This window comes from Protomyctophum bolini, assembly GCF_963924005.1.
Source record: "Protomyctophum bolini genome assembly, chromosome: 14".
Lineage (NCBI taxonomy): Eukaryota > Metazoa > Chordata > Actinopteri > Myctophiformes > Myctophidae > Protomyctophum > Protomyctophum bolini.
In genome coordinates this window covers 42,983,141-43,055,229 of record NC_137875.1, presented here as the reverse complement: position 1 = coordinate 43,055,229, position 72,089 = coordinate 42,983,141, and the positions used below count along the sequence as shown (strand labels likewise).

Here is a 72,089-nt window from a genome sequence, read left to right as displayed (position 1 = left end):
AATAAATGAAAAGATTACCTCCCGAGTAAACTGATTCGTGCTCATCATCGTTTTCTGACGACCCAAACTCTTCGTCAGGCCCGTCAACGTCAGACGACCAGACCTCGTCTACAACAAAAATAACAAAACATAGGCATTTATATTTATCAGACCATACTGTAAAGTTCAGTAAAACACCAGGCAGGACGAGCGATTACAGTTTGATTCACATCTATACATTACACATACAAATCCATGTACATTTTGCGATACAAATAAATAATACAAAATAATATAATTGTATGAATCTTACCATCGGTATTTCGCCGCTCTCCCCGCCTCCGAGACACTCTCAGTGGCGACCAGGAGCTACCAGAAGTTTCATCATCAGACTCGATATGGTGATCACTTTCACTCCTCGTGAAACTGTGCTGGGAAGAATTGTATGGAGACTCGACGCGTCTTCTCTCCAGCCAGGCACGGGGGCGAAGGGATCGGTAGACGGGGGTAGATAACGCGGATCGAAGCGAACGAGACGAAGGGGTTGAGGGAACGGAACCAGGTCCAGGGTCGATTGGAAGACTGAAAGACGGAGGAGAAAGTGTGTAACCGGGGCCGGGCCTCGCTTCATCCTCCGAGTCCAGCTCAGACCCTGTCGTGTCGGCCTTCGGTGGGAAAAATGATGACAGCTTTGACTGACCAGGGCCCGGAACTGGACCCTTACGCCCACCACTGGGACGGGTGGATCTGCCACGGGCTACAGGGCGACCGCCACGGGTGTGACTCGACCCTTGTGGCTCTTGAGCCGCTAGACTGGTGTCGGATAGCTCCGTTAGTGATGGACGCCGTTTACCCCGCAGACCCTTTCCTCGACCAGCCGGTGTCGGACCCCCGGTACTCGTCCCAGGCTTTTCATTACCCGACGCTGGAGGCTGCTGCTTCTTTTTTTCTCCTCCTCCTCCTCCTCCAACACCACCACGCTTCGGATTACGAGCAGACATCTCGAACAAACACTGACAACTCACTAAGCTCTCTCTGCAATACGTCCTCTCTGGTTCTCTGTAACATACGACTACTCCCACAGAATGGTGAGAAAATAACCCACATTTTATATGCCACAGTTTGTTGTGATTGGTTTCATTTGATGTCTGGGCGTTGTGTATGCGATCAGAGCACTTGTTTTGGGTTGCAGGTCGACTTGATCCCCGGAGCTATAAAAACACACGTTTTTTTCTTTTGATGCGATCTGTTGTGATGATGTCGTGTATAAACATATAGCAATTTGGGCGTGGGACCTGGGGTCATAGTGACACTGTACAAATAAAATAAATGGAGAGCTAAAGTTGTTTTTTTTTTTTTTGGTGATCGTGGGTCTTTGATGTGGAATGGTTCACATGACGGCTTACCGGAGCCCCCCCCCCCGGTGTTGCGATGGCCGGAGCTGTTGTGCTGGCATTGTGTGTGTGGTCGTTTGATCATTGTTTTTTTGGCTTGGGAGTGGGACATGGGAGGTTATTGAAAGGAGGTGTGGAAGTGTTGAATGACTGTCTGTGATATGCTAGCCAGCCACGTTCACATGAAGGCCGCTGCTCATGTTTCACGGCTACTGAATGTTGCTCAGCACGTGATGTTGTGTTTACACTCACTTTGGGAGGCATTTGCATGCGCTCTCTATTTAGCATGGCTGTCCTCTAGTGGTTGAACAATTAATTACAATGAATTGTGAACGAACCATTGATCACAGCCAAACGAAACTTTGTGACATGTTGCATAAGACCCCCGCCTAGCCAATGCACCAAAAAAGACCCCACCACGTCCACAACGTCCTTGGCCATGAGGGATTTGTTGATAGCACGTCAGAAAGAACGTCCTTGGCCTTCAAGGGGTTAAGCCGGGGTTTTTTGTGCTTTTTTTTTTCAAGTGCCGTATCTGTTACTTTCGCTGCTCTGGCTGGCTGTGCCTGCCTGTCACGTCAGCGTCCACTGTCCAGATGCCGTGGCCGCGCTGATCGGCTCGCACACAATACAACAACAAAGTTAACTTCGGAAGAGAGCCCCCACAGGTCTGCCCTTCATGCAACGAACGCTGGTTCGATAAACGGCAGATCGATGAGCGCACGGGGGGTTTTGCAGCCTGGCGCAGCCCCATGCGCCTTTTGGATCTCTCATTTTATGGAACGGACGTACCACCGGTATGCTGTTAGCATATGCTGTTAGCATATGCTGTTAGTCTCTCTGGGCGCGTTCGGAAATACCACACCGGAGCGCCCTCGCCTATTAGTTTGCATTGCACAGTGGGCTCAATGCGCTATTTCCGAACGCACCCTCTCTCTCTCTCTCTCTCTCTCTCTCTCTCCCTCCCTCCCGTTGACGCACTGCAGTATTGGCAATACTGCAGTGCAATACTGTATTGCACTGTTCTGATTTGATATTACCGGTATATGAAATAGCCTATCATACATTTTATTGTTATGCTATTATTTGCATCTGAACTTGTCAGTAGCCTAACTGTAGAACTTTACCACAGTACTGTGGTAGTCTATCTCAGTTGAAGTTTGCCATTGTATTTTTATGTTTTTCATGTCATATGAAAGAAGGGAATCATATAGCTTCAAATGATAATGACATCGGTTATTCAAGTTAAATTGATGTGTTGATGTTATTATGGTATTTACCATAGGCAATATGCCAATAATGGAAAAACAGTTAAAATAAAATGACCATTGAGCACCTGCAACTGCACTGTTCAATATTTCATGAGGACTTGGTTTCAATAGGCTACATGAGCCCAATACATTTTACTGTGTTCTAACTGACCCAAAATGTGATTTGTTCATTATGATCAGTTTGAAAATTAGAAATAAAATTCCTCCTTCTTATAGCTGCCTCCTTCCAATAAAACCCTGGTATCGGAATCGGTTGAGACAAATAATAGCCCGGGTTCCTAAAAGAGGATTTACGGTAAATTAAATCCAACTCTCAAGCAAGTTAATGTGTTCCTTCCCCACTTCAGATTGAAGCAGTTGAAGCTACTAAACACACAATTAGCCTGAATTTAACCACATTAAGCAGAAGTAGAATAAGCAGTTGAATAAATGTACAGACCATTGGCGTCTTTGGGGCTGAACTCGACTCCTGAAAGACCTTGAGCTTCTTCTCTCCCTGGTTTCTGTTTGTGTGGCCTTTTAAAGTCAGCAGGTGCTCTTAATGAGCAGCGGCCATTTTATGTTTTGACTCTGGGAAGTGTACTTCTTTTGAGATCCTAAGCAAAAGCTCCACTACTGAGTTTAGACCGCACAGTATATGTATTTGGATATCACACTTACACACACACACACACACACACACACACACACAATGTCCACAATGTCCAATGTTACAACATTACGTCATCGCTGAGAACTGGAACCAGTTACATACTGGTCCCAGTTCTCAGCGATGACGTAATGTTGTAACTGGTCCCAGCAAACCAGGCACAGACTTACGGTTGAAAAAAACTTGGCTTCACTTTTTGGAACCAAGTAACCACAGTATACTGCTAATCAAATTACAACTACATACTCTGTATGTAGTTGTAATGTGATTTGTAATTTGTAAATCTGTGCCTGGTCTGCTGGGACCAGACTACACAGATGACCATATCTCTTACGTCATCACTGAGAGCTAGTCATACATATACACACCGTGTACTCTGGTCCCAGCTCTCAACGATGACGTAATGTGGTATCTGGTGGGACCAGATTACACAGATGACCATTTCTCTTACGTCATCACTGAGATACAAATCAAACTACAGATTTCGGAAGTATTTTAGATCATGTATATTTCAACAAATTTGAAAGTATTATTACAGAAATTGAAGTTAGAGACACATATTACTCTGATCATGATTTAGTATTAATATCACTATAGTACAAAATGTAAAACAATTGACAATTTACAATAAGTAATAAAATAATTATACTGTATAATATATTTTAATTCAGTTTATATACCTTTTTTTTCATCACAGATCAATGATTCATTTTTCTGTAAAAAAGTAGTTAGGTAGCAAATAGTTACACGTAATGATTATACATTTCAAACGTTCCTTCACAGAGATACTGAGATGTGATAGTTTCCAGCGGTCGAAAGTACTTGCGCGCTCTGCTTGCGCACTAGTAGGCCATTTATGGCCTACTAGTGTGCAACAAGCAAGTATGCACTCGGCAGAGTGCAGTTCTAGTTATTATTATTATTATTAATGATAATGTTATTGCAGGATGGTTGCCATGGTAACCGGTCCTGTTAGGATGCTCGTTACTGTTCTGTTCAGATGTAAAGCAAGCGGGGAGCTGCTGTGCGTGCACAGAGCCTACAGCCAGTTGCAGGTGTCTTCTGTTGTGTCTGATCGCCTGCGGCTCTTCGAGTCTCTCAGGGAGAAACGGGCCGACAAGACGAGAGGCGGAGCTACCGAGAGGCCCCTCAGCATCCGATTGGCTGATGGCAGGACGGTAGAGGGCCGAGCTGGTGTGACCACGCCCCTCCTCGTGGCGCAGAGCATGCGGGTGAAAGGAGCACTGGTGAGCAGAGTGAACGGCGAACTGTGTGGTCTCCTGCGCCCCCTAGAGGGAGACTGCGAACTGCAGCTTCTGGACTTCACCACAATTGAGGGCAAACAGGCGTTGTGGAGGACGGCGGGGTGCGTGCTGGGAGGCGTGCTGGAGGCGAGTCCGGCCTCTACTGTGACCATATGCTGGACAACAGCACTGTCTCTCTGGCGGAGCTGGAGGACAGATGTAAGGAGGCTGCGTCTCTCAGACCTGTCCTCTCCACTGTGGAGCTCCAGACGCACGACGTCAAGCAGCTGTTCCCGAGCAACAAGCTGAGACTTCAGCTCATTGGAGAGCAGAGGATTGGGCCCAATTTGACAGTGTACAGATGTGGAGACAGTGTAGGAGTGTGTAATGGACCTCTTCTTCCTCACACCGGCCTGGTCAAGGTCTTCAAAATGTTACAGGTGTCTCCCGTGACCTTAGCCAATCAGCCACGGACGTCGGGTGTGATGCGCCTGCTGGGCGTGGCGTTTCCGGGCAAGTGGGAGATGAAGGAGTGGGAGGAGCAGAAGGAGGAGGCGAGGAGGAGGGACCACAGGCGCATCGGCAAGGACCAGGATCTGTTCTTCTTCAACGACGTCAGTCCTGGAAGCTGCTTCTTTCTGCCCAAAGGAGCTCATATTTACAATACACTGACTGACCTGATGAAGAGTGAATATAAGAGGCGGGGCTTCCAGGAGGTTGTGACCCCGACCCTGTACAGCAAGGCATTGTGGGAGCGTTCAGGTCACTGGGAGAATTACTGCGACGACATGTTCACCGTGGCAAGCCAGGACAGTCACACATACGCCCTGAAGCCTATGAACTGTCCTGCACACTGTGTGATGTTTGAGCAGGACGTGAGGTCGTGGAGGGAGCTTCCTCTCCGCTGGGCGGACTTCGGAGTTCTCCACAGGAACGAGCTGTCTGGAGCGCTGACCGGCCTCACTCGGGTCCGCAGGTTCTGTCAGGACGACGCACACATCTTCTGCACGCCAGAGCAGCTAGAAGAGGAGATGTCTGGCTGCCTGGACTTTGTAAAGAGTGTGTACCATACGTTTGGGTTCTCCTTCCACTGTCTGCTGTCCACCCGACCTACACCCTGTCTGGGGGAGGAGGAGCTCTGGAACACTGCCGAACGGCAGTTGGAGAGGAGTCTCCAGGCGTTTGGGGAACACTGGGAGTTGAATCCGGGAGGCGGAGCCTTCTATGGGCCAAAGATTGACATCCAGATCAGCGACGCCATTGGTCGACAGCATCAGTGTGCCACCATCCAATTGGACTTCCAGCTGCCAATCAGATTTGATCTGCAGTATGTTGGACCAGATGGACAGAACCACAGACCGGTGATGATCCACAGAGCCGTACTGGGATCAGTGGAGAGGATGATCGCCATACTGGCCGAACACTTTGGAGGGAAATGGCCGCTGTGGTTATCTCCAGTGCAGGTGATGGTTCTTCCTGTAGGGGGTGACAGTGAGCCTTATGCCCAGCAGGTGGTCCGGGACTTCCGTGAAGCCGGCTTCATGGCCAGTGTGAATGAAGATCACGCCACCTTAAACAGGAAGATCCGCTCAGCCCAGTTGGCCCAGTACAACTACATACTGGTGGTCGGGGAGAAGGAGCGTGCGAGTGACACGCTGAGCGTTAGGTGCCGAGGAGGTCAGCATCTGGGCAGGAGGAGCAGGGAGGAGGTGCTGGGAGCGCTCACACACCTCCGAGACTCCAGGAGCAACCGGGAGGACTTCTGACTGCGCGACCCCTGAACCCTGACCTCTTGTTCCTGTGTGGAACCTGACACTTCCACTCGACACGGTTCTGTGCCTCCTTTTGAGCTATTGCATGTCACTGTAGTCATATCACACAGTGTTATGTGAAAACAGGGACCTTTTCACTCAAACAATAACTAAAAATACATTGCATCGGTGCTACTGGGACGTATCCTCAGTGATGTTTCCTGAGGTCAACAGGGTTTCGTCATACCCCTCACTCAGGCGACCCAGCCAGGGTTGATCAAATCCTGGCAAATGTGTGATGTAAACAACGGTAGATGCTAGAAGCATAATATATTTTTCTGTGTAAAATAGAGACTTGCAGCTTTAAAATGAAACATTCATATATTGCTGGAATAGACCTCAGCTGGCCAAAGCTACAATGAGCTGCTATTAGGGCTGGCAATCAAAGGGTTAAAACTGGCTAGCTACACCCATGGCCCAAGAAAGCTTAGAGAAGGAAAAGACGCCAACGTCATGGTGTCACGTGACTGGACGCCGGGGCTGCGCCATGACACCCCACCACGCCCCCATGTGCCAAAACTCGCATCGGAAGTTCGATGAATACATGGGAGTGGATGGGAGCCCGCTGGACATCTTGTAAACAAACATTATTTATGAACGATAGCGACCTTTGTCATATAATCGGTCCAGGAATATACAAGAAGACATACGACCATGGGCGGATTTAAAGGGGGTGCAAACTTAACTTATGCTGCTATACCGCACTTGCTTACTTATTTCATATACTTATTATTTCATGTTTGGTTTGTAGATATTTGGAGTTAATAAATATTCTTCAGTTGAGCCACAATTCTTCTCTGCACCTTTTTTCTGTTGGATGGAGTACGAGTCAAAACACCCCAGGGCCCTCACCATGTGGAGTTAGCGGTTTGGATATCGAATGCCTCTACAAAGTGTAATGCTTAATTGGGTCGTCCACTCACCGTTAACAGTCTTTGTATTGAGTTTGTGCTTGAAATGTACTGTAATTCTGCAAACTGTTAATAAATATTTCAATCAATCAATCAAAAACCATTGTAAAATAATATCTTATGGAAAATAAAAGACATTGCTTTCGACTGTCTTGTTTTTAGATGTACACACCTACATAATTGTATTTAGCTATCCAAACAGCAGCTGAGTGTTGATAGACTGAGTGATTACAGTCACTGATTGACAGCTGTCTGCAAATCAATCCAAACACCTGTTGCCAGCTCTAATCCATTTTCAGTAGGAGTTGAACGAGCAACAAAGTAAGTAGGTCTATATCTTGTTATGGAAATATTTGTAAATACATGCATAAATGTTATGAAATTAAATTAATTTAAAGGACTGACCTGCAGTGCCAACTAAGCATTTTTATTCAAGTACTGTATTGCTACTATTTTGAGGGACATGACACTGATTAGGGATGGACAGGAAAGATACGTGATAATATGAAGTATGATCAATACAACAATCTCTCTGATAAAATTCCTTATTTGTCTAATTTAATGGGTTTTAACAGTTAAAAATGGTTGGCTGTGCAGCACCACACTGTAAGTCCAGGGGGACAGGGCCTGGGCCACACAAGACATTCTTTTCATTTCCCAAAGACCTTGTGAGGAGAAAGCAATGGGCAAAAGCCCTTAAAAGAGCTGGGTCAGATGGGTTCACACCTTGGAAACCCACAAAGTGGGCAAGGATCTGTGAGGTAGGACACTGTAAAAACACATACAATGCTATTTCAGTGTCAATTGAAAAGTTAATAATTCTTCAAAACTAGGATCACTTTTCAAAAGCCCAGTTGCATCCCTCTGGGCATCTTCTGCCTAATGCAGTCCCTGATCAAATGATCAAGCTCTGCATGACTGTGACCCCCTGTGTGACCGAGACCCCCAGTGTGACAGAGAGCTCCGATGTGCCTGAGAGCCCTGTGACCCTTGGCGTGTCTGAGAGCCCTGTGACCCTCTGTGTGTCTGAGAGCGCTGGTGTGTCTGAGACCCCCGGTGTGACAGAGAACCCCTGCATGACTAACAGCATTGGCATGGATCACAGTTACAGCAGACAATCAACTGGTAAAAAAAAAACATAGGATGATCTCATCGAGAACAGAACCTGTTTAATTAAGTGTAATCATGAACTTAATCAGAACATATTAAGGATCACTTTTCAATCACCCAGTTTTAAAAGTCAGTTTTCTCCCTACTTCAGTCAGTGATCAAATGAGCAATCCCCGTATTATTGAGGGGATCTGCATGACTGGGAGCACTTGCAGAACACCGCTGGATCACACTTACACCAATACATCAACAGGTAAAGCGACATGGGATACAGTCATGCAGAACATTTGTACATAACATGAACATCAAACATGAACAAAAATATATTTATTAAAAGGACCTTGGGCCTTATTTTCGCCGGTGCCTTACCTCTTATGCCTAAACTGCTTTGCCTTTAATATTTTGAAACACATTTTAAAATACTCCAAATATTGTCTGTCCTGATGAAGGTCGAATAGACCGAAACGTTGACCAATAAAGAGCAACATTTTTGGCAAGTTTCTGGCAGTGTGTGGGACCCTTCTTTATTTTTGGGTAACCTTTTTAAAAATATACTCCAAATAGCCAGATCTACATCGACACATTTATTTTGAACTATTTAAAATATTGTTTTAAATATATTTATTTTTAAAAGGCAAAGAAGTGTAGGGACAAGGGTAAAGGTCATTACACACTGGCGAATTGGCGACGCGAATTGGCGACGGGAATAATTCGCATTTTTTTTAAACCAATTGAAGTCAATGCAAGCCTCCACATCAGTGGCGAATGTGCGAAAAAGCGACAGTTTTCGCTCTTTATTTGTTCGCGCTGGTGTCGAATTTTGCAGATATTCGCAGGCGAACTGCAACACCCCCGTGGTTCCGCAGAGCGGCTCACGGCCCGGTCGCGAACCGTCCGTTGGGCCGCCGGCCACGGGGAAGAGAAATGAATAAAAACGCCTCAAATAGGGCAGGCGATGTGGCTCTGTCACATTATGTCACATAATGTGTCTCTCGCTGTAAGCCCGTCCAGGGCTAGTCATTTATATTGAACGAACGTACGCTTAGCTTGATGCAAACACGACCCCCCCCCCTCTCTCTTTAACGTGCGAGAGAGAGAGAGAGAGCGAGAGAGAGCGAGAGAGACGCGTCTCTCTCTCTCTCTCTCTCTCTCTCTCAGTAGGGAATCATAGCTTCAAATTGACATTGGTTATTCAAGTCAAATTGACGTGTTGATGTTATTATGGTATTTACCATAGGCAATATGCCAATATTGAAAAAAGTTAAAATGACCAGTGAACAGGCTCATCAAAAAGGTAAGATTTGCACTAGGCTATTTCTGCTGTGCAGACCCGTTTTTGACCCGAAAATAAAGACTTTATAACCGGAATATATGCCCACATGCACGGGCGCGGCCGGTACCAATTGTATACCTATGTGGGCCGGTACGAATTAATTGGACCCCTCCATCTGTGAAGTACTGGATACGGGGTTATTAAAGAAAGGATACCAAAGCAAAGCGGGAGGGGGAGGAGAGGAGAGGAGGAGGGAGAGGAGAGGAGCTATAATCGCACAATACGCGTCGCATAGATGTGTACGGTGTATAGGCAAACGCGAATAAATTCACCGGGCAAATATTTCGCATTTTCAGATCGCTTATTCGCATCGCGTCGCTAATTCGCCAGTGTGTAATGACCTTAAGACAGTGGCAGTCACATTACTGATAAATGTGGTAAAAGGTAACCCATTTCCCTACTTTTGAAATTGAAACTAGAGTATGAAGATGTTGCCACACTTGTAATTTATTCAGTGACTTTCTGCCAAAGCACATGCAATACCATGGTCTTTGAAACATAGATGCACCAGACACCTTCCATCACAGCCATGCTGAGGTTGTCACTGCCACTGTCCACTTTCTTGATTGCAGAACAAGACGAAGAACCTGCAGAGGAAATAGACAGAGACCCACGCAGACGGATCGCTGAACTCGAAGTTGAGCTAGAGATGAAGGTATTATTATATATGCTTTATTTAAGCTCCGGACCCCAAGCAGGACACTCAGCTAAGAGCATCGGGAGGCGCCAGAAGGCCTGGGACGGACGGTGGGCTCGCCTGTCGGCGGACCATCAGCTTGATCCCGAGATAGGAGCTTTTTAACTGCAATGTTTCAAAACCTTCATTAATGCAAAAAGGCTTCTCTTTTTTCATTTTCCATTTTCCACTATTCCTCTTTCAGAATAAGATGCTTAGCCTGGTCTTCAATCCTGACCAACTTCAGAGCCTGGAAAGCAGGTGAGGTAATAACCACATCACTACTTACAGTGCTTTAAAGCAAGCTAGTAACAGAAGCAGTTCTACCCAACTAATTTCTGTGTCAAAGGCAGTGAAGAAGTGCATGTCAACAAGGCTGACGACCAGAGGGAAAGAATGAACATCAGTGGTCTGAACATAGGGGATGATTGGGAGATGGGATTAACGTATGCACCATACGTTAATTCCATACAACCATACCAATCCTTAATAATTCAGCGAATCTCTGAATGTCTGAATGAATGAATGAATGTCACTGACAGCGCTTTATCTCAACATTGGCTGCACCAATCACTCCCACTTTTCACACAGGCATGGACCATAATTATATGGAGGTCTTTTTTCGATTTGACACATTAATGATTTATAATGAATTTATTAGTGGATTTAAAAATGCAAAAATGGGTATTGTACTGTCAATATCACATGAATATGAATGCAAAGTAGCGGTCCATGTGTGGACAGGCTACCTGTCGCCATTGTGCATGGTGAGATGTGTGCAAACCGTGTAGTTTATCAGGAGAAGAATACCAAAGGATGCAACATTTATTAGTGAATTAAAAACGCACCGGGCGCAGTACCCCCCCACGGCCACAAGAGGGGGGGCAAATATCTCACAACGGGTAAGGGCTAGTACAGTAAACAAAGTGATTTACAACACACGACCAAGCCACTGCTGAATTATTGGTAGGGTGTGATATAAGGGTGACAGTCACTGCCAGTGCTTGCCTGTTCATGTCTCTCCATATTCCCTTCTCGCCGGTTATACTGATTTCAACCAGCAGAGTCTGCAGACAGGGTCAGTAAATGGTCATCTGCAACTATAAGCAAATGCTTAAAAGTCAGAGTTGCCACAGGGATCAGTGGCTATGAATTTTTGAGAAAAGGTATGAGCCCTAGACTTGTTATAACATATTTACATCTTCCTAACACGAAGAGCCAACAAGGTACTAACTTTGATAAAATATCTTTACACATTCTAGAGATGAATTTGCCCATGCCATCCTACCGGACACTCAGCAGGCGCCTGGAGGCCATAGCATTCGCACCAGGAATCCAAATGGAAATCCTGGACTTAATGGTGCTGAAACTGCAGCATCTTCCTCCCAGTGCCCGCCTTGCTGTCCTGAAGGTACCTTAAAATAAAAATGTATAGTTCATTTGTATACCGGTAGTTTCATCAGTACGATAAAATCAGAATGATTAACAACACAGTATAGTATTTTCCAAAAGACACACTTACAGAACAGACATACAGACTTATGACTGCACACTGTTGAACTTAGTCATGTTGCTTATTGAAAAGAAATTGTTTCACTCCCATAGCCTATAAAGTATTTTGTTTCATCTGCACATTTCAATGGAATATATATATATATATATATATATATATATATATATATATATATATATATATATATATATTTCTTCTCCTTTTTTTTAATAGATTGATGAAATGGCCATCAAAAAAGAAATGCAATACGACGCAGGGAGCAAAACTATTTTGGGTACAGTAACCTTGCCCCCCCAAAATGGGATGTTGGCCACAAAGGTGCTGACCACCATTCTGGCCTCATTAACCAAAGATTTTAAGCAGGTTGTGGCGTACGATTACACTGGGCCTTCGGTGTCAGGGAAAGATCTCTGGGCCTACATGAAATCAATAAGTGTGGCATGTGGAGAGCGCGGCATACAAGTCGTTGCTGTGGTACGTTCAGGCTTTAGCCTTTAATTTACCACCACATCCTATATGAACAAACCAGTTATTGGCTTTGTAAAAGCTTAATTCTCAGCTTTGCTATTAAAATTATGTCAATGAATGTTCTCACCTTCTATATCACCTTCTAGTGTTCTGACATGGACTCATCCAACCAGGCGATGTGGCGGGAGGCTGGCCTTCATAACGGCCAATCGATGGACAGGACATACATTGCCCATCCATGTTTTGATGGAGCATATTTGTTCTTTTGTCCTGACACCCCCCACCTGCTCAAATGCATGAAAACGGCACTGTGTAACCACAACTTTGTCATACCAGATGACATAGTCAGGAACAACAGCTTGCCTGGTGATACAGTGAGTACATGTATTAATGGGATGCTACTCAGATCACCAAATAACAAAAAGCAAATAGATGGTTTTGACATTTATCAATGATCACCCCAAATGAGCTAAACTTACTGAATTACTGAAATTACAAAATCTACTTACTTCTGCTTGAAATGTTTTCCATGTGTCTATACTTGCCATTGAGAAGGTGATCTCTGTGCAGGATGACATGGCAGAGAAACTGGTGCCTGGTCTGACACAAGGAGCCATATCAACACGAAACAGCTTCGATAAAATGAAAGTATGTTGCACTAACAACACACATTTACAGTTTGGTATATGTACAAAGGCCTTGCATCTTAAATGAAATTTAAGTGCAGACAGTATCTAAAATGAGGTCCAAAAGTCTTAGTAAATCTGGCTCTGAGTGTATAAAATACTGAAAGTGCCTTCTCTTTCTATGACATACAATGACCAGGTAGATCTATATACAGACAGACAGGGTACTGTATGTGCAGTATTTTCTATACTTAACAGTTATGTTCTCTTCAGGTCCTACCTGCATGTAAGGTGTATTCGCACAGCACTGCAAGTGCCATCAGAATGCTGGTGCACTGTCAACAGCTCCCAACTGAGGCCTTAAGCACAGCCTGGTTCATTGACATTGTGAATGGCTGGTTCGACCTGATGACATCGAGAGGTCCCCTTTATGGTCAGCGCATGCACACTCACACGCTCACTCACTCACCTTACTTACTGGCATTCTTCTGGCTTGAACTCCTGTGCACTCCATCTGTATTACACAGAAACAACATTATTATGACTAGCAAGAAACAATTAACAAAAGGTGTTTGATTGTGCATGTTACACTACAACACTAGGAAAAAATAGAGTCCGCAACACTGGATTCAACGTTTCGAAACATTGAATTCATTCATTCCTGAAGAAGATCCTAGTGATCGAAACGTTGAATCAAATAAGTGTCCAGTGTTGCGGACTATTTTTTCCTCTTGTACTGCCTTTTGTCCAGCACCCCTACCTGTTTCACTGAAGAACACCTGTTTAAGAATGCCACTGAACCCAGGCAGTGCTTGCTCCTTCTGTTTGACACTAATGAAATATGTTTGATTTACGCAGCACTATATCCACCTAACGCCACTGCTGGGGCGACCTGGAAATTGGAGAGGCTGCAGGAGTTCATGCGAACATTCACTGCCATAGTGTTTCGCTCAACAAAAACAAAAGGGAACACAACAGCGTAATTGCCAGAATTAATGGCAGCAGTTATGAGACTTACAATACTAAATGAATCAATTGTATTCACAGCCTGGAAGCCATCTCAGACTGGGGTGAGAATGGCAACCACCACCATGCTGGTGATGGCAGGTGCTGCACTGTTCCCAGAGGAACTGGAGCAGCACCTGCCATCAGTCCCCCCTTCCTTCCTTCCAGCAAACAGGGGCTGGATGGTGCAGCTGACAGGACAGGTATCAGCCCTCAAACATTTCCATACTGGGTGCATCTCCACGGATGCAAATGAAAATCTGCATTCGCAGTTGAGGGCAGATAATGTCATCCACCCCAGCGCCAAAACCTGCCGTGCCAGCCCAGATTTAAGGCTATTGCCCTCACCCAGTATGAAGGCAAGGGCGCCTCATCCGACACCACACTGGTCAAATACTTGACACCTTGGCCCACACAGAGCAGCCAGTTAATATTGTGGAGTTGCCAGCTCAGGCCTCAAATGAGCAACAGAACCTGCCCTTGATACAAGGGCAGGTTCTGTATTACCTCTCAGGATGGGCAGTGTTCTCTGAACTCCGCAAGACTGCATGTGAAGCCTGTAGTGAGTACTGCCTCTCAAGCAGTGCCCTCAGTGAGCATGGCTACCACAGCCTCCACCCCGTGGAGTCAGAGGCAGTACTCACTACAGTGAAGAGCAAAGGGAAACTGCCACGGTAGCAGAAAGTTGAACCCAAATGCAGAGCCAAACAAAAACAAAAATTCAGATATTTATTCACAATATGGTGAATTGCAGATTGTGGAAGGTTGCATGGCAAACAAACATGGAGGATGAGGAAAGCAGTCCAGGCAGGCAGCAGGCAGACGAGCAGGCAGTAGAATAGGTGAGCTGGGTTCTGGAGGAGCTAGGAGAAGAGCTTGAGTTTGCAGGAAACACAGGAGCAAATACTAGGAAATATAACTAGACTATAACTTCACTAGAACATAAACACTGGCTAGAGTCAAGCTATAGTACTACCATGAAAGGTTGAACAATGATCTGACGATGAGTGGAGTGAAGACCAGGGTATAAATACTGTCAGGGCTGAAGAGGTGATGGCCGGCAGGTGTGTCAATTGAGTGCGATGAGGTGACCACAGACAGGTGTGCCAAGGCTGGAAGCTGGGAGGAAAGCCGACGCCCACACACAGCCACAGTATGGCAAAACAGAGCCACATACTGTGACAGAAACTGGGGCCTATTTCACGAATCTTTGATTAACTAATCCAGGATATAGGCCAAAGCCAGGCTTTTTAAATCCTAATCTTTACAGCCTGGTTTATTCCGTTCGACTAAAGCCAAGCGAGGCTCAGAATTGGCGGATTTGGTGAGCCGGGATCAGCAAGCCTGGCTTAATAGACAGTCTGGCTTTTTGTCTCTAGACCCATTCTGTGGATCAAAGATTTACTGATCCTTCTTCTTCATGAGGTATTAAGGCAGTTTGCATCCTTAATAGTTGCATTACAGCCCCTTCTGTATATCTCATTATCTTTACTAATCTATTCAAGACTTACTGATACAAGGATTTATGATTCTAAAATAAATACTGCTGCTGTAATTAAAGAGAGAACATACTCTCAATAGTGGATAGACTGAATGATTAACTTTTTTTATTTTTATATATTTTTTATCCCACGATTTTGTAACCCATTTTTCACCCCTGTGCCAATCATCTACTGTGATCCTGGGCTCTACACACCCTCCGCCAACCTGGGGAGAGCAACGGACTTAACTCGTGCTCCCTTCATGCCTGAGTGTCCAAGTTGCTCCTTTACACCTGACAGGGGGGAGTTTCCCTGGTTGGACGTAGCGCGTGGAAGGAACACGTTATTCCAACCAGATCCTTTCCCCTCCACTAGGCGCCCCGGCTGGCCAGTGGGAGGCAGTTTAGAGACCAGGATTTCTGCATGTTTTTTGTGAGGGTATCTACCCTAGGGGACACGGGGAGAACATGCAAACTCCACACAGAAAGGCCCTTTCGCCATTCCCGCCTTCGGGTATGGGCACTGATGACGCGGAGGAGGAAACACGCCGCCAGCACCCACAGTGCCCCGAGCGGGAATCGAACCCAGGACCTTCTAGCTGTGAGGCGACAGCACTACCAACTGTGCCACCGTGCCCCTTGACTTGACGTGACTGAATGATTAACCACCCCAAAAATATAGTTTACATTTTACCACTACTATTAACTTAAAACAGAATTCCTAATATTGTAAGCATAATGATATTGTCGCATTGTGATATTTGGCCATCCCTCCTCTGAGGGAGCTACCTTTGGGGAAGGGGGTTGTTTTCCAGACAGGGGCCAGACTGGTGAGGTTCATGGGTTCATTTAGCATGCCAAAGTTTGTGCTATTGCCATTGAGAATGCATTGGGCGTTTAAGTTAAATAACTCAGAAACTACAAAACATTTCAAAGTAAAAAGTTCCAGCATGTGTTTCCACAGTAAGCTGAATTTTACAAAGTGTGAATGGAGTTTCTAGGTGAAAGTGATTTTTTGAAGTGCCACTATCTGCCTATAAATGTCTCAAATTTGAAAGCACTATATTTCTAAAACTATGAAACATTTCAAAGATTCCTTTTCAGGCACACATGTCCACCGTAGGATGAACCTAAATAGGTTTGAATGGGGTTTCTAGGTGTAAGTATGTAGGACTAGTAGTGGGTGAAACGTTACAATATGTTGTAAAACAATGAGTAATGGTAATATTTAGTGGTTTTCACTTTTACAAAGAATAATAATAATAATATTATATAATAATTATTCTTAACCGTGCACTTGCACGACAGCAAACCTATTCATGGGGAACATTCACCAAAAGCAGCTGATCTACAAGCTCACAAGCTGTCATGATGTTGTGCAGCCTATATATTTTGGTTATTTGATTTTATATAGTGCTTAAATTAGTCCTTTAATGCAGACCGATACATATAAGGCAACATAAACCCATAATAATTGAATAAATCTGGAAAACATCATTGGTTTGTGATCAGTTTGACTGCTTAATGAACAGTAAAGACATCAGGATTAGGTTAAACCTGGCTGTTAGCCTGGTCCGGAGCAGGCTAAGTCCAAAGCATAAGTTTCCATGGTAACTAATGTAGCATCACTTTCATGAAACCGAATCAAGCCTCAACATATCCAGGTTAACTGGTTAAGTTAATCTGGCAAGATCAACCAGCTTTCATGAAACCGGTTAAGCACTGATCCAAAATATATTAAACCAGGATATGTGTTAAAGCCCGGCTTAATCTCTAATCCAAGTTTCGTGAAATAGGCCCCTGGTCCACCCATCCACAGTTGTACATCATCTGCATGAGAGGCTCCACCCACCTCATGAACGAACACCAGGCACTCCTCACAACTGAGAAGCCTTTGGATGTGATCATGAGGTGGATGGACACCACTAACACCTGGCTCCCTCCTTGTCACAACATAATAAGGAAAATAATTAAGCGATTGGCTACTCTAAAATTACACATGCTGGTTAAGCAAAAAACAAGCCAGACTGGAGAAATATATCAATATGATAGCAAGAGCGACTTCAGTAAAGTAATCATTGTTTTTTCTTTAGTTTTTTGCATTTTCTTTTCTTTTCTTTTTTCCCCCAGTTTTTGTAATTATTTGCACAAGCAGAGCGCGCAAGTAATAGTTTTCGTCCATGTCGCCGTTTGATGTGTATGCGCCGTGCCAGCGTATGACGTAGTAGTGAAATGTGTTACTGTAATATGTGGCCTGCCTGCTATTTCCTCTGCACCCTGCACCCACTCTGTACTTTCACCTGTCTAGTCAGGGTGATATTTCAAAAAATATGAACCCCGAAGGCAAATCTTGTTAATTTATGGCATACATGTTTTCTAGGGGTATTAAGGTCTGCTGAATCCAAATCTGCTGTATGCCAAGCTCAAAAATGGCCGCTAAGCCCTCAAAATGGACAATTTAATTAAAGATGGCGGCCACCACTCTGCTGAAACATAATAAAACGCCTATATTTTTTTACTAAACAAGGTAGAAAATAGACTGAAGTGACATTTTTTATGTTTTCATATATGGGGAATACAATGAAATATTCAGATTTAAGATAAATTGTGAAGGAACAAGAGTTTGTATGGTGAAAATTGGCCTGTTTGGCAACGTTTTTTTCTTTTTTTTGAGGGGTGGGCGTGTTTGACTTGTACTTGCATGCAGCGTGACACATGGACTTAGTCCCAGTCATCCTCAGTGTTCTGGCAGGTGTTGCCAGGTTTTTTGCAATTGCACGCTTCAATGCACTATATGCGTCCTTCCCTGCAGCCACAGCGTTGGCTGAGACACCCAAGGGGCCAGCTATGCACTCCAATGTTGAAGCGCTGGGCCCTAGTGGTAAGAGGAAGGACTGCAGGCGGACCCGTGGATTCTTGACAAGGAAACCCCGTGCAACCGAGCGCCCAATGTAAAGCCCAGGTGCACTCTGGGTGCACTTCCGCATTTGGACACTAACATTTGGTGTCCAAATGCGGAAGTGAAATGCTGAATCAGCGAAATAGACGGTACTTCCGGCAGCCTTCCGGGTGCTTCAAAACGCCACTGAGCAACTTCCACTGACATGAATAGCGGAGGGGGCGGAGCTTCGCGCTAGTTTAGTCTCTATCCTTTTAATACTCTATGGAGACACCCCTTTGTGCAACTGCATGACGTGATCTCGCTGCATGCTTTTGGCATAGGCGGCAGGGAAAGCAGCCGGGGCGCCTGATGGAGGGGAAAGGAACTGGTTGGAATAACGTGTTCCTTCCATGCGCTATACGTCCAACCAGGGGAAACTCCCCCCTGTCAGGTGTAAAAGGAGGAACTTGGACACTCAGGCATGAAGGAAGCGCGACTTTAAGTCCGTTGCTCTCCCCATGTCCCCCATATATGGGGACTAGGTTGGCGGAGGGTGTGTAGAGCCCAGGATCACATTAGATAATTGACACAGGGGTGAATAATGGGTTACAAAATCGTGGGATTTTTCTGCCGTTACGTAATCAGCTGTGAGGCGACTGCGCCACCGACTGTGCCACCGTGACCCAAAGGCATCTAAAGTCATCAGGTGTGTCCCAAATGACAGCCCCTTAGAGCCATTACGTAATCAACTCACACACACACACACACACACACACACACAAACAAACAGTGGTGTTATTGAATTAACCCAGGCCTTAGAGGCCATTGAAAAAACATATTGAAACACACAATAACACCAATTAAATATCACATGGGTCGATGCCTTGCTAAACGAACTGTTCTGATGCACTTGTTTATACAATAGTAATACCTTTAATACCGTCCAATTTCCTTGCCTAAAATGTGACATGAAGAGTATAATAATTCATGTGAAAATGTGCCAGAATTATTTATTTGTTAATTCAAAGTAAATTAAGTGTTGTTCTGAAGCCAAAATTTGTGCCCAAATGTGCTGACCTCATCACATCTGTGATGATGACAGCTATGGCCGCCCAAGGAGTATTTTTCAGAATCATGAAAAACCCCTTGACATGACAATGTATAACAAACAAATAAATCGTATTTTCCTCAAGACAATCTGAAATAATAACTGCATACAATCTGAATATATTATTCAGAATCAAAGTGAAAAACTTAAAGTGCTTTCACCACCATATACATGAGGCAACTACTGTTGAATATAGTCCATCAAAATGAGTATAAAAGACAAGTAACAGCACGGTTTTTCTTTGGTTCAAGTATGAAGTCCAGAAAGCATAAAATAAGTGTTGTGGAACATAACAGAAATTAAGTGCAAAAGAAAACAACAAAAAGTGCTTATTGACCTGAATGGACGTTTGAGTGGAGGTTTTACTTGTCAAACCAGTGGCTGTACCTCACGAGAAGCAGCTTCTCAAACCTTTGGTCAGACAGCCTGCAAACCAAGTGTAAAATTACTTGTCCAGTAGTCCCTTCCTAACATTTTTGTCTAGTTTTTATTTGGAGACTAAATTGAGCAGTATATTTAGTCTTAGTTTTAGTCATCATGCCTTAATTTTTATTTAGTTATGTAGTTTTTGTCAGGGAAAAAAGCTAGTCGACGGACATATTTCGTTATAGTTTTAGTCGACGAAAACAACACTGCCGCATACACGTAATTCCGTTATCAACGTTGAGCTTATATAACGAATATAAGAGAATCACTTATGCTGTAACAATAACTATAAGCTAAATAATAGGAACAATATGAGGCATAGCCTGAACCATCATAGCACTATGTATTTATTTATTTTATTTAACCTTTATTTGACCAGTAAGAAGTTAGAACACATTGAGACGGAGTCTCTTTTACAAGTGTGAACTGGCCAAGAGGCAGAAACAAAATTACACTTCAATGTCAAATTACACAACAGACCAAATTGTTGCACCAGGGGGAAACCATAAAAGGTGACACTTCCTGTGTTTGTAGCATTCAACGCTGATGAAGTCATTTCAAATAAATCAAATCAAATCAAAGATGAAGACTTGAGGGTCGAAACCCGTTCGTTGTTGCTGCTCTGCAGCTACCATGCCAACTCTTATAAGAATACATAAAAAAACAGTGTCTTAAGACAAAAGTTCCGTTTAGAGATGGACTTACCCGACCGCACCCGGTAAATGCTTAGTCTTTAACTAATTTTGGTGTTAGCATTATGCTTTAGCTATTGAAAAATAGCAGACCTACAAGCTCATAGCGCGCCGCTACGAGCTTGTAGTTCTGGTATTTTTTTAAATCGAAGGATGACTGACAGAAACATAGCTTTTTCAGAAAACTGTCATTTTCAAACAGACATTTTTATAATCTGATCTCAGGTCAGAATGGGTTAAGAGAGTTGGAGTAGTGCGATCTACTACCTGATAGCCAAGAAATTAGTCAAATAATACATCCATGACGTACTTCAAGAAACCTATACAAAGTATACAACAAATCTCCAACAATGGTACACTAACAATGACCGGGTGCAAGAAATTGTGCAGAGTAAATAAATAATGTACATATTAAAACAGGAAAAAATATATATAAGGGCCTATGCAAAGGCTAGTAGCCTACACGTCCGAACATGTGCAGGTGTTGGACTGTACATTTAGATGAGTCTTTTGAAACTTCTGAGTACAATTTTAGTCCAGCCTTACACTAACATGGATTCACTCTCGCTTCCTCCCCGATATGGTTAGCGACAACTTTGCAATGTTTGCACGTAACTCAATATAACTTCAAACCAAACGCGGGTGAAACAGCACAGGCATTAATTGTGGTGGTGGGGGTGGGTGCAATGATACAAAAATAAAATAAAATAAAAAACATTTCCTCGATTATCTGTCTCACAACGGGTCGCGCGCGTGTCATTCAAAATCCCTATAGGGTTGCGTAATGTTGTTGTTTTTTTGACACTCAATTGTTTCCACCCAGTTTTAGCAATGAAAGATTGAGAGATTGCATCATTCTCTGTGTAAGTGACGTGTTTACAGACTGGAGCACACAACCCGTTTGATCTCTCTGTCCAGATGTGCCACATTACGTAATGATGGCATGATTTGACAGAATGGATGATGGCATAGCTCCGTTTATAAAAATGCAACAACTGCACAAAGGAGTTGGGAGAGGGGGTCAGACACGAGGAGGAGGACGGTCATGAGGGCTTGTCTAGGCACACATGTCCTGCTCTCCTGCCTGTACTTGATGTTGTTCTCTTTGTTCTCTCCTTTGTCTTCCTCGCCCAACTCCTCGTGTCAGATACAGGCACAGTTTAAGCTGAACAGAATGTTCAGGCCCGGGGACGTTATTCTGGGTGGCTTGTTCGCGGTCCATTACTCCTCTGTCTCCCCTGAGCTGTCATCGTTTACCTCCAAGCCACACGAGTTCAGTTGCTATAGGTAAAGTATAGCACACATTCAATAGCACGGCCATGATTTTCAAACATTTTCATGCCATTTTGTCAAGTTGTCATGGAGCCCTATATTTGAGAGAATGTGTTGACATGTACGGTATGTTGAATTTGGCCAATGCTCTCATTAACCATGAGTACATTGTGCTCATGGTTATGTAATGTCTTGCTGGCTCTCATGCTACAGTATGTGATGTGTGTCCTATACAGTAACTGGCATGTATTGATGCTATATGTGTTTGTCCGTGGAATCTCATCTGAAAAAGGTTGTGTGCCAGGGACACCAAAAAGAACAAAAAAAAATGTTTGTCATGTTTTTTCAAATTTATACCAGATTTTTCACAATGTGTCCCAGAATTTTGATCAAGTATAAAATAGGACTAAAGTAGATGATTTTGATTGACTGTATTATTAGCACATTTGGAAAACGGTGAAACTGGCATTGATAGATAGTAAGTAACAAAGGATTATTTAATGTTGTATTTTTCTACACAGATAAATAATAAATATGCACGGTTTTACAGTGTTATGTCGTGTGTTAGTGTTTACATTCAAGGGTTCAGGTGGGCCATGGCCCAGGCTTATGCCATAACTGAAATCAACAGAAACCCCAGCTTACTGCCCAACGTCACCCTGGGATACATCCTCTACGATAGCTGCCTGACGACTGAGGTTGATTTCCGCGGAGCGATGTCACTGATCAGTGGGAGAGGGGAGACCTTTCCACTGCACGGCAGCTGCGTTGGCTCTCTGCCTCCCGTCCTCGGAATCGTGGGTCCCGACACCTCATCGAGTGCTATTGCCATCTCTAGAATATCAGGATTATACAGAGTCCCCATGGTAAGTTTCCTATACTTGAATGCCCCCGTCATTTGTATATTCACAAATGTAAAATATTATACATAATGTATTTGGTTCTTTTTTTACACGTTGACAATTTACAATTTAGCCATTTAGCAGACGCTCTTGATCCAGAGCGACTTACATTAAGCAAAAACAAAAGCATGGCATACATCACATATATAAAAAGTAGTTATCATGAATCATGTATAAACTAAGAACGTAACAGTGGAGTATCTATGTCAACTATACATACTATACTATACTATATTATATATTATATATTATACAATATACATGTGTACTATAAAGACAACTACTTGCAGGCAGAGCAGAACGTTCCCTCTGAAATAATAATATATTCAAAGATTTGTGCCTCATTTTCACGATAAAAATAAATAAATAACAGACCTACAAGCTCGTAGCGTGGCACTCGGTGCCACGTTATGAGCTTGTAGGTCTGTTATTTTAATTTCAGATGATCTCAGATCACATTTAATGTGATCTGAGATGCCTGCCCTCCTTGTTTGAAGGGGAGAAAAAGACAATCTAGCCTTTTCTATCATTATGCTTTATTTGTATGCATTTATTTCTTCCTTCCTTCCCCCTCTCAGCTCACATGTGTTGCTTACAGGGGAAGATTTTCACACAATAAGTAGAACAAAAAGAAATGTGTAGGCTATATCATGTCTCGTGCCTTTTTCAGATAAGTTACTATGTTGCTTCCTTTTCAGACAACCCATTTTGGGCGGGAACCCCTTTTGGTGTTAGCATTATGTTATGCTTTAGCTATTGAAAAATAGCAGATCTACAAGCTCATAGCGCCACCGAGTGGCGCGCTACGAGCTTGTTAGGTCTGCTATTTTAGAAAGATCGAAGAACGACTGACATAGAAACATAGCTTTTTCAGAAAACTGTCATTTTCAAACAGACATTTTTTAGAATTTGATCTCATGACAGAATGGGATAAGTTACTATGCTGCTTCCTTTTCAGATAAGTTACTATGCTGCTTCCTTTTCAGATAAGTTACTATGTTGCTTCCTTTTCAGATAAGTTACTATGTTGCTTCCTTTTCAGATAAGTTACTATGTTGCTTCCTTTTCAGATAAGTTACTATGCTGCTTCCTTTTCAGATAAGTTACTATGTTGCTTCCTTTTCAGATAAGTTACTATGTTGCTTCCTTTTCAGATAAGTTACTATGTTGCTTCCTTTTCAGATAAGTTACTATGTTGCTTCCTTTTCAGATAAGTTACTATGCTGCTTCCTTTTCAGATAAGTTACTATGTTGCTTCCTTTTCAGATAAGTTACTATGTTGCTTCCTTTTCAGATAAGTTACTATGTTGCTTCCTTTTCAGATAAGTTACTATGCCGCTTCCTTTTCAGATAAGTTACTATGCCGCTTCCTTTTCAGATAAGTTACTATGCCGCTTCCTTTTCAGATAAGTTACTATGCTGCTTCCTTTTCAGATAAGTTACTATGCCGCTTCCTTTTCAGATATTACTATGCTGCTTCCTTTTCAGATAAGTTACTATGCCGCTTCCTCTGCGCTGAGTGACGTGGATCAGTTCCCGTCCTTCTTCAGAACAATCCCAAACAATGACTTCCAGGTAACCGTAGTACTGTATACACATGTTCCACTCATAGGCCTATATGCCGTGAGTGGGACTGGTATTGCGTAATAATAATCTGCGTAGGAGAGCCATGGATTTACCACAGTGGTGTTAGAAGTACGCAGATGTTTGAGTGGTGCTTATATATATATATATTAGGCCTGTCAAAGTTAACGTGTTATTAACTAGTTAATTTACAATCCTCTTAACGGCACTATTTTTTTGACGCGCGATTAACGCACTGTGAAGTTTGACAGAATGGTTGAGAATGTGAATGCAGGCAGTCAGTGAGCCTCTCTGCCCCCCTCTCTCTCTCTCTCTCTCTCTCTCTCTCTCTCCCGTCAGCCTGTGCGCACTGGGGGAGTTGAGCTGTGAGCAGTGCACTACTGCACTCGTCAGTCGTCAGCTAGGCTGAATGCCTCCTTTGGACTCGTTATTAATTAATTTGCTCCACAATGTGTTAGATCAGAATTGGGCAAAAGCAAAACTCTGGCCGTTTTGGTTGATAAATTTAGCAGTCAGTTGTAAAAGCCTGATGCTACACAGACCATGCTAAATGCTTAAGCTAATGTTGACTGTCAACATTAGCTTTAGCATTAGCATGGTCTGTGTGGCAAGCCGACATAGCATGACTGCGTGCGTGCCTGCAGGAGACAGAGAGAGGCAGGGAAGGGGGCCGCTCGTCTGGAAGTGTGTGTGTGTGTGTGTGTGTGTGTGTGTGTGTGTGTGAGAGAGAGAGAGAGAGAGAGACTGTGTGTGTTGAGTTGAGTTTATGATTTCGTTTCTCTCTTCCATGGCATTTGCAATAAAGCAAGCATTCTCCCATATTGATAAGAGTATTTCAAACTTGAAAAGCAGTGGTTCTGAACCAGTGGTGCGGGGACGACCAGTGGTCCCTGAGGGGGTTCCAGGTGGACCCCAGCTAAATGATGAGAGTTGGTAACCAAATGATCCCTTGTAAATCTTTAACTCTTGAGAGTGTAAAATGAAGCCAAGTGTGTCCATTTGGTTCAATTTTACACTCAAGAGTTGAATAATTGTTAAACAGCTGCATTCATTACTTAAGTTAATTTAAGTCTACACAATTAGAAAACATGTTATTTTGATCAACATGGCCTGTTATCTCTCGTAATGGTACCATTGGCCAACATCAATACAGTTCTTTAGTTTGGGTCTGGAAGGCTAAATGTCATCAATACAGTTCTTTAGTTTGGGTCTGGAAGGCTAAATGTCATCAATACAGTTCTTTAGTTTGGGTCTGGAAGGCTAAATGTCATCAGATGGTGGTTCCGTGGCTCAAATGCAGAATAAATAATGGGCCTTGATACGAAAAATCTTGAAAACCACTGATTTAAGGTATATTTAGAACGGATAAAAAATATGCGATTAATTTGCGATTAATCACAGTTAACTATGGACAATCATGCGATTAATCGAGTTAAATATTTTAATCGATTGACAGCCCTAATATATATATATATATATATATATATATAATAGAACCTTTGCTGTTTATTCACCCTGCTGAGTCGGATTGGGGTCTCTCTCTCTCTCTCGCTCGGTGGCACGCTATGAGCTTGTAGATCTGCTATTTTTCAATAGCTAAACCATAACATAATGCTAACACCAAAAGCGGTTAGTTATACAATATACATCCATTAAAATACGTTAGCTTTATACTTTTGATAAACAGTGTACACACAATGGTTTGTATTCCTAAGGTGCTTGTATCCCATTTGACATCCTTCTCCTGTCACAGCAGCTCACAAATATCGCTGCTGTGTTTGCACATTGTTGTACTACGGCCTTTCTCAATCGCAAGACTGTTCACTGAGTCTATATCGAGTTAATGTTTTCCTTAGTTTTGCGTCAGTTACTGTGCTCAAGTATTCTGCTACTGTGTATTCTCTGTTTAGAGCTAAATAGAGAGAGAGATAGCTTTCTTTTTGTTTTCTTATGATTTGGTTGTAGTCCCGTTCGTTTTCTGTCTGGTGGTTGTGCTTGTGTTAGTCCCAGAACTAGCTGGCTGAGGGGACATCTGTCCAGTGTTAAGTCCCAGAACTAACTGGCTGAGGGGACACCTTTCCAGTGTTAAGTCCCAGAACTAGCTGGCTGAGGGGACATTTTTCCATTGGATGCGGAGAATGGATTTGCAGAATTCTGCATGCAGAGTTTCAATTTTGGTGTTTATCCCATTTTTCCGGTTCTTGATCGGCAAGTTGGGCCCCAGACTTCACAACCATAGAGGGAAATGGGTTCTATAGAGTCTAGTATCTTTAGCCAGGTTTGTATTGGGATCTCTCTCTCTCTCCCTCTCTCCCTCTCTCTCTCTCTCTCTCTCTCTCTATCATATCAAAGCACCACTCAGTTAAGATGTGTCAGATTGTTTTTGTAATACCACAATTTAGTAAATACTATAAAATAAAATAATTAAAATAATAAAACAACATTTTACAAAGCACAATACTCATTACGAATGGCTCACCTTTGTACGTTTTATATTTTGTCCAACAAAAAAAAAACAGCAGCTCTATATTTGAATATCTGTAGTAGCGCGTTTTTCGGATTTCTAGTGACGTTTCTCCATCGGTTTTCCGAAAAACGCGCCCAGTGTGCAACCACCTTTAATGTGTGGTTTGTAATAAGAGAGAGAGAGATTGATTGATTGATATATTGATATATTTATTTACAGTTTGCAGAATTACGGTACATTTCAAGCACAAACTTCAATACAAAGACTGTTAACTGTGAGTGGACGATCAAATTAAGCATTACACTTGTTTACAAGAGGGTCCACCGTGTTCAATTCATCAAAACATTTAGAGACGTACAAATAGACACTTCTATATAGCCAAAGAACAGAACAGGAATTCATCATCATCATACTATAATTCAGCGAATGTCTGAATGTCTGTCTGTCTGAATGTCACTGACAGCGCGTTATCTCATCATTGACTGCACGAATCACTCCCACTTTTCACACAGGCATTGACCATATGAATATGGAGGTCTTTTCTCGATTTGACACATTAATGATTAATAATGCATTTATTAGTGAATAAAAACAGCCGTTTACAGCCGTTTATCCGTGGTCTATCTCCGACCGAGCCACACTATTAGCACACATCTCTCCATGCTAAAAAAAAACCTGCATGCTCCCAGAAACCGGCTAGGCTACTTTTTACAGACGCAACTGTCATATTTACTGTACAAATATTGTTTTTACATCACCACACGATGGGCAATGCGCCCGGGCGCAGTACCCCCCACGGCCACAAGAGGGGGGCAAATATCTCACAACGGGTAAGGGCTAGTAATTTATAATTCATCATAAATTCCTCCCTTAGGTTCCAGGGAATAGAGCAGAGTAAGATTCTTTCCTCATCAGATTCAAATCCTTTAGGTGCGAGCTATGCTGCAGCTCATGATGCGGTTCGGCTGGACTTGGGTGGGACTGTTGTTTGGCGATGACGCCTACGGTCACAACGCTGGCCGAACCTTCCATTCGGATCTGGGCCGGTCCGGCGTGGGCTGCGTGGCGTATTCAGAGGCTCTGCCCTTTGACAACGACCTGCACAAACTGGACAGGATCGTCACGGTCATGAAGGAATCCACGGCTCGTGTGGTCATCGCATTTGCATATGGAATCTATATGATAAACATCATGGATGAGGTTGGTTTTATTATCAGGGAGTTTTGTATGTATGTATGTATGTATGTATGTATTTGGTTAAAATGGGTAGGGTTTAAAAAAAGGCAAAGGCATGCTCTGTTGCACTGGCCTAAAAGTGGGTCCTTAAAAACGGCTTCAACTTCTGAGATGTATGTATGCATGTATGTATTTAAAAGGGGGGCTTTTTTGTAAAATCCCAGCCCACAATACCTTCATATATTTAAAAATAATTCCAAAATTGGGTTACCAGGGAAGGGCAACATGCCTATTCACTATGCAAGGCAGAGGCGTCCTGAGATGTATGCATGTATGTATGTATGCATGTATGCATGTATGCATGTATCATGTATGTATGTATGTATGTATGCTTGCTTTTATATATGATATAATGGTTATAAGGATTCTAAAATAAGTTACACTGAAGGAAATGCATTGCCTCATTATATGATACATTATTGTGTGTGTGTGTGTGTGTGTGTGTGTGTGTGTGTGTGTGTGTGTGTGTGTGTGTGTGTGTGTGTAGGTGTTAAGACAGAAAGTGACAGGTCTGCTATGGTTAGCGGCCGCGGGGTGGGCGTCAGACCCTAAGTTCCATGCTCCTCACTACATGCCATACCTGGCGGGCACCCTAGGGGTCGCCATCCACCGTGGAGAAATACCAGGATTCAAGGACTTCTTGTCAAAAATACATCCTCACAATGACCCCGACATTACAAATGAAAACTCCATAGTGAGTAATTATGTATATATGATATTCCAGACGTTATTCCATAAACATTTTCCCGGGGTAAAAGGAAAGGAAAGGTACTATGTTTACCCAGGGTAACTGGACTAAGGAAAGGAAAGGTACCATGTTTACCCAGGGTAACTGGACTAAGGAAAGGAAAGGTACCATGTTTACCCAGGGTAACTGGACTAAGCTCAAGAACTTGTTTACAGCCAGGCCCTGCTCATAGAACATTTCATGGTAGAGGTTCAATGCCTTGTCCAAGGGCACTTCAGCGGTGGTAATTTTAACGTGCCGGTCAGGGGATACGAACTAGCGACCTTCCGATAGAGAAGGTTTTTGTCGACCAGTTGAGCGTGTCACCGCAACAAATCTCTCCCTGTTGTAGATTCAATTTCCGACGATCACACCCCTTGTCGGTTATAGTGAGAAATCCAGGTATATGCTCTGATGCAGTCAGATCCTAGGCCCCTACCGCCCTTGGCAATAGGGCCCAGGAAATACTACTGTTCAGGTGTTCTGAGAGGGTACAAACCGGCTCTCATATAGAGCGGGATAGCACCTCTTTGACAGGAAAAACAGCAAGAGTTCCCAGTGACTCGCCCGTGGACACTGCTTGCTGCACAATTCCGGTGTAATTCTTCTGATTACCTGTTCACTTTGCATCTGTCCAAAATATACCAACTGTGATAAGACAACAGCAGATAGTACATAAAATGAGGCAGGGATTAAATCCGCCTCATAACATCATATAAACATACACTCATACAAACACATCAATATTACTCACCAGCATAGATGAACGGCAAGCGGAAGTTGTTTGTTAATCCAAAATGTGTTTATTTCTCCAGATAATTTGCAGATATACGGTTTACAGCAAAAAAAAGGTTAAATGGCAAAATATTGTCAAAAATACAACCAAAAATGTTAGAAAAGCTATAGGATACAGGAAAAATATCCGTTGGAAAGAGAATATCAAATAGGTAAAAAAGAAATGACTGGAAAAAAAAACTTATCTAAAACTATAGGGAAAAAATTCAATGTTCACCGGGAGCACAACACAGAGTACTGTTCTCTCCAGAGGACACTGCTAGCAATGGGGGAAAAAAGGTCCTTCTCTCCTCTAGCCTCCCTCCTCAAATACCCTCCTCCCAAATCCTTATCTTCTTTGACCATTTGGCCCTGGCCTGTTTCATGACTTTGTTATTACAAACACTTCAAAATGTTAATCCCTCCTTCAAAATTATGACTCAGATACCCTTAGTACACACATTTAAACAATACTCTTAACATGCACATCTGGAAGCTTAATCCTACCAAAGGCATGCACAATCTATATTAAAAAACTCACTACTCTATCCTTTTCTCTTTATTTTTGGCAGGGAGGCGAAAAATCTTCCCCTTTTCTTTTGTAATCACACTTTTAAAACATTAAAATACAAAACAAAATAATAAACCGTTCCATGAGTAAAACTCTTAGTGGGTATGTTACGCTAAAACTTTGTTTAACGGAACATCATACTGCTACACCCATTAATCGAACTATATCCTAAAATGCGACACAATAAATGAAAATAAAAACACATAATTATCATGTTCTCTTCTTTGAGAGGGGCTGGGGTACAACCCTTCCCTTAATCCTTTGACCGTCAGGGAAGGGGGGGGGGGGGGGGCAGAGAGGGGGACAGTTAACAACTAGATCTGTCACACACACACAACCTGTTATCTTTCCATCTTTCCCTCTTATCTCTAGACTCAAATACAGCAAAACCAAAACAAATTCAAACAAAAAACCAAGGCATCTTTATACGCACTTAAAAGTAAATATGGTTCCATACCAAACAATCATTTAACTGAAATATACAAAAGATCTCATTTACTTTAGTTTATTCATCACTAAAAACATCCCCTTCTTTGTGGGCCTGCTTTGTGGATTTATCAAAAATCCTCAACCCTGCGGTAAGGTCTCACACTGGCTCCGCCTCGGCCCCTCACACGTCCTGCCCTGAATCCTGCTTCAACTCTGACACCTTCGACCCTTCTCCCCTGGGGCAGCACCGGACCTCTCTGGTCGGTTCTCATATCCCGGTCCCTTGCTCCGACTCCTCCATTGTAACCATCCATAGCTGGAGGAGAAGATTTACGGGCCCTGCCATCCTGGCAAGAACGTGCCTCCTGCACATGAAAGGTGGGAGATAACTCCTCCGCCCTGGTGTACTTATTGTAAGCCCCGTGACCCCACTGTTGTTGTGTGCTTTTATCAGTCTGGGGTCGCCCAGTATACAACCTGGGAAAGCTCTCCTCATAACCGGAAGGCTGTGCCACTAGCCGGCGCGGTGACCCTTTCCTCAACTGTGAGCTGTCCTGAACACTCACCCGCCCCTGCTCTGTAACCAGCGCTTGATTTTCGCGCCTTCCTTCATCTCTGGTGTCCTGCCGCCCGCCCCTTTTGACCTGATCCAATGCAACTTCATTGAGGCCTACCGTCGGCCTGTTAACAGTTTTAAAAAACCTTTTTCCGATGTCAGGCCTAAATGGGTTAAAACAGGATCCTGAGTTCTTAGTGGCTGATGGTGAATTCCCTAACACTTCCTGACTGGCACTGCACAGAACACCAAAATAAACCCAATAACATTTCCCTCTTTATTTGTAGTGATTAAACAGCGCGGTGCCTCCACTGTGGAAATACTACACCAGTTATGGTATATCTGCACTTCCCCAGAACATTATTTAGAAAAAGAATGTGTATGACAACCTTTACCTTAACAGACACACACACAGGTCCACAACAATTAAAAGCATCAAAACATGTGTTTAAATGTGTGTGTGTGTGTGTGTGTGTGTGTGTGTGTGTGTGTGTGTGTGTGTGTGTGTGTGTGTGTGTGTGTGTGTGTGTGCGCGCGTCCAAAATGTAACAAATGTTTTAAACAACAAAATGTTATATCCCTGTGCTTTAAAATGTAAACCAACTCTGTTGCGTTTGTTTTGTTTTCTTTACTCCCGGAGTTAATTTGAATCAAATGTCTGTAACTAAACCTATTCATTTTCAACTAAACGGCAGTATGCAATAGCCATTTTAGAATAAGTACAACAATATATATATACCAGCAAGTATCACAATAGAAAATAAATGGTTTCAATAACAAACAAACAAATACCTTAAATCACCAACACAAATAAATGGTAAACGGTTTTGTACTTTGTTCAAAAACAAAAATAAAACAATACCTATCCCTTAACCTCACTGGTGAGGCAGTATCAAATCAAGAGAACCTTTCAAACATTTGTCTTCAAGAATTAACTCTCTGCATAAATTCCCAAAACAGCGAAAACCCCTATAGATGGCGCCACAAGTCTCCTTTTTCAAAACCCAGTCCAATCCAGTATTATAGTTCAATAAATAACCTATACCACCCAGCGATTTGGATTTATAATTCGTTGGGGCCCAGTTGGTGCACATAAATTCATAAAATCAATCCTCAATTTGGTCTAGCAAGCTATATTTGTACTCCAATCCCTGTCGTCAGACTCGTCACACAGTACTCACGAAGTCACAAACCACTTGTAGAACGACACAGCCCTATGGCTTTTATCCTCTCTACTGTGACGCGGTGGAACCCTCAGATACTGCCCGCATGGCCGGCACTTGCAGCCGGGCGACAGGGCTCCTCCTCTCGGCAACAGGCACTCGAACACAAGCGTCCAAAGTTTAGTGACAGTTTGGACTCCAAACAAACTGTCACTAAATGTCCGCCGCGGCTCTCACAAGTTGCGCTGCACTCACATGCACAGCATATGTCTTTGTGGTTGAGTTACAGTCGTCAATTAACGTGCGAAACACAGTTCATGCCACTGTGCAGGATAATAAACTAAAGAGATGACGACCTGTCTTCTCTTCCTCCTTTCTTCACACGCAAACTGGGCACAATGTACTAAACCTCCCACAATGCTGGTGAGGTACACCCCTCCCCCTTAAAGATAACATGTCCCCCAAAATGTTTAGTTAATACAATGATGACATTAAAACCATACGTATTAACAGGGCCCTACATAAGTAAGTAAATAAGTAGGCCTACATGTTATTTATAAAGGCCTTTTCCAAAAGAATGTGCTGTACAGTGGACAACAAGGTAAAAAAAAAAACAATCAAATTAAAACATTGGCCTGCACAAATAGGTCATGTAGACATTTCATTTCACAGGTCAAAATGCAAACTTTATAAAAACTAAATAAATATGTTTTCAGCAAATTCTTAAAACTGTCAACCCTTATGTTACCAGTTTAGTCGCAGGATTTTACAGAAAGCCCTTATCTGAGGACCGGAGTGATCTCACATTAGGTTTTTGAAGCAGTATAGGTCTGAGATGTAGTCTTCATTGCGTTTCTTTCAGGTGAGACAGTTTTGGGAACACACATTTCAGTGTAAATTTGCACCCCTTCCACCAGAGTGGGTGGACGCTGGTGGAAGGGTGTGTACTGGACAAGAGGACCTGGGAACAGCAGAAACCACCCTGTTGGATGTGTCTGAACTCAGGCCAGAGTATAATACATACAAGGCTGTGTATGCTCTGGCCCACGCCCTCCATGACATGCTGCAGTGTGTGCCAGGAAGAGGGCCTTTCCCTGGGCACAGCTGTGCCACTTTGCAGACTATACAGCCATGGCAGGTGGGATATTAATTTACACTTTAGTCTCTTAAGAGCCTTGCTGATGGGGAGCGATAAAACACGCCTATAGTTCATTTTCACTGAGACCTGCGTTTTTTGCTCTGAGAAGTCACGGTGCGACAACGCAAGGGTGAATTTGCTTTTGCGCGCGTGCTTGTTTCGTGTACACGCTGCCCGCGACTCACCAGAGTCCAGATCCAGACCCTCTTGAGCAGACCTGGAGGAGACCTGTCGTTGATCCAGATCTGGAAGAGACCTGTCGTTGATCCAGGCAACAACGTGTGCGTTCCACGCAAACTAATGTTTCTAGTTGTATTATAATTTAGAATAATAATGCATATTTAAATGTGACATTGGTAAATTGCATGAAAATGGTAGGATGGAAAAATAACCTTTTTTCTTAAATGTTCTTAGTAAATGTTAATGTGTTATAAATAATGTCATGCTGAAAACAATAGCCCTTTCTTTCTAATGGACTAATGCATAGACTTGGAAGGGTCTATGCTATTTATAGTTATTTATAGTTATTCATAAAGTCAGAAAGGTCTATGCAGTTATTCATTAAGTCCCTATCAGAACAAAAATGTTTAATGATCGACCTTTCATCAACCAAAAAATAATATTAATGATAGAAAATAATCATGCCGAAGACAAAGACACATACTTCAGCTCAATCTACTGTATATTACTGTATATCAAGCCTTCCCTCAGGCACAGATGGCTGGCATTATTGTGTTTTAAATAATGCAAGGGTGTAGTTTATATACAACAACGGTCCATCTCAATGTATTATTGCATATTATTGTATTCGAGAAGTAGGTAGTTGAAAGTCGATCTCTTCAGCTTCATTAGTTGTTCTTTGTAGCTTGTGTATTACCTGGAAAAGGTCAACTTCACCACGTCATTCGGTGAGGACGTGTCGTTCGATGAGAACGGGGACGTTTTACCCATCTGGGATATCATGAACTTCGCCTGGCTCCCTGACGGAAGTACGGAGGTTCAAAACGTGGGTGTGGTCAGGAAATCTACCTCCGCAGGAGAAGAACTCATCCTTGACGAGGACAAAATCTTCTGGAACTTTGAATACTCAAAGGTCACTTTGGCTTTCTATAGTCATTTCATACTGTGAATGTAAGTTAGTTAGTTTGGACTGAGATTGATGATTTTGTTTTACGTTCCTCTGTAGTCGCCTGGGTCGGTGTGCAGTGAGAGCTGTTCTCCTGGAACCCGTGTGGCCAGAAGGAAAGGAGAACCGGTCTGCTGCTACGACTGCATCGCGTGCTCTGAGGGAGAGATCAGCAATGAGACAGGTAGGTTCATGTAACAATGTACAGTAGAGATCAGCAATGAGACTGGTAGGTCCATGTAACAATGTACAGTTGTAGGGATGTTATAGGGATGTGCCGATGGGACATTTTGGCCGATATCAATATCCGATACAACTAACCCATTTTGAGCTGAGATCAGATTCTAAAAATGTCTTCTAAATCCTGACAGTTTTCTGAAAAAGCTATGAAAATACGTCAGTCGTTTTAAAATAGCAGACCTACAAGCTCGTAGCGCGCTATGAGATTGTAGATCTGCTATTTTTCAATAGCTAAAGCATAACATAATGCTAACACTTGTAGATCTGTTCAAGCTGTTACTTTGGGCTTGTTTATCTGTAAAGACAGATTGATTGATTGATTAATCGAACCGATTAGTCGATGCCGATTAATCTAAAAACAACTAAAATTGGCGGATACCGATGCGTGTTTGCCGATTAATCTCCCATCACTATAGTAGGTTATCTTTAGAACGATATTGTACGTGTCTGTCCCTTTAATTTCCTACCACTTTGTCAGACTCTACAGAGTGCACCGTGTGTGCAGAGGACTTCTGGTCCAGTCCCCAGCGTGACCACTGTGTCCCAAAGAGCATTGAGTTCCTGTCCTACCATGAGGCCCTGGGGATCTCCTTAACAACCATCTCACTGCTAGGAACATGTGTCTGTGCCGTTGTCCTGGGGATCTTCATCTATCATCGAGCCACGCCAATGGTCCGCGCCAACAACTCAGAACTGAGCTTCCTACTTTTGCTGTCACTCAAATTATGTTTCCTGTGTTCACTCCTGTTCATTGGCCGTCCCAGACTCTGGACTTGTCAGCTGAGGCATGCAGTGTTTGGGATCAGCTTTGTGCTGTGTGTCTCCTGCATCCTGGTAAAGACTATGGTGGTGCTGGCTGTGTTCAAGGCCTCCAAGCCTGGTGGTGCAGGCATCATGAAGTTCTTTGGTGCTATACAGCAGAGAGGAACAGTTCTGATTCTTACTTCAATCCAGGGAATAATCTGCATAGCTTGGCTTGTATCTGCCTCACCCGCTCCTCATAAAAACACACAGTACCTCAGTGATAAGATAGTCTATGAGTGTGATGTGGGATCAATAGTTGGTTTTGCAGTGCTACTAGGTTATATTGGCTTACTGGCACTTCTCAGTTTCGTCCTAGCATTTATGGCTAGGAATCTTCCAGACAACTTCAACGAAGCCAAGTTAATCACGTTCAGCATGTTGATCTTCTGTGCCGTGTGGATAGCCTTCATACCAGCATATATCAGCTCTCCAGGCAAATATGCAGATGTCGTGGAGGTGTTTGCTATTCTAGCATCTAGTTTTGGCATTTTGCTGGCGCTGTTTGGACCAAAGTGTTATATAATCCTTTTGAAACCTGAGAAAAACACTAAGAAGTCCATCATGGGTCGAAGTGCCACCAAGACGTAGGAGCAGATTAGGCTGTTTGTGTTTATTTTACATAATATATCGGACTGCTGATAACCTTGTTAGCAGAAGATTAAAACCTTTACCAGATAAACTAAAAGCAGTAACACAATCAGTGATGCAAACATGGGGTGTATGTGTTTGGTCCGATGTACAGATCTACAGTCATGATGAGACACTCTACAGTCTACACAACACCCAAAACTAACCTCACAGGATGCCACGGGTTAGTTTTAACCCGCCACAGATGAGTTTTTACCCGGCCACAGGTCAGTTGTAACCTGTGTCGGTGTTGTCGGACTAATACCTGTCGGACTGTTAGTCGGAAGTTAGTCAAATGTAAATTAAAGGGATATTAAGATTTGTTGAACTTAAGCTGTATATGAAATACTTGCCATTAATATCGTGGTTGTAACTGTATTAATTGATTGCCCGAGTCCCGTGGTGGGAGTTCTGCTCTGATTTTGGTCAATATCAAGTAGTTCCGGTCATTCTGTGGGGGGCACAGGGGCCACGCAGTAAAAGTAAATTAATCCACAAAACTATCGTCATTTGTATTGTTGACCTATTTCTAAAATATTAGCGCAACTTTCGTTTTTTTTTTATATATATTTTTTATCCCACGATTTTGTAACCCACTTTTCACCCCTGTGTCAATCATCTAATGTGATCCTGGGCTCTACACACCCTCCACCAACCTAGTCCCCATATATGGGGGACAAGGGGAGAGCAACGGACTTGAACTCATGCTTCTTTCATGTCTGAGTGTCCAAGTTGCTCCTTTACACCTGACAGGGGGGAGTTTCCCTGGTTGGACGTAGCGCGTGGAAGGAACACGTTATTCCAACCAGTTCCTTTCTCCTCCATCAGGCGCCCCGGCTGGCCAGGGGGAGGCAGTTTAGTGACCAGGATTACTGCATGTTTTTTGTGAGGGTACCTACCCTAGGGGACACGGGGAGAACATACAAAACAGAAACACAGAAACACTCTATCTATTTTTTGGACACAAAAAACATGCATATTTGTAAAATGTGAACTGTAAAATAAAAAATGTGTGCTCTACAAGTTAGTGAGTTCAAAGTACCTGTGTAATACCTTATGGGTTTCTGCATACCATGCAGTGTGAAGCCTACCAATTTTATTTATATTACAGCAGTTTTAACATGTACGTTTTGTGTTTGTATAAACATTGGATTTACCTTAAAACCTTTACAATAATTATAAAAGCTTTTTACTGTATGTATCAAATTGTTTTTGGATCGAGAATGGAGTTGAATCGAAAAGATCGATTTTGAATCGAATCGTGACCTGGAGAGTCGGAATCGAATTGAATCGTGTGGGAGACCCAAAGATTCACAGACATAGTCATAATGCCCAATCTTCAAATCACCACATGTGTCTGTTCCGTCCGTGCACGGAAAGCTGAAACACCTCCCTAATACCACGCACGCACACGCACACGCGCACACACACACACACACACACACACACACACACACACACACACACACACACACACGTAGGGCGGCTCAACGGGTACGTTCCTGTGGGTCTGGAACCCCCCCCCCCCACACACACACACACACACACACACACACACACACACACACACACACACACACACACAACAAGAACGAAGCCCAAGGGCATCTTCAGCTCACCAGCTGTGTCCCATATTATGCCAGTCTATTGGCTGGGTTATGTCATCTGCCAGGCAGTCTATTGGCTGGGTTATGTCATCTGCCAGGCAGTCTATTGGCTGGGTTATATCATCTGCCAGGCAGCTCCACAAACACACAAGCAGTGCTGTTATTTTGTATTAATTAATCCAGGCCTTGGAGGCCATTTAATAGCCTTGAGACAGGTTGAAGCTATACGACAACACCAATTAAATAACACATGGGCCAATGCCTCATTTAATCTGCTCTTCTGATTAAATTGGTATCGGTGTCATCTAAGCTCAGGTTTGCTTTGATAACAGCCGCAAAAAATAATTTGTATTGTTGAGTCTCATGTCTCACACCTTCCTGTTCACAATACAACCTAGATTCTCTGTGGGGTTCCGGTCAGGCCAGCTGGCTGGTCAGTACACCAGTTACTAGTAGTTTTAACACAGTAATACCATGGTCAGTACACCAGTTACTAGTAGTTTTAACACAGTAATACCATGGTCAGTACACCAGTTACTAGTAGTTTTAACACAGTAATACCATGGTCAGTACACCAGTTACTAGTAGTTTTAACACAGTAATACCATGGTCAGTACACCAGTTACTAGTAGTTTTAACACAGTAATACCATGGTCAGTACACCAGTTACTAGTAGTTTTATCACAGTAATACCATGGTCAGGACACCAGTTACTAGTAGTTTTATCACAGTAATACCATGGTCAGGACACCAGTTACTAGTAGTTTTATCACAGTAATACCATGGTCAGGACACCATAGTTACTAGTAGTTTTAACACAGTAATACCATGGTCAGTACACCAGTTACTAGTAGTTTTAACAGTAATACCATGGTCAGTACACCAGTTACTAGTAGTTTTAACACAGTAATACCATGGTCAGAACACCAGTTACTAGTAGTTTTGGCTCTGTGGGCAGGTGCCAAATCGAGCTGGAAAGGAAGATTAGCATTTCCATGAAGCTTGTCAACATACCGTCTGAAGCACAACGTACTCTAAAAAGATGGCTGTGTTGAAAGTAACCAAGAAACAAGTTTTCACACTGTCAGTGGATCAACACCATGCAGAAGATAAAATGGCCTCAATCATCACTGTGTTTTTGTCAAGTCCAGAACCTCAACACAACCATCTATTATGATATTTTACAGCACTGTGTGCCTCCGTAGCCGTACATTGACGGCTTAATGTCGATGCTGATCTTCCTTTTCCAGCAGCACTAGTTGGCACCTGCCCACAGAACCAAAGCTGCTAGGAAAGGAAAGGTACTATGTCTACCCAGGGTAACTGGACTAAGCTCAAGAACTTGTTTACAGCCAGGCCCTGCTCATAGAACATTTCATGGTAGGGGCTCAATGCCTTGCCCAAGGGCACTTCAGCGGTGGTAATTTTAACGTGCCGGTCCGGGGATACGAACTAGCGACCTTCCGATATCAAGACCGCTCCGCAAACCGTTCGGCCACCGCTGCCCCAACTGTGTTAAAACTACTAGTAACTGGTGTACTGACCATGGTATTACTGTGTTAAAACTACTAGTAACTGGTGTACTGACCATGGTATTACTGTGTTAAAACTAGTAGTAACTTGTGTACTGACCATGGTATTACTGTGATAAAACTACTAGTAACTGGTGTACTGACCATGGTATTACTGTGATAAAACTACTAGTAACTGGTGTACTGACCATGGTATCACTGTGATAAAACTACTAGTAACTGGTGTACTGACCATGGTATTACTGTGTTAAAACTACTAGTAACTGGTGTACTGACCATGGTATTACTGTGTTAAAACTACTAGTAAATCGTGTACTGACCATGGTATTACTGTGTTAAAACTACTAGTAACTGGTGTACTGACCATGGTATTACTGTGTTAAAACTACTAGTAACTGGTGTACTGACCATGGTATCACTGTGTTAAAACTACTAGTAACTGGTGTACTGACCATGGTATTACTGTGATAAAACTACTAGTAACTGGTGTACTGACCATGGTATCACTGTGATAAAACTACTAGTAACTGGTGTACTGACCATGGTATTACTGTGTTAAAACTACTAGTAACTGGTGTACTGACCATGGTATTACTGTGTTAAAACTACTAGTAACTGGTGTACTGACCATGGTATTACTGTGTTAAAACTACTAGTAACTGGTGTACTGACCATGGTATCACTGTGTTAAAACTACTAGTAACTGGTGTACTGACCATGGTATCACTGTGTTAAAACTACTAGTAACTGGTGTACTGACCATGGTATCACTGTGTTAAAACTACTAGTAACTGGTGTACTGACCATGGTATTACTGTGATAAAACTACTAGTAACTGGTGTACTGACCATGGTATTACTGTGTTAAAACTACTAGTAACTGGTGTACTGACCATGGTATTACTGTGTTAAAACTACTAGTAACTGGTGTACTGACCATGGTATTACTGTGTTAAAACTACTAGTAACTGGTGTACTGACCATGGTATTACTGTGTTAAAACTACTAGTAACTGGTGTACTGACCATGGTATTACTGTGCTTAACTGCTCAACTGGCCTGACCTGAACCCAACAGAGAATCTAGGTTGTATTGTCAAGAGGAAGGTGTGAGACATAAGACTGAACAATGCAAATTCATTTACGGCTGTTATCAAAGAAAACCTGGGCTTCCATAACACCTCAACAGTGCCACGCCCCATTGGTGAAATAATGTGTTCAAAAGTAGCCCAGACCAAGTATTAACTGCATACATTAATATACTTTTAAGATGGTCGACATTACTCGTTTTAGTGGTCTCGTAAAATATTCTAATATTTTGAGATAGGATTTTTTGATTTTCATGGGCTGTATGCCACAATCATCAAGATTAAAAGAAAAAAATGAAATACTTTATGCACAATTGAGAATATATGAAAGTTTCACTTTTTGAATTATATTATGGAAGAAAATGAACTTTTACACAATATTCTATATCATTGAGATGGAGCTGTTATAGCAAATATCATTTGACAGGCAATTTGTTTCACATTACAAAATATATGTATATGTTAGTTATTTTAAAGTAAAATGTAAATGTGAATCTACTACTTAATCTACAATCAACTTCTACAATCGGCAATCCGATATATCCATATGCATGTAAAATACACACAAATAATTTTTGATTCTACGTCTTGGTGGCACTTCGACCCATGATGGACTTCTTAGTGTTTTTCTCAGGTTTCAAAAGGATTATATAACACTTTGGTCCAAACAGCGCCAGCAAAATGCCCAAACTAGATGCTAGAATAGCAAACACCTCCACTACATCTGCATATTTGCCTGGAGAGCTGATATATGCTGGTATGAAGGCTATCCACACGGCACAGAAGATCAACATGCTGAACGTGATTAACTTGGCTTCGTTGAAGTTGTCTGGAAGATTCCTTACCATGAATGCCAGGACGAAGCTGAGGAGTGCCAGTAAACCAATATAACCTAGTAACACCGCAAAACCAACTGTTGATCCAACATTGCACTCATAGACTATCTTTTCAGAATAGTATTGTGTGTTTTTATGAGGAGTCGGTGAGGCAGACACAAGCCAGACTGTGCAGATTATTGCCTGGATTGAAGTAAGAATCAGAACTGTTCCTCTCTGCTGCATGGCGCCAAACCACTTCATGATGCCTCCACCACCATGCTTGGAGGACTTGAACACAGCCAGCACCACCATAGTCTTTACCAGGATGCAGGAGACACACAGCACAAAGCTGATCCCAAATGCTGCATGCCTCATCTGACAAGTCCAGAGTCTGGGACGGCCAATGAACAGGAGTGAGCACAAGAAACATAGTTTGAGTGAAAGCAATAGTTGGAAGCTGAGTTCTGAGTTGTTGGCGCGGACCATGGGCGTCTCTTTATGATAAACAAAGATCCCCAGGACAATGGCACAGACAAATGTTCCTAGCAGTGACATGGTTGTTAAGGAGATCCCCAGGACCTCATGGTGGGACAGGAACTCAATGCTCTTTGGGACACAGTGGTCACTCTGGGGACTGGACCAGAAGTCCTCTGGACAACTGGTGCACTCTGTAGAGTCTGACAAATAGGACAAGATTAAAGGGACAGATTCACGTATCTTCATATAATCTGCTGTACATAATACTCTAGCTACCTGTCTCATTGCTGAACTCTCCCTCAGAACAAGCAATGCAGTCGTAGCAGCAGACCGGTTCTCCTTTCCTTCTGGCCACACGGGTTCCAGGAGAACAGCTCTCACTGCACACTGACCTAGGAGGCTGCAGAGGAAAGTAAAAATGATCAGTTTAAGTATACATTTCATTCACATCATTTGCTCAATTAAAATGTTTAGAAAGCTGAAATTACTTTTGCGGATTGAAAGTTCCAGAAGATTCTGTCTTCATCGAGGGTGAATACTTCATCTCCGGAGGCTGTCATCTTTACCACACCTACGTTGTGAATCTTTGTGCTTCCATCAGGGAGCCACGCCCAGTTCAATACGTCGAAGATTGGTAAAGCATCACCATTCTCATCAAAGTATACAGGATCACCACCAGATGTGGTGAAGTTGACCTTTTCCAGGTAATAGAGAAGCTAGAAATGGTGAGCAGAATCATGAAGAGCAAGAGACTTTAAAAACATACTTAAGGATCGTATTATGTGCCCAAGTCACGCTACACACTATTTGGGGATTTAAGCATTGTGCATTGTCCTGTTGCTGAGTTGCTATCTTCCGCCACCAGCCTCATTACTAAAACATGTGCTCTACCCCTTACATTATGCATTGCCTTTGAACAAAACCATATTCATAATGTCACCCACATTTGTTGAGAATTAGGAGTGAGGAAGACTTCTGCATCGTGTGTGACTATTGCATAATGAAGAGAGGCATGACCGTATTTCTAGACAAGAAGACACAGCCGTGAACGTGTATTTTATTTAAAATACCACATTCAGCAGAACATGTAATTACCACCTGCCCCCTATACAGACCACCTTCAGAAGAACATGTAATTACCACCTGCCCCCTATACAGACCACCTTCAGAAGAACATGTGATTACCACCTGCCCCCTATACTTGAGTGACGTCTCCTCTCAAGGCCTGCACCTCCAGCGTCGCTTCCTAGGTCCTCGTCTCGTCCCCCTGAGGTCACCAGCTCTGCTTCAGTCCGTCGTCCAGGCCACCCTCCTGAGGTCAATCATCCAGGCCGGCCCCCTGAAGTCGCCTGTTCTTCCCTCACCCAGCCTCCAGGCCGCCCACCTGAAGGCACCTGCACTGCCCCTGTCCAGTCTTCTGGCTCCCCATGTGAGATCCGGCCGGTTCCCCCATTGCTCTGGTCCATTGACTCTGTGTCCCTCCTTACAGACCCCCACCGCCCACCCTGTTCTGGACTTTGTTCTGGGGATGTCTGGAAGCCATCCTTGAGGGGGAGGCGTGACACTTTCTGTATTTAGTTAGTGCTTTACCGTACTATTTTCCTATGATTTTGTTATATTGTTTTCCTTGTGTCTTAGTTCCAGTTGGAGTTTTCTTTGCACTTGTGTACTCTTATTTTTGTAGTACGTTTTGTCTCTTGGTTTCCTCTGTTGCTTTTGTTGCCTGTGTTGTCTCACCATGACTAGCCTAGTGTTTCCACCTTGTCCTGTTAGTTCCCCAGCCTATCCCAGTGTTGATTATTAGAACTTAATGTTCACCTGTGCCTTGTTTTCCCTGTGTATTTATACTCCCCTGTTTCTTCAGTTCTTTGTCAGATCATTGTACGTCACTAGTGTTATGCTCCTAGTGAACTCCTAGTACTTTGACTCCCAGTGTTCTTGTTACTCCTTGTGTTCTCCTCGTGTTGGATTTTGGTGAATAAACCGCCTGCAATTTCGACTGCTCTGCCTCTCTGCCTTTGTCCTGCGTTTGGGTCCTATTGACCCTCTTGATTCACACCGTGACACCTAAACATAAAAAAAAAATCTACTAATATGTATTTTTTCATCTATACTGTGCATCTACCCATTGTTATATTATTAGCTCTTAATCCGCCAGCATTTTTTTTTAAATTTGAGCTCTTATTTTGAAAAGCCACAGTTTCAAGTCTACCGGAAGTAGCTTATCCTAGGACGCTCGACCGAGCCGAGACAGGCTTTGTTTACATGATCGATCTATGCCGGTGCACTGGAGAGCTCCACATCGCCGGCTCTGTGCCGTCAAGGAAACGCTGTTTTGACCAAAATGCCATCTGGGACAAGGAATAGGAGATACAGGCGATTGAAAGAAACGGATAGAATGGATTATTATGGCGACGACGATCTAAGATGAACGATCCAGTGCTGTGCTAACAACATTGCTAGCTAACCGGCTAACGTAAGTAGCATTATGGCTCGATCGATTGAATGCACTATAAAAGTGCAATTGCCATTAATCTTCGGCAATGGCGTTAAGCGTCAGTATCAAAATTAGGCTTCAATTGACAATGATCTTCGGCAATGGCGCTATAGGAGTTAACCTTTTAGTCTCACCTGCACAACCAAATAATATGTTGTTTCAAATGTGGTGTTTTTAAATGTGCAAATAAACAATACATAAAAACAATCCTACAGGTTAACTGAATTAATATCCCACCTGCCATGGCTGTATAGTCTGCAAAGTGGCACAGCTGTGCCCAGGGAAAGGCCCTCTTCCTGGGACACACTGCAGCATGTCATGGAGGGCGTGGGCCAGAGCATACACAGCCTTGTACACATTGTACTCGGCCCTGAGGTCAGAAACATCCAACAGGGTGGTTTCTGCTGTTCCCAGGTCCTCTTGTCCAGTACACACCCTTCCACCAGTGTCCACCCACTCTGGTGGAAGGGGTGCAAATTTACACCGGAATGTGCGTTCCCAAAACTGCCTCACCTGAAAGAACACAATTAATTCATAAGTATACCGGTAAATACAATTAATTGATTAATGTATTGATTATTCACTTCATTCACAGTTTGCAGATAGATACTATAGTGGTACAATTATACAATGGTGCAAAAAGGATAACACAAAATGTCCATTGTGGCCCTGTGTATTCAATTCATTGAGACATTTAAAGAGATACAATTACATAAATATACATTACAATTAAACAAATACTTACCATGTTATCCTCATGGTCATTGTCAGGACGTATTTTTAACAAGAACTCCTTGAAACCTGGTATCTCTCCACGACGGAAGGCAAACCCCAGGGTGCCTCTGAGGTACGGAAGGTAGTGAGGAGCCTGGAGATAACCGTTTCCCCACCAACCTGACGTGGCAGGTAAGATCCATAGCAGACCTGTCACATCCTGCTTAACCACCTGTCCATCGTTTCGAAAGAAATTAAACATTCTCATTTTAGATTATTCTAATTACGAATCTATAAATTCACATCCTCCACAGATGTATCGTACGGTAACACAAACCTCATCGAAGACATTAAACATGTAGCTCGCATACGTAAATGCAATGACCACACGAGCTGTGGACGTCTTCATCACAGAGACAATCCTCTGGAGTTTATCCAGGTCATTGTGGAAGGGCAGAGCCTCTGAATAAGCCACACAACCCAGCCCAGACCGGTTCAGACCAGACTGGTCCAGGCCAGACTGGAATAAGCGGGCGGCGTCATGGCCAGCGTCATCATCACTGAACAACAGTCCTACCCAGGTCCACTCGAACCACCTCATAGTCTGGAGCATAGCTCGCACCTGAGTGGACGAACAATGGACGGAAATGTACAATACAAGTACAGTACAGTGCAGGCAAACGGCGGCCCAGGGGCCACATGCGGCCCCCCGTGTTCACTTATGTGGCCTGCAGGTTAATATTGGAATACTGTTATATTATCGTTATATTTCAGCTGTTACAATTACAAACATGCAAACATGACACGCTTTAATTATATCTATAATGGTCAATATTAGTAATAATAATAATAATAATAATAATAATACCTTAGCACTTTTCTAATACCCAAAGACGCTTTACATGTGTGGTGGCCAGGGGGGGGGGGGGGCATGAGAAAAGACAACTTTATTAGAAAACGAGTAAAATAAGAGTAAAACCAAGTACGTAACAGGTTAAAAACACATCAGCTCGGGAATGCTACTCTGAACAGGTGGGTTTTCAGTGCGGTTTTGAAGGTGGGGAGGGAGGGGGCATCCCGGATGTGTTTGGGGAGGGCATTCCAGAGGGTAGGGGCGGCCCAGGTTTTGAGCCTGATCTTCTTGGGGATCACAAGGAGGCCTAGCTAGTAGCATAATTACAATTTATTTTTATGTCCAATGCATGCAAATGTAAGTTTTTAATGGAAGTTAACATAAGTATAAATAAATGCATACATGCATAAAATGTTAGGCCTACTTTTCAGGATTCCAATTAATCTGAGCAAAAATAGCGAATAATAATTCAGGAGTCTGTTAAAAATTAGCTAAAATAGAAGATCCCAAACTCAGAATGTGTCGCAGTGCAACGCTTGTTGAGCTAGAATGGAGATAAGATATTTCTACCCAACAGTATACGCGATGTGGCCCTCTGGGGTGAGTGTGGAAATATAGTGGCCCTCTGGAGTGAGTGTGGAAATATAGTGGCCCTCTGGGGTGAGTGTGGAAATATAGTGGCCCTCTGGAGTGAGTGTGGAAATATAGTGGCCCTCTGGAGTGAGTGTGGAAATATAGTGGCCCTCTGGAGTGAGTGTGGAAATATAGTGGCCCTCTGGAGTGAGTGTGGAAATATAGTGGCCCTCTGGAGTGAGTGTGGAAATATAGTGGCCCTCTGGAGTGAGTGTGGAAATATAGTGGCCCTCTGGAGTGAGTTTGGAAATATAGTGGCCCTCTCCTACGTCAAAGTTGCCCACCCCATGGGTTCGAGTATTCCAGTTTGTGAAACATGAACTATTAAATACCAACAGATCTATTGTTATAGAAGTTCACCTGGAAGACAAAACTTGGCATTGTTCTGAAGAAGGACGGGAACTGAGTCCGGTCGCTCAGACAGGAACAACTAGCTAAGTAACTTATCTGGGAAAACAGAATAAAAACAATTACTAAATATCTATTCTGTAATGTACTAAATCATAGGTATTCCAACGTGCGTCTGGTAGCCTCAGGGCAGTTTGACTGAGAGATGGCCATCGCGCAAATTACAGCTTTTCACCAGAGGAGAAAACATTTTCAGAGCTGAAATTGACATGTAGCTATAGTGTAATGTTAGAGACCACAGAAGTGAACCTTTCAAGCCTGTTTTCTCAACTCGCTGTTTCTCTGCAAGACATTACTCTATAAGCCATATCTCCAAAACTGGTGGGTCAAACTCAACAACCAATATGTCAATTTGAAGCTATGATTCCCTGCTTTCATATGACATGAAAAAACGAAAATTCAAAAAAATCCAATGGCAGTCCCTCAGTCAAATTTTGTCACATATGCCCTCTTCACATTTTGTGAATGAAGCCTTATTTTTGTCTTCAACCAGCCAAAATTCTCACACGTCTCCCCCCTTCTCCGCTCCCTCCATTGGCTCCCGGTCGCTGCCCGCACAGAGTAAAAAACTCTGATGCTGGCATTCAAAGCAACCAAAGGCATGGCTCCCCCATATCTTGCAAGTCTGATCGCACCCTACAAACCCTCCCGAGCACTCAGATCAGCCAACGCAGGGAAGCTGGAAGTACCCTCACTAAAAACGCTGGGACAACGCTCCACACGTCCGAAACTCTTCTGGCTCCAAAACTATGTAATACACTTCACATCACAATCAGAACTGCAGCCTCAATCCCAATCTTACTCCGTGGTCTGAAAACCCACCTCTTCAGACTCTATCACGGCACTTATACTTGCTCTAGCCACGACATTTCTTTATGTAGACTATAGATAGCATTGTATGTAGACTTATATCATTTTTATGTAGACATAGCACTATAGGACATACATTGCAGTTCCAGTATATTGATATTCCACTGTTACGTTCTTAGCTTACGTATGATTCATGATAACTACTTTTTATGTATGTGATGTATTGCAATGCTTTTTGTTCTTGCTTAATGTAAGTCAATGTAAATGTACTCGATGTAAATCGCTCTGGATTATAGATTTCCAAACAGCCAAGTAAGCACAATTAAATAAAATAATCTATGGTGAAAGGGCATAGGAAACTTACCATGGGCACTCTGTATACACCCAATATTCTAGAGAGGGTAATAGAACTTTTTGAGGTACTAGGACCCACAATTCCAAGTACTGGAGGAGACCCAACACAGCTCTGATCCAGTGTAAACTTCTCCTCTCTCCCACTGATCAGTGACAACGCTGCAGGGACTGCAACTCCAACCGTTAAACAGGTGTCATAGATTCTGTATCCCAGAGTCACATTGGGGAGCAGGCTGGGGTCTCTGTTGATCTCAGTGATGGCAAAAGCCATGATCTGTGGCAATCTGAACGCCTCCATTATAAAACTAACACACACACACACATTTACACTGTAGTAGCCTTGAATATCATTGCTGTCGGGCAGAAACCTTGTATCTCCATATTTAAACGTTCTGTTTTTTATTTAATAAATTACTTACTTACTAAAAGAAGTTTGTGCTATTTTTGAAGAAAATATTTAAGTGAAAGTGCTTGTGACTAAATAATAACTACCCTAGATACATTCCAAACACATGTTCTGAGAAGGTTTCCACTCGACAGCCTGTATCTTTATAGAAATATAAACATCAACTAATCATGTTTCTATACATCAAAACAAGGTTGGTGTTGTCTTGCTGGCTATTGGTGATACTCACCGACTGCAGGAGGGCTTCTGCTCCTTGGACTGTGTGAAGGTCAGCTCAGGGAACACAGAGGCCAGGTGTAAAGGAAACAAGCCACCCAGAAGCACATCTCCAGCCTTGTACATTCCTCCGTGAAATGATGCCTGCAACTCACAAGAAGAGGAAGAAGACAAAGGGGAGAAGGAAGAGAACATCATCAAGTATGAAAACAGTTGTATGTCTGGAGAAGCCCTCATGACTGTCCTCCTCTGTCTAACAAACAACCCCCCCCTCACCGTCTCTCCATCCATTGTCCAGTTGTTAGGTTTTATACACAGTGCAGTGCCGTCCCCTGTGCCAGATGACGACATTACGTAATCTTTCACAACACCGATCTGGGCCTTTAGGCACACACAGAGGCAGAGCTTAACATACATACATACGTAGGTACCAGTGGCGGAAAGTATAAACAAAGTAGATTCACTGCATCTACTTTGTTTGAGGTATTTGTATTTCACTTGAGTATTTGTCATTTCCAATGCTTTTACTTCTACTCCACTACATCTCCAATCTCAATGTTTTGAGACTTTTACTCCTCTACCTTTATTTGGAAACTTTTAGTTACTTTGTAGATTTCGATTATTATTACCAAACATACATTAACCACATCAGCCTTATATACAGTACATTTCGGCCATTTGAAAATAGCCGATTGCGACGCATTGTGAGCTTGTAGATCAGCTATTTTCAAAAGATTTTTTAGACATTTGAAATGGGCCATATTCTACGTATATAATCAGTAGGCTACTTTTGGTACACTAAGTACATTTTGATGCCACAGGTTGCCGTTCAGTGGCAGGTTGTCGGTCAGAGGCACCTGGAAAATTTGGGCACCGTAAAAACTGTTCAGCTCTGAAGTTGTTAATCAGAGCAGTGGTCAGTCCTCCACACTTCTCAGGTGGCCACTCCATTACCACTGAAGTGTGAGGGAAAACAAGAGTAAAGCCCAAGGCATATCTTCAACTCACCAGTTGTGTCCCAAATGACAGTCCCTTAGTTGAGTGATGTCATGCAGGCACAGACGCGCACGCGCACACGCACACTCTCACACACACACACACACACACACACACACACACACACACACACACACACACACACACACACACACACACACACACACACACACACAAACACACACAAACAATAATGTTATTTAATTAACCCAGGCCTTAGAGGCAACTTAAATAACACAACATATTATTGGGTTGTGCAGGTGAGACTTAGAAAACCCTGTGGGGTTTAAAAGGTTAATATAACAATGGGTAGATGCAGGCCCGGCTACAGAATGGAATGACTCAGGGTGCCGTCAATAATTCTCAGGGGGCACAATAAGTGAATGTTTTTCCCCCATTTCATACAGCTATTGCGCTGTTAAATTAAACGGCTAGGGTGCGACCTGTACGTTACTCTGCCTCTAGATGGCGCAGTGGACTGTGTGGGGGTTTGGAGAAGTCATCTGACAGAATAAGAATGGCTTGTCTGTGCCCAGCGGATTGATTTAACAATGCAATAGCTGAATCCTGAAATAAAATAACATTTACTAGCACTGCTGTTAAATAGGCCTATTTATTTAACTTAATTAAGTGGTGGTCTACAATCTGCAAACCAATTACCAATTAATCAATACAAAAACGAATTTCTGAAACTGCAGCATTTATTTAATGAAGTCAATCAAAAATGTATTCAATCATGAATCAAACAAAAAAAGTGCAAACGTTTAGCCTAACAGGCTATTCAATAATTCATTATCAATATAGGTCTAAATCAAAAACGGAGTTGACGTTTTGAACTGCAGCCCATGCTGCCCAGCCAAGACACAACATTTAACAAGAATGAAACAGTAGGCTATGAAATCTTATATTTTAATGTGGCCATGAAAAACAAAAAAGAGGAGATCCTATATGCCTATAATATTGTCTCTGGTGTGTTACGCAGCTCAGCGGCTGTCAGAGTCAGTGTTTGTGTACTGTCTCTGTCTCTCTCTCTCGCTCTCCCCTCCCTCTCTCAGTCTCTCTCTCTCTCTCTCTCTCTCTCTCTCTCTCTCTCTCTCTCATCTCTCTCTCGCTCGAGAGCTTCTGGCTCGTTGACAAAGCCAGTCAGCCAGGCGAGCCAGCACTTCACCAAGTTCAGCATTCTGCTGCAATGATACAAACAAAAGAGAGAATAGAAAAAATTAAGCCTATATGCATAGCTATTTAGATAGCCCCTCTCAGACAGACATGACAAATAATAAGCAGCAAAACGAAGCCAGCTAAAATTCTGACTTACCCTTGCAGTCAGTAGAGTTGCAGCCTCCTTGTCTCTGTGTTGAACCTCCTGAATAAGCGCTCCTTCCATGGGACGTCCCGAAATGTATTTGTAAGGTCCGCTTCAAACGCTAATTGAATCAAGTTCGCCTTTCTTTTGTGAAGCATGCTTCGTCTGTGCGGACTGAAGACATTGGTCAAAGTTGAGAAGGTGTTTTCACACGTAGCTGAGGATGCTCCAAATGTAATACTGTGTTTCAGTGCGATAAGCACGCATGGCATGGCTTTAAGAGACGCAGAATAGCGCTGTAGGATCACAGCGGGGGTCCATTTCTCTTTAGTAGTGGAGGCCGCGTCTGCCTCGGCCATTTGAGACAGTAAAAACTCTCGAGCTACAACAAATTCTGACTCCACCACAGCTGTGTTGGTGAGCTCTAACAGTGGTTTCACCTTCTGTACATCCAAAAAGTGTTCACTGGCTGGGTCAAGGGCGCACATCGCCTCAACAAGCTGGCTGTTCCGTTCACTAAATCGAGCTTTCATCTCTCCAGTAACATTGTCTAGTGTGCTGAAAAAAAGCCTCTTGCATTCTGCCTCACTGCTTCTCTCCTGCTGCTCCTGGCCTACTGTGCTCTCCACAACATACCCGCGCAGGTGTGCAGGGACTTGACGTACTCGCTTTGGGAGTGGAGGTGCAGTTGCTTGCTGTGGCTGTGCGTCTGGTGCGCTCTGTGCGCCGTTGGAACGCTGTGCTGCTGTAGCCCGTGTCCAAATGGCCTGGAACTCCCCATCAGTTCGAAGTCTCTCCACACAAGTCAAGGCACATTTTACAAGCGTCACTCCTGTATATAGGTCTGTTGTTTTAGCCTGTAGCTGTCTGTTAGGGGGATCAAGTAGTGCCAGGATTTTGTGCACCATCACTGCAGTAAACATGAAATGCTTTTCAGTGATAGCATCAAGGAGCCCGGCTGCCTCTATTTTAAGTTCCGTGGGCACAATGCCACTGCTGCTGTCATCCTGGGCAAAGAACTGTACAATAGAGTCATAGCTGTTAACTATAACTGACACGGTAGCCAGGTGACCGGTCTATCTTTGGTCGAGTAGCCTTTTCAGTCGTTCTCCCTTGTACACCACGGCCACCGTCGGCTTTTTCAGGAAACGGTAAAGCATATCACACACTTCGAAAAAGGCTTTTAGTGCATTTTCAGCCGACATGGAGTGGATCACCACCAGGTGTAGTTGATGATTAAAACAATGCACATATGGGACAACTCTTTGAATTTTATCCTGCAATATCTTCTGCACCCCCCCTCTTTTCCCAGACATTACGCTCGCACCATCATAGCATTGACTGAGTATCTTGTCTGTGCCCACGCCTGCTGTATTCAGCTCAGAAAGGACGAGGTTTGTGAGACTTAAGGCATCACAGTGCTTTGTAGTGGCCATTATTAACAGCCTTTCACGCACCTCGTTAGCTGCATTCAGAAAACGGAGAACAATTGACACATTCTCGCACCCAGTAGGATCCTTTGTCCCATCCACCTTCAATGTGTACCAGCTATCCCCTATTTCTTCAACTATTTCGCTGATCACAATGTCACTCATTAGACCTATGATTTCGTTCTGAATTTCGTGTGACGTGTATGTGGCATTTTTGGGAATGTGGGTATATGCCTTCGCTAGTTCTGGGTCTTTCCTTACTGTGTTTCAATACGGTTATTGTGATCTCTATGACAATTATAATATTCTGAATATATTTTTGTTATTTTTGGTATTTTCATAACTTTTCATAGAACATAAACTGAGGGTGCACATTTTTCAACTGAGGGTGCTTTGCACCCCCAGGCACCCCCGTGACGCCGGCCGTGGGTCAGGTCTAAATGGATTCATTCAACACCACTGCTTACCCCATCCATCCCCATCCACAACAACTGTTTACATCAAAAAGGAAGCTCTCTGGAATTCAGTGTGATATTCAGCCTGACCCTGTGTACATATTCTGTCAAATAATAATGGCTTTAGTTTCCGACATACTATTGGTCCGACTGTCATCAGAACGACAACCTATACCTCAAACCCTAACCTAACCATGACCGCAAGCACGGAGCAGCGCGCGTTCGCCAACCTTCACCCATTCTGACCCGAGATCAGATTCATACGAGGTTTCCACTGGACGCACACACTGGTCTGATGAACCCATTCTGACCTGAGATCAGATTCTAAAAATGTCAGTCGTTCTTCGATTTTTCAAAAATAGCAGACCTACAAGCTCGTAGATCTGCTATTTTTCAATAGCTAAAGCATGACATGATGCCAACACCAAAATGGGTTCCCGTTCAGAATGGGTCAATCCGATCGTTGTTTCCGCATGTCGGTCCTATGGCGTGTCAGATTAAGCGTGCGGTACAGACAGACTGTACTGCATGCATACTGTACAACTCACTGTCATTAGATTTCTTCGTTAGTTTCCATTTCTTTTTCCTTGCTTCCTTAAATCTGAAGATGTCAATAAAAACTGCCTCGGAGGAGATGGAGAGAGAGGAACAGTGTCAGTACCTCAAAGACTGAACCAAAAATCTCTCGCACGCACACACGCACGCAGACACACACACACACACACACACACACACACACACACACAGAAACTTGAGCACATAGGCATACACAGGCAGGCAGGCAGGCAGGCAGGCAGGCAGGCAGGCAGACAGACAGACAGACAGCCAGACAGACAGACAGACAGACAGACAGACAGACAGACAGACAGACAGACAGACAGACAGACAGACAATACAAAGAACAAACCTCTTATCCTTCCCTATGGGGTTACATTCAGAACTGAGTGGTGCAACTCCTCTCTCCTAAAATAGGGCTCCTGCTTTTACACACATTTTAAATGTGAGACTTTTTTATTTTGTATACTCTAAATAGTTTTGAGGACTATTTATCCCAAAGGGACGTTTCATACACACAGTATATAACATGTATATACGTAGCCAGGGGGTCCGCAAAATAATTCAGATCCTTTTTTATTTTTTTTCAAAAATGGTATGTGTGATTTGTGTTTGTGAGCACACCATAATCAAAGTAATCCTTAATCACGTTCCATCATTCAAGGGCTTCTGGATAGAAATGAAACAAGACTCTGTGACTGTGACCAGCTGCTACACTGATGCAAGTCGGCCCGGCCTCCGATGAGAAGCTGCTGTAACGTCAAACCATAGCGAGGGAAAGCCAAGATACATGACTGGGATATCCTGCACAACACAACACTACAGTGGAAATAGAGCCAAGCAAGCAGACTCCATCCAGTCCCAACATATACCCTTTAGTTCACAACAAGGTGGCACAAGAGATGCTATACGTTCCGTCCCGGAGGACTCATCCACGGCGGCATCTAGGAAGCAGGAGTGGGAGTGTGCGGGGCCCTCCCGTATGCATCGCTACATGTGTGACGCGGGTGACGGCGTTGAAGGAGAGGACATGCTCACTTCTTCAAAGTGGGGCTTGACAGACAGTGGACCCTACACTGAACCGCCTGCTCACTGGAGCCGGCTTCTTCAAAGTGGGGCTTGACAGACAGTGGACCCTACACTGAACCGCCTGCTCACTGGAGCCGGCTTCTTCAAAGTGGGGCTTGACAGACAGTGGACCCTACACTGAACCGCCTGCTCACTTCTTCAAAGTGGGGCTTGACAGGCAGTGGACCCTACACTGAACCGCCTGCTCACTTCTTCAAAGTGGGGCTTGACAGACAGTGACAGCATGCAGAGTGTGGGGAGCCTGAGCAGTCTGCCGAACACATAATTAACACCTGCCCCCTGTACAGACCACCTTCAGGAGGCCCGGCCTCTTCCACGTGGGACCAGAGACAGATTATAAATGATGTGTGACCGTATGCACGTCGGTTCTGAAACTCTTAACAGCAGTAAGATGGTGAAATTGTGGCTGCTATCTCAACACCACACCATTAGTTGCTATATGCTGTGTGTGAATATTACAGAGAAAGCTGACAATATTCTGCATGCCCATACAGGGCCTGTCAAGTCATCACTTACAACACTGGAACAGTATACCGGCCCAGCCAGTCAAACTGTCAACGAAAGAACACAGTCAACCTGCGCACGCACGCACGCACGCACGCACGCACGCACGCACACACGCACGCACGCACGCACGCACGCACGCACACACACACACACACACACACACACACACACACACACACACACACACACACACAGAGTCATTTTTTAGCTTTTGCTTTCCTTAGGTAGGCCTACTTGTTACAGCAAGGGAGAACTTTCTTTTAAAAGCTTATTGTTTAACAGAAAATATTCTTTTGATTAATTTCACTTACTACCTCTGGACTAGCAGATGTTTCTGAACAAATGATGACTGTATGCACACTGTGTCTATAAGAAACAACATCTGCATGTCCCCAGAGAGTCAAAGTTAACCCATTTTGGGCGGGAACCCCTTTTGTTTTTTTAAGTATTATACTTTAGCTATTGAAAAATAGCAGATCTACAAGCTCCATAGCGCGGCACCGGGTGCCGTGCTACAAGCTTGTAGGTCTGCTATTTTTGAAAAATCGTAAAAATGTGGTGCAAATCTTTGAATATATATTCTTTTCAGAGCAAACGTTTTTAACTCATATCTGGAACAACATATTTTCAGATGGGGGTCGGCGGCCAAATACAGATAATTTTTGGGGTTCTTGACATGAAATACTGAGCACCACTGATATAGAAACATTGGTATTTCAGAAAACTGTCATGATTTAAAGGAACTTTTTTTTAAATTTCGATGCCAGGCCTAAATGGGTTAAAGGAGAGTGGAAGACAGGAGCAGAAAGAGAACAGACAGACATCAACGCAAAGAGGACACGTCCAGAAACAACACAGAGTGCAGGTGATACAGTATTGGTTATAGGTTAAGTCATGAGGCTCTGAATCACAATTGTATTAAGCTGTCATTCCGAGAACCAAACTCGTACTTACTGTAGTTTATTACCTTGGGGTAACGGGTTACATTAATAACCTAGGCACAGTTTGAGTGTCAACCACAGTTTGGAGTTTCAAATTCACTGACTTTTAAACGTTGCACTGTCTGACATGTGTCCTCCTATACCTCTCTAGTCTATGCAAACTGAGTCTAGGTTTTATCTAGTCAGATTACATCGATGGCTGCTATGAAAATCCATGCCCAAAATTCACTGTGACTGGACCATGCAAAATGCCCGTGGTCTGCTTGTCATCTCCAATCAAAATGTCCTAAGAAAGATGGAATTTAAAACGGTCATTGGGCTGCGAATCTTTAGGTGTCCCACGATTCGATTCGATTCCGATTCTTGGGGTGACGATTCGATTCAAAAACGATCTTTTCGATTTTTCCGATTCTCGATTCAAAAAAGATTTTTTTCGATTCTAAAGCAGTTTTTTTTTAATTAAAAACAATTAAATAGAATTTTACTAATTTTACTAAAGTATTTTTTTTTTACTAAATGTACTCTGCTTTCATGCCAGAAGACTCCAGTCTTCTGGCATGAAAGCAGAGTACATTTAGTAAAAAGCTTGTATAATTGTAAAGGTTTTATCAACTGAATGATTTAAACACACAAAGGTTAAATCCAAGAGTAAGAACATGTCTCATTGATAGCTTGCACAAATTTGAACCAGTACAAAAGTTACAAAATCTCTTCTCACTCAATACCAGAACAATACATTAGTATTAAAACAGGTGTAAAATAAATACAATTGGCAGGCTTAGCTTAGCTGGTAGTAAATGCACTATGCAGAAACCCAGGCCATAATGCATTGCATGCACAGGTACATTTGTAAAAGGAAAAAAAAAAAAAAAAACTTTTTTTAAGTTTGGCTGTTTTGTTGTTGTTTTCAGCACAGTTCATTGGGACACAAACACAATGCTGTTGTTTTGTAGACGGGCTGTATTAAGACTTCTAGCTTCCATTAAAACAAGATCTCTAGTAATGTGGTGATTGGGCATGCGCCCAAACCCCTGTCCAATCTTTAGCTATGGATAGTTAGTTAGCTACGAATCTAGGTATGCAGTTGTTTATGATTGCCCCTCGCTCTGTATTAAACATGAATACAGATATCATGTCAATTCTATTCTGGCTGAGCAGGGTAATACTACATTTAGCCAAAAATGATCCTGCTCAATCAGCTGTTGCCAAGCTGTTATTAGACAGCTACCTGGCAATTCCCCTGCCTGCAGTCCCTCCCGGGTATATGGTAACAGAATTGTACTACTGAAATCGTATTTTTGCATACGATTATACTATATGTATAATCCATCTAGTATGTGTTGTGATTGCCATACATTCCTTGTGTTTGTTGTGTTTTCGATAATAATGTATTATTGTAAAGTCTTGCATACTGCATTGTGCACAGGTAAGTAAGTAACCCTTGCTGAGCCATGAGGGCCCATAGTTGCAGGAGCCTATCTCCTGTTTCTGTAGCGTGAGGCAGCTCGATGTACAAATACAACTCCTGGACATGATGTACAAGTACACCCCCTGGACGTGACGCTAGTATGTCGCAGGGACTGATGCTGAGTGCCAAGCATGGAGGCACTGGGTCCCATTTTTCAGAGTCGACATACTATTGGCCTGACTGTCATTAGGCCGACAACCTACCTCAAACCCTATCCTAACCGCAAGCACGGAGCAACGCACGTCGGACCAACACATGTTCGGGAGCGACGGGTTATTTCCGCTCTGACCACAAGGCCACTCTGACCACAAGTAAAAACAATATAAGAAAAAGACCGCACACTCGTAGCCACGATGCTGTATATATTGACAAGAATCCAACGTTTCGACCTATAGGAGGTCTTCTTCAGGGAGACTCTGACCACAAGGCCACTGAGCTGTGCATTAGTGCCATGACTGGCATCGAGCATAAATATATGGAGTATAAATTAGGCTGTAGCTGTATGTATCAGAATGTGGTACCGAACGACACTGAACTTTTCGGTACTTCTTGGCCGGAGCCGAATACCGAATATAGGAAACAGTTGGCCGAAAACAGAATACCGAATACGATTAATATTATATATCTTTTTTCCTACCATTGCTGTCATGGCCGTACCTTAAAGCTACCTGATTTATGGCAAAATAAATGGTTATGGCAAAACTTAACTTAAATAATAATCACTATTATGTTTTATAAATTATGGGTCCATAAAACGGCCGAATGTTCGGTGCATCACTAAATAAAAGGTAGTGTATTTCGATACCCAGCCCAAGCTGGAGATTATTGTCTACTTTGGAGGGGACATGAGCAGGACGTTGTCTACAGCAGAATGATTTACATTGCGCTCTGTGTGCAGATGTTTTGGTAAAAACCTGGGGTTGTGTACTGTACAGGTCACTGTGCAATATGACATGCATAATGTCTTGCAATTGCTGATTCGGCCTAGCACCATGGACACATCCAATCAAATATAATCTTTTTGACCAAATACCTCAATATTGATATTGAAACGACATTGTGGGGATAATTGATGCTTTCACAAAATATTGAAATAAATATAATCATGTCATGCCTATATAATAACAAAGAGGGAAAGGCAAATAAAAGAACAGGCAGAACATTCCATTGCAGCCTTTAAAAACCAGGAAAAGACAACACATCATAATATTACCACATCCAAAATCATGAAGCAACCTATAGCCTGAAAAAACAAAATATACAGTATATAATCTGATCTCTAATTTGCAAATGTTCAAATGGCTCACTGAAGACGAAACATTGACTGCCTGACAGAATCACCTGAGTTTCCTTTTCTTTTTTATCTTTTAGTTTCATCCCAATAATCAATGGTCAAGAATAGAATGCGCATATACACAGACTTGCAAAACAATCAAAGTCCAGACTTTGCTACCATAACAAGCCCAGGAATATCCCACAGTGCGGTCTTGAAATAGGCTAGTTAAAGTTCCATGCTCTAAGTATGTAGCTAGGCTAAATGCTGATGTTTATCGCAGTAACGGAATCAGTAGGCACAGCTAAAGGGCTAAAAAGGTACGGGTCAAATGAAAAGAGACAATCCCTATTAGTAGGAGATCAATTACACCCATCCTGATCAAAGTGATTGAACCGACCGACATTGCCCTGCATGCTTAGAGACTGCTCTCTCGCTATAGTGGGGCTAAGAAAGTGGTATCAGCAAAGTCCTATATATGCACATGTACTGTAGGCCTATACCTACAGTATATAGAAAGAAACATAAACCAGTGCATGTCCTCTGAGAACAGAGGGCCCTGCATGGTGGATATTGTCCATACCAGAGGTTTTGCTGTCTGGGAGTAAATCTAAACTTTCCCCAAAGAGCTTATAATGCCATTTCTAAAGGACCGTCTTGTCTTGTTTTTATCCCACTGTATGACCATTTCCCAAATCATATCCGACATACAGTGTTTTGATTTTCGAGTCATTTGATTGATTTAAAACTTGCTTCAAATATGTAATCCTACAAAATGAACTTTACTACTTTACTTATATATCGTCCCAGTTATTGGTAGCTACAACCAGGCCTGGAATTTCATCCTTTTAGGGGCAAGGCCACTTGGCCTTTAGTGTGGTCAACTTTTTGAGGGCACAAGGCCGAGTGCCAGGGCATGAAGGCCATCAATTAAAACAATGATTTTAAGTCCCCGACAGAGGATCACTGGGTTAAACTGTGAGGTAATTCACAGAAAATACAATGACAGTAACTTTTGAATAAGGGCTTGGTTTAGAAAAGCCTATACCAAAGACGATCCAGTGCCTCCCTAATCCTATACTTGGTACTCAGCATCAAGGGTTGGATTGTGGGTAAGTCCCTGCGACATAGCCTACTAGGCCAGGGGTTCTCAACCCATGGGTCGCGACCCCTCGGGGGGGTCGCCAAATTATTTGGGGGGGAGTTTACATACAGTACGTGGTGCATGCATAAACTTTCCTTAATGATTATATCTTGTTTAAGTATTCATTCTGGGTGCCTGCCATGCAATGGCAGAAACACAGGTTGAAATCCGAAACCAATACTTAATCATCAAGACACAAAACTTTGACCGCTATGGCCGGCCACACGGTTTACCAAAGCCCCACAATATATACATCGAAACGTGCGGCTCGGCCGGGAATGGTGTGCTTGTGCTTTTCTTTCCGATTCGAGTTACCGTGCCGACGTAATTCGCAATAAACGACGCGAAAAATGCCCCATGCAAAGTCAATGGGGAAACGCGGGTAAAAACAGAAAACGACACGTTACTTTGGAGCCACATTGCTCTTGCACACTGTTACGTAGACACACGATTTAAACGTCAAACAGCACAGGAGGCCATCGACTTTGTCCTGGTTGAGACGGAATTCGAATACGTTGCACGGTTTGCCCGCTATCGCAGTTCAAAGTGTGTGTGGTCTGAGCAAAAATCTCGACTTAGAGTGTCGCACGCCCAGAGAGAGACCGGGTCAGAGTGAGCAGCCAGTGTCAAAACTGTAGCGAAATTCTCCGAACAAATCGTCCTCACGGCCAAAATATTAACTTTACACACATGGGTTTCGGTAATTCTGTAGCCACACTCGTCCTCTTTCCCCCAATGTCACAACCACAGCCCAGATTCATACGGTACGTGAACTACAGCCCTGAAAGCGACAGGTGTACCATCATAATGTGTCATAAGACGCCATGTTAACTGCCTGAATGAGTCAGCTATTTTTTCATCACAAACACAATTTCTTAACTCGCTCTTATAACCACGTTTTTTATCGTACCAATACCACGATCGCACACGGCGTACCTCAATGTCTCGGGTCACTCATGGCGAAAACAAAAATCGCATTCGACTTTTACTTTTTGCGCTAGAGCAATTTGTTCGGACCGTATATCTGAACAAATTCTCTCATTGAGTCACTGTGCTGACTTTCAAGTGTTTGCATTCGCATAGACTAGCCCTGCCCCAAGCTCAGGTGAAATTGATACTTTGTTAATGATTCAAGGTCAAGTTGACACGAACGCAAATGCACGCACATGCACACATGTGCACGCACACACACACACATTGAAAGTCAATAGAGAAAATTGGGGAAACACGTAACTCTGTCATTTCTCAACCGTTTCAGACGCGGGGTGGCTCGCCGGAACCGGGGCGCCCCCTGAGCGAAACCAAATGGACACACACACACACACGCACGCGCGCGCGCGCACACACACACACACACACACACACACACACACACACACACACACAAACCCTCTCTTCCTATTGGCTGGCCTTTACACAGCTCTAACTTTTGCTTGCAGCATGCTACAGTCTTGAAACCTGCTCCATGGACTTGGACCACCAATAGGAGCACGCTGTAAATGTTTAATTGCTTAAGCCCCGCCCATCTGTCTTCCTATTGGCTGGCCTTTACACAGCTCTAACTATTGTTTACAACATGCTACAGCCTCAAACTTTGGTACATGGACGTAGACCATCAAGAGGAACAAGCTGTAATGGCTTAATTGCTTAAGCCCCGCCCCTCTGTATTCCTATTGGCTGGCCTTTACACAGCTATAACTTTTGTTTGCAACATGCTACAGTCTTGAAACTTGCTCCATGGACTTGGACCACCAATAGGAGCACGCTGTAAATGTTTAATTGCTTAAGCCCCGCCCCTCTGTCTTCCTATTGGCTGGCCTTTACACAGCTCTAACTATTGTTTACAACATGCTACAGCCTCAAACTTTGGTACATGGACGTAGACCATCAAGAGGAACAAGCTGTAATGGCTTAATTGCTTAAGCCCCGCCCCTCTGTATTCCTATTGGCTGGCCTTTACACAGCTATAACTTTTGTTTGCAACATGCTACAGTCTTGAAACTTGCTCCATGGACTTGGACCACCAATAGGAGCATGCTGGAAATGTTTAATTGCTTAAGCCCCGCCCCTCTGTCTTCCTATTGGCTGGCCTTTACACAGCTCTAACTATTGTTTACAACATGCTACAGCCTCAAACTTTGGTACATGGACGTAGACCATCAAGAGGAACAAGCTGTAATGGCTTAATTGCTTAAGCCCCGCCCCTCTGTATTCCTATTGGCTGGCCTTTACACAGCTATAACTTTTGTTTGCAACATGCTACAGTCTTGAAACTTGCTCCATGGACTTGGACCACCAATAGGAGCACGCTGTAAATGTTTAATTGCTTAAGCCCCGCCCCTCTGTATTCCTATTGGCTGGCCTTTGCACAGCTATAACTTTTGTTTGCAACATGCTACAGTCTTGAAACTTGCTCCATGGACTTGGACCACCAATAGGAGCACGCTGTAAATGTTTAATTGCTTAAGCCCCGCCCCTCTGTCTTCCTATTGGCTGGCCTTTACACAGCTATAACTTTTGTTTGCAACATGCTACAGTCTTGACACTTGCTCCATGCACTTAGACCAAGTTGACCACCTCTCACACACACACACGCACACACGAACGCACATGCACGCACATGCACACATACACACATTGAAAGTCAATGGAGAATATCGGGGAAACACGTAACTTTGTCATTTCTCAACCGTTTTCGACGTTGGGCGGCTCGCCGGAACCGGGCCGCCCCCCTGAACGAAACCAAATGGACCCTTACAGCTCAGACATCTTAGCATTAGCATGTTAGCATTAGCATGTTAGCATGTTAGCATGATAGCATTAGCATGTTAGCATTATAGCATGAGCATGTTAGCATTAGCATGTTAGCATGTAGCATGTTAGCATTAGCATGTTAGCATTAGCATGTTAGCATGATAGCAGGTTAGCGTTAGCATTAAAATGTTAGCATGCTAGCATGTTAGCATGTTAGTATTAGCATGTTAGCATTATAATGTTGGTGGCGACATAATGCGCAATAAACTTAGACAAAATACCCCATTGAAAGTCAATGGGGAGACCTGGCTCACATGTAACCAAATTGACCCTTCTGAGAGGCTAAATGTCATCAAATGGTGGTCCGTGGCTCAAATGCTGCACAGACTTGGCGAGCTTCAGGCACCCAGTAAAATTTCTTGAAATTTTGTTTCTAGTTTATGATATATTTTCTCTATTATTATATGGTTATTTTTTACAGTCAGTTTGTATTGGTGGTGGGCAGGGGGACGGGGCGGGGGTCGCGAGACATGGCCAAAGAATTTCCGGGGGGTCCCCAGGCCAAAACGTTGAGAACCCCTGTACTATAGGCTATACTGTCATGTCCTGGGACCCCCTGTCATGATGTAGTGACAGGGGCATGTACTTCAAACCGCTGCGTGGCACGCTACAGGACAGACTCGCTATATAATATGCAGCTGAAACATGCCACATTATCACTTGAATTTATGTTTCCAAATGCTGCGTGTCAAATTGTGCATCAATTGAAACGTGCAGCTTTCATTTACCATATGAAGTGGTGCTGGAAGCCTTAGTAAGGCCATGATGGCACACATCATCAGTTGCAGTGCTTTCTGTATACTGTGATTGTGCAAGTGTGGGCAAGCACATTCTTGCACTGTTGCATACAGACATTTCCCCTTATTTGCAGTTTACCATGGCATGTCCCCTTTCTCCGACAAAACATCCTCTCATTAGCCCTATCCAAACGTTTATATATATATATATTAGGGATGTCAGGGGTTAACCAACTAACCGGTTAGCCGACCGTTAAGAAACATCCGGATATTATTATCAGCTTTAACGGTTAATTTGCATAATAATAAATGCGTGTTCTGATCTTATTTTAGATCGTTTTTAGTAATAGTACAACATAAACATTACAGAGACTGTAGTTGTCACTGTACAATACTTTAAAACAGTTGTCATGTTGCACACATGCCTAAAATTGCTCTTATTTGCGCCGCCCAGCTTGTCACACTCCAGGCTGCATGAACAGCGCTCTGGCTCTGTTTTCTGCCCCCTCAATGTCCCCGTTCTCTGTTGTATTTCAATGGCTAGTTGGCGACAAGCCTACAACGGTAGCGTTGTGGTAGTCAAAATGTAAGCGAGTGACAGGCTGACAGCGAGACGAGATTAACACATGTCGACCGTATCAATGCAGAGACCTACATTATTAAATCCATTATTGGCCATTTGGCCTGGAGGGAGAACGTTTACAGCCGCTGTCGCTTCCTCCTCAACCTCCTCCTCCTATCCGTCTCCTCGAGTCCCCACACTGGCACGGCTTAGTTACGGCTATCAAGTTAGCCATGTGCTATCGATGTTTGAGGGTTTTCTTGTCAGCGAAAAGTCAACAAACAGAACACGGTGACATGCATGCTGATCTTCCTTAATAATAAAAAAAGGCTTAGCCCATGCGTCCAGTGGCTTTATAGGTATAGGTTGCTCAGATCTGGACTGGATTTATTTATGTTTTGGACTAGAACCGGCGGACCTCTGTAGGCTACTGTAGACACGCAGATGCGATGCGTTGTTTATGGATGATTAAGCCTACAACAATTTATTTATATTGTTAAATGTTGCTTTTTAGTTTGTCTTTTAAAAAGGAGCATAAATAAATGTATACCATTCGTCTACCAACTTTAATTATGTAGCCTATACATGCATATTACATTTGGGGTAGCCTATTAAAAAAAAAAAAAAAAATCAACCACTATCCGTTAATGACCCGGTTAATCCTATCGGCTAACCGGCTGGGAAACTATCCGTTACTGACATCCCTAATATATATATATATATATATATATATATATATATATAGGGTGTGTGTGTGTGTGTGTGTGTGTGTGTGTGTGTGTGTGTGTGTAATAGCCTATTTGGAAACAGAAATTGAATAGAATTGTGGTGGACGGTCGGGTATAGTGAGTGACAGTCCTGATACAGTGAGTGACAACTAAGTGCCATGTACATTATTATTACTAGGCCTGCTATACTGCTTACCCAGTCTTCGAAGTGTTTGCTGCCATTGTGCAGGATATCTTCAAACTGGATGATGCAGTTGGCCACGAAGTCGTCGTATACGATGGGCGCGTCATGGAACACAGACAGTTCGATTTTCCTCCCGTCGTAGACCTCGGTGGTGAACTCGTCGTTCCACGCCGGACTGTTGGTCTTCTGCTTGGTGGACGTCTGGCCCACCCTGGAGTCGTCCACGTTCAGGGCTATGTACGTGTCCAGCAGAAACGTCTGCGTCTTCGGACCGACGGCATGTCGAAGGGACCAAGCCGTCGGTTTCAGGTCCAGCGCCTCGCAAATCTTGATTTTCAGCAGCCCATTGAACACCACCATGGCGGTGATGCGGACACAGCTGTCTAGATATGGAACACCGTTGCTGTAATAACTCCTTCCAGTTTTGGCCAAAATGCGGTCCTTGCTCAGTCACACGGCAACCAATTATAAATGTAACGGTCCAGACAAAGCGATGCTTTTATGGCCTTGTCGCTAACGTCACGCTATAGTAGCCTATTATAATGTAAAGTCATATTTCTATACAGTCACACGAACACGACATAAACAGTAAATATGCCAGCCCTGTATATACGCCTGAGCCTTGGTTTGGAAGTGCACCAAACCAGAGCATGCATGCAGTAAACAATAGCAACAGTCAAAAAGAAAATATTATATATTGAAAAGCCCCAAACAAAATCGGTGTGTCATGGTCTTGACCCCCCCGAAGCAGAAAAACAACTCCGTTAGTTAGGGCTCTGTCTGACTCTGCCTGCCTGTCTGTGGAAGCACTGTTCTGCACCGCTGGGTGGGAGAGAGAGAGTGGGTGGGAGGCTCCGCGCCGCGCATTCGGGATGTTTCTGCAAAAAGTCTAGCCCGCTGCACTGAATACCGGACTTCTCGCCTCGGCGAGTGGACTTCACCTTTGGCGAGTGATCTTCCCCTTTTGCCGAGAAGTCTTCACTTTCCGAGGCGAGTCGCCAAGACCAATCGCCCCAGAAAGTGAAGACTTCTCGGCAAAAGGGGAAGACCACTCGACCCGAAAGTGAAGCCCCAAGATGGTCCGTTGCTGCCCTCTAAAGGCCCGAAATAATTCCCAGAATAGTGTTTATTTTACAATGTGCCCTATACAATTTGGCGCCGCGTGTGTGTATGTGTGTGTGTCTCCTAATAGACAAGCTACATTGTCAACGTTGGCACTGACCAGGGTTGCCACATTGACTGAGAGGGAAACAAGCAACCAGGTCTATGAAAATGTTAACAGGCCAGATAAAGTCAGAAAATCCGAAAATAAATCTAGAATAAGCAACAATATTGCTGACTGTCAAACATCATTTTCATGTCATGGACCACTAATATATATATATATTTATATATTTGCTGTTCATATATTCAGAACGGGTAAGGACTATTATTATTAACTTATTGTAGACATTGTTGTTGTAATCAATCACAGTTCTAATAGACCTACTGACTGAATTACATCTGAGTAGCAAACCCCCTGAATAACACCCCCCCCCCCAAAAAAAAAAAAATATAGTGCATCAGGGACTCACAGAAAGACAGTGGAGAGAGGACGCAATGCCGTCAGCCCGCGCACGCACGCACGCACGCACACACACACACACACACACACACACACACACACACACACACGCAGTCCCAAGAATACGCTATTATGTGGGGCACATTGTCAGCCTGTAGATCAGCTCTACACAATGTATGCCTATACGTGCATTGTGCAAAGACGAAGCACGATGGAGCTATGCAGCTTCCTCAGCTGACTATTTTGAGAAAAGTTTATTCAGCCTGTCTAGCCTATAACTAGGCGATGTGTTTGTTTCTCTTTACCTGCTATTTATTTGATTGCTCATTAAGACTGACGGACAGTCTTAAAGTAATATAGGCCTATAAGAGTTTATTCAGTGGGGTGTATTGATAGTCTAGCTGTCTCTAATGAAAAATACATTTCCAGGTCGGCTAAAGGTTGCCAATTTCAGAGAGTAGGTCACTAGGTCTACCTATTTATCAGATTCAAAATCCAGTTCAAAATGTGTTTCTTTGTGTAGGCCTACTACCGGTATTTACATCTCTCAGTCAATCATGATGTAAAATGTATTTTATGTTTACGAAAGAGGAGACAAACAGTCCCATGTTACTGAGCTGAACAAACACTATATACTACAACATGCAGAGGAGAAGTCATAACAGAACCATCTAAACACTACAGCATGCAGTCATAACAACCATCTAAATACTACAACATGCAGAGGAGAAGTCATAACAGAACCATCTAAATACTACAACATGCAGAGGAGAAGTCATAACAGAACCATCTAAACACTACAGCATGCAGTCATAACAACCATCTAAACACTACAGCATGCAGAGGAGAAGTCATAACAGAACCATCTAAACACTACAGCATGCAGAGGAGAAGTCATAACAGAACCATCTAAACACTACAGCATGCAGAGGAGAAGTCATAACAGAACCATCTAAACACTACAACATGCAGTCATAACAACCATCTAAACACTACAGCATGCAGAGGAGAAGTCATAACAGAACCATCTAAACAATACAGCATGCAGAGGAGAAGTCATAACAGAACCATCTAAACACTACAGCATGCAGTCATAACAACCATCTAAACACTACAGCATGCAGAGGAGAAGTCATAACAGAACCATCTAAACACTACAGCATGCAGAGGAGAAGTCATAACAGAACCATCTAAACACTACAGCATGCAGAGGAGAAGTCATAACAGAACCATCTAAACACTACAACATGAAGTCATAACAACCATCTAAACACTACAGCATGCAGAGGAGAAGTCATAACAGAACCATCTAAATACTACAAATCCACGCCTTTGTTTTCTCTCGGCTTGACTACTGCAATGCACTTTATTCAGGACTGCCTAAGAAAACAACTGACAGATTACAACTCGTCCAAAATGCAGCAGCCAGAGTTTTAACTAGAACTAAGATGAGAGAACATATTACTCCAGTGTTGGCATCACTGCACTGGCTTCCGGTTGTTTTTAGGATAGATTTTAAAATTATTTTACTTGTCTAATGTCTATAAAGCTCTCAATGGTCTCGCACCTTCCTACCTACATGACTGCCTGCCTAAATATGTCCCAAACCGCCCCCCTAAGGTCTTCCACTGCTGGCCTGCTCGCGTTGCCAAAAAAATGGCAACTAAAAAATACGGGGAAGCAGCTTTTTGCTTCTATGGGCCGTCGGCATGGAACAAGCTCCCACTGTACCTTCGTCAGGCAGCCTCTGTAGACATTTTTAAAGCTCAGCTCAAGACCCACTTCTACAACATTGCTTTTAATTGAGTTTTAATTTGCACGTTCCTACCCTGCCCTGACTGATTTGCTGCATGTGGTGTTTTTATTATTTTTTTATTTGTTTTTATTTATTTTTATTTATTTTATGTTCTTATATTCAATTTTGTTCTTTGCCATTGTTTTATCATTTTAACTACTTATGTTTTATTGTGTTCTATTTTTGCCCTGTGAAGCACTTTGAGCTACATTTATGTATGAAAGGTGCTATACAAATAAAGTTTATTATTATTATTATTATTACAACATGCAGAGGAGAAGTCATAACAGAACCATCTAAACACTACAATATGCAGAGGAGAAGTCATAACAGAACCATCTAAATACTACAACATGCAGAGGAGAAGTCATAACAGAACCATCTAAACACTACAGCATGCAGAGGAGAAGTCATAACAGAACCATCTAAACACTACAGTATGCAGTCATAACAGAACCATCTAAATACTACAACATGCAGAGGAGAAGTCATAACAGAACCATCTAAATACTACAACATGCAGAGGAGAAGTCATAACAGAACCATCTAAATACTACAACATGCAGAGGAGAAGTCATAACAGAACCATCTAAACACTACAGCATGCAGTCATAACAGAACCATCTAAATACTACAACATGCAGAGGAGAAGTCATAACAGAACCATCTAAATACTACAACATGCAGTCATAACAACCAGCTAAACACTACAGCATGCAGAGGAGAAGTCATAACAGAACCATTTAAATACTACAGCATGCAGAGGAGAAGTCATAACAGAACCATCTAAACACTACAGCATGCAGTCATAACAGAACCATCTAAATACTACAACATGCAGAGGAGAAGTCATAACAGAACCATCTAAACACTACAGCATGCAGAGGAGAAGTCATAACAGAACAATCTAAACACTACAACATGCAGTCATAACAACCATCTAAACACTACAGCATGCAGAGGAGAAGTCATAACAGAACCATCTAAATACTACAGCATGCAGAGGAGAAGTCATAACAGAACCATCTAAACACTACAGCATGCAGTCATAACAGAACCATCTAAATACTACAACATGCAGAGGAGAAGTCATAAGAGAACCATCTAAACAATACAGCATGCAGAGGAGAAGTCATAACAGAACCATCTAAACACTACAGCATGCAGAGGAGAAGTCAGATTATAAGGTAATTTGAAAGATAATTTATTTTGTGTTATGTTAATGTGATGTGGTAACATGTTCCAAAATGATATTGATAACCCTAACCCTAACCCTAGGGAGATATTTAGACTAGTTTTAACATAAAACTGAATGGGTCCCTACCTATTTATTTTTAGTCTATGGTGACTCCCTACCCTAGCTACCTCACACTCCACTGCCATTTTAATTCTTGACACTCAGTGCTCTCTAGTGGTGATTAATCTGAACTTCAAATTGTTTTGGGAATGGGAACCAAGCAGCACCCATACCCAACTGGACTGCAAAAGTAGCCTATGGGCACTACAGTCTGGGGGCTTGAGTGACACTCTCAAATGAACGATTTTCTTCTATTGACAAACGTTAGCCTACAGCTACATTTAGTTTACGGTACGTCCATAACGCTGCTCGGACTGGCCTGGTATGTTTTTGTGTTTTCACAAATTACAATTACTGTAGTGTATTAGAGTAGACTATAGTCTTACCGTTCCCGAAGTTACGGGGCTATGCGTACTATGCGGCGTTCGGTCACACAAACGCACTTCTTTATTCAATCCTACGGACTAATAGCCTACATTGCACGTGACGGAGCCAGGACGGAGCCAGGGGGCACTTGGCAGACGTGTGACGTGTCCTCCCGTCCCCCACCCAATTGCGCCCGGCCTACACACACACACACACACACACACACACACACACACACACCGCGGCTCACTGTTATTGCACCAGAGAAAGAGAGAGAAAGATAGCACTTCTGTAGACTTAGATAGCATTTGAAATAGACTTATAGCTTGTTATGTAGACAGCACTAGAATTGCATTGTATATAGTCATAGCACGCCATAGTACATATGTATAGCACTAGAATTTCGCCGCCCTTCGGGCAGCTCATCCTAGTTACGTTGCAGCGCAATATGGGAAGAAGAAAATTGCGGGAGTTGACAGACTCCACTTCATGTTTCAGCTGTGTTTTTAAACTCATGTAGAGTAATTTGTAGAACACACACCAACATACATGTATTGTACTATTGTTATGTCCTATACTCCACAATTATTGTGTGTCGTTAAGATGAGGGTAAGATGAAGACACACACACAGCATATGCTAATAGAGATTACTAGAGAGTCGTACTGTTTGACCATAACGCAGAAAGGTGATCTCAGCCAGGGACATAACAGGAAAGTCATACCAGCTGGTTATAATCATTTCAGAGTAAACAGTGTGAAGCGCCCCCCGACAGCTAAGACCGCACACACATCGCGCACGCCATACAGAGACACTGTGTAGGCACACGCACACTAGACACATGTTGAGAAAGGCCAAGACACGTTTCTGAGAGGCCCCTAACTTGAGACCAAGGCTCTCTCTCTCTCTTGCGTGCAACGGTGTGATAGGCTCCCCAAATTCTGAGACAGTCTAAAGATGAGGGCAGTGTCCAGTTGGACGATCCCGATTGGACGAAACCCAAACAGGGACAGGGCCCATATGTAACTGGAAGTATATACTTTCAGACAAAGGACTTTTGGGGCAGTGCTTTTTAGTCATGCTGTAGTCGAACCTGAGTGCTCATGTTTTCTCCTCTGTTCCCCTCCCCATCTTGTAACTTGTAACTACAATAAATATACCATGTTAAAACATTGATTGGCGGTCTTCATCCACCCGACGGACAGTGTGTCCCACCACAGAATTCACGACACTCAGTAGTGTGCCCTGCACATGTACGTAGTAACGGATGGGTTATAAATTATTATAATAACAGAAAGTGTTTTTTATTTCTCATAAATACGCAAACATGGTGAAACAACTAAAGTCACAGAGAGCAGTGCCAAGGTAGCTGCTGCCTGCTAACGATGCAAACAACAGCCTTGCCTGTCGTGTGTGTGTGTGTGGGGGGGGAATAGCACTAATTTTCGACATTTTACTGTGTCATAAATATATTTACATCTGTAGCCTATATTGTGATTACATTTGACCGTACATTTGATTAGTTGAGTCATTGATATTTTAAATACAGAGATTTAGAAGGAATAAGCGAAATAGCTCTAAATAGCGAGCCTCTTCCTTGTTTCTGCCTTAGCCGAGAGAACAGTCAGATTCTGAATTTCTCACACTTAACCAACAGAAAATAAAAGCACAGATGTGAACGGAACATGACAGCCGTGTGTGTGCAGGCGTGTGTACTGGGCTGTCGGCTGGCAGGCGAAAATAGCGAATGCGATCGTTGTAATGGTAAGATTTTGCCAGGAACCAAGTTCGTGCAAAGAACAATGTTGATGTAACTAAGGGCTTAGTTGAGTCATTGATATTTAAATACAGACATTTAGAAGGAATAAGCTAAATCCAATTCGTCCCCTTCCTTGTTTGTGTCTTTTTCCTCTCGCCCATATAAATAAAAAGCAAGATGGCTGCCGATTGTGAGATAGACGGAGAGAACAGAGCTGGTGACTCACACGGCAGTGACGTCACACACTTACCCTTCGTAGGCCTTCGCAGTGTTGCTGACCTATCTCCTCAAAACCCGTCGTTCGCTAACACTCAGCACCAGCCCACAAAGAATAGTCTTGGCATTCGCACTAATAATGCCTCACTTCCACACTCACGCCGCCAATGCATTTGTTTAATACACACATTCTCGGGCCAAACACCCAAACACCCACATCCCCGAGGCTTTCCTACACGGAACACGGAATCACTGCTGCCCCAACAGGGTCAGAAACAAGCCCAACAAGCCCACAAACAAGCCC

At 43.1% G+C, this 72,089-nt stretch overlaps 3 protein-coding genes and 1 pseudogene across 5 annotated transcripts; 2 read left to right on the top strand and 2 right to left on the bottom strand.

Moving 5' to 3' along the window:
• The first annotated feature begins 4,240 nt into the window (after positions 1 to 4,240).
• LOC308328906 (threonine--tRNA ligase 2, cytoplasmic-like) lies at positions 4,241 to 6,303 on the top strand (annotated as a pseudogene). The gene has a single exon. The product of its transcript is annotated as a threonine--tRNA ligase 2, cytoplasmic-like (transcript).
• A 21,545-nt stretch (positions 6,304 to 27,848) lies between these two features.
• Positions 27,849 to 65,221, bottom strand: LOC308328132 (protein kinase C epsilon type-like). 2 transcript variants are annotated; one of them, XR_013965261.1, is made up of 4 exons: positions 64,802 to 65,221; positions 48,617 to 48,747; positions 44,955 to 45,155; positions 44,543 to 44,722 (listed from the first exon to the last, which is right to left on the bottom strand). XR_013965261.1 is itself a non-coding variant. In XM_080781851.1 (3 exons), the coding sequence occupies exons 1-3, from the start codon at positions 65,147 to 65,149 to the stop codon at positions 27,956 to 27,958; spliced, it is 501 nt and encodes a 166-aa protein (XP_080637977.1). In that variant the 5' UTR covers positions 65,150 to 65,221; the 3' UTR covers positions 27,849 to 27,955. The 2 variants fall into 2 exon arrangements, 1 of the variants encoding a protein (XP_080637977.1); XM_080781851.1 differs by lacking the exons at positions 44,543 to 44,722; positions 44,955 to 45,155 and adding an exon at positions 27,849 to 27,977.
• Positions 29,528 to 36,154, top strand: LOC308328299 (extracellular calcium-sensing receptor-like; the record flags this gene model as incomplete). Its single annotated transcript, XM_080782068.1, has 6 exons — positions 29,528 to 29,547; positions 30,694 to 30,917; positions 33,176 to 33,396; positions 34,262 to 34,489; positions 34,583 to 34,706; positions 35,241 to 36,154. 6 exons carry the CDS (start codon positions 29,528 to 29,530, stop codon positions 36,152 to 36,154), a joined length of 1,731 nt encoding a protein of 576 aa, XP_080638194.1.
• On the bottom strand, positions 40,999 to 43,178 carry LOC308328298 (extracellular calcium-sensing receptor-like; the record flags this gene model as incomplete). The annotated part of the gene is made up of 4 exons (XM_080782067.1): positions 40,999 to 41,912; positions 41,989 to 42,112; positions 42,279 to 42,428; positions 43,077 to 43,178. The coding sequence occupies 4 exons, from the start codon at positions 43,176 to 43,178 to the stop codon at positions 40,999 to 41,001; spliced, it is 1,290 nt and encodes a 429-aa protein (XP_080638193.1).
• Positions 65,222 to 72,089: the final 6,868 nt, after the last annotated feature.

Bases quoted from the DNA above. Each gene is read 5' to 3' on its own strand.
- LOC308328132 (XM_080781851.1), bottom strand. From the start codon at position 65,149: ATGGTGGTGTTCAATGGGCTGCTGAAAATCAAGATTTGCGAGGCGCTG. The intron at 48,748-64,801 runs GTAAGCAGTATA...TGTGAGTTGCAG, and splicing joins GCAAACACTTCGAAGACTGG to GCATCATTTCACGGAGGAAT. The intron at 27,978-48,616 runs GTGAGTATCACC...TTTATCATATAG, and splicing joins CAGAAGCCCTCCTGCAGTCG to ATTCCATATGCAAATGCGAT.